A 72,089-nucleotide genomic window follows, 5' to 3' on the forward strand; every position below is an offset into this window, starting at 1 on the left:
CAAAAATACCATATAGAATACGCAGAAATAAATAGTAGATGTATTTAATTACTTTACCTACATTTTACTAGCGATATTTTAGCAGAATTATATTCTGCTGAGTCACACACGAAGCGATATCGATACTGTGGGGTACTTGATGTTTGGGTTCACACTCAGGATGGGATGGAGAAAGGAAACTCACAATGTGCTCTCTGTATACATGTTGTATTGGATGTACAGTGCAGCTTGGTGCTGGGAAGTGGCAGCGTGGTTACAAGCGTGATGTAGAGAAAGCTGGTTGGTGAGGGTGCTCAGAGGAGGACAGCTTGTGGGTCGCCATGCTCTCCGGCGGGAGCGAGGGCCGCCAGGCAGGCGGAGGAGGAGGTGTTGCTTGAAGACTGGCTGTAGGTAGAAAGAGGTAGGTCACCACGAGGTGAGATCTTATATAGCGGAGGTAGGCGTGGCTTAATAGTTGACCTCCGTCATGTAAGGCGGCGCTGGTTGACCTAGACCACGAGGCATACACTGGAGAATTCGCGGGGTCGGCTACTCAGCAACAAGCGTTTGTAGGGGAGGAATCCACTACACAGTATCTCAAAAAAGTATCTGTCCACACACTTTTTCCAAAATAATAATACACCTTTTCACATATCCGTTGAGACATTGTTACATAACTATTTGACAAATTTCATAACGGAATGACTGAACACATATCGAATGACAATCTAAAATAACTGTTGGTTCATGCTAACGGAAGAGACTGACATAAGTTATGAAGTTGACAGACGTGAACAATAAACCGACAGTCTACACATAGTTTGAGAATGTAACAATTGGAGAATGACATACCACCAACAGTTATTTTAGATTGTCATTCGATATGTGTTCTGTCATTCCGTTATGAAATTTGTCAAATAGTTATGTAACAATGTCTCAACGGATATGTGAAAAGGTGTAATAATAATAATAATATGGTGAAGGTGTAGATAGTTGCGACCACCAGAGGGAATTGTCCGAATTGGCTGAAAATTTGTCTACACACTAATATCATATAGAACACAAAAATGGAAACAACAATGCATAGAAACCAGCAAGTGATCGCGGGCACGTTCGTGCCCTTGTGAGAGCTTGAACGCTCGTGACAGCGAATGAGGGTGTGTCAAGTCCGTATACTTGCATGGTTAATTATGGTGCGCCAAGGCCGTACACTTGCATCGTTTTTCATCTTAAATAAAATTGTTAACTAATGCCTTCCTAAAGAAGCCATCGACATGGGAGCAGGTTTGTTCCACTCTACAAATTTTTTTGATTTTTCCACCAAGTTTGATGAAAAACGATTGTGCCGTTTCGGCTGCCCAGAACAGACACACACACACACACACGCCTAGTCCTATAGTACATTAGATATTAGATAGAACCTGACCTAACATAGCAAAAGGTTGGGTGTAGTAGGTCAGGTTCTATTAGGTTCTATGCATTATCGTGTTAATTTATGTGTTAAACAACTTACCTTAATATTGAGGTTGATATACATCGGCAATGGTGAGGAGGAATTCGTGGAAGCGTTCACCATCATTTATAGGAAAAGTCTCTTGAAGAGGGATTCAGCGAGGTAAACATCAAAAAAGGCACCGGGAGGAGAATTGTGAAACAGGATAGAGTAAAAAAAATTAAATCATAATAGAAAGTTGTTGTTTCTTTTAATATACTTAAAATCATCAAAACAGTAAGTACAACAAAAATAAAGAAAATCAACAAACAACTTCTGGTGGTAGCCGTTGTCTACACTTTTACCGTTATTATTATTACTTTTATTATTATGATTGATGCACTTACCTTGCCTTCTGCTTGCTACTACTGATGGAAAGTGCTCACCTTGGTGTTGCCAAACACGAGCTCTGACGCCTTTTATGGCCACAACTTTGCCCTTACGATAGACAAAGTGGCCCTTCTTAATGATTAGGGGTTCTTCTAATTCGTATAATGAACAATTATATACGAGCCCTACCCTGGGATAACTAGTCATCAAGTTAATCCTGGGAAAAAATTACAATCTGATAAGAAATGAAAAATAATTATATTCTTATCATTTGTTTTGATAAGAGCACCTGACATAAACTCTTCAAGGAAATCTAAAGACTGTTACAGGCGTTCTTCATACTTAACTTTATCCTATTCGCTACTTGTCAGCTTGTTAGCCGTTGGGCTGTTACAGCAGCCTGTTAGTCATATCTATGACACTATACTGCCAGATTCTGGGGTCACTAATTCTAAGGGGATAACTTAACTATAGTCTTCATTTTAAAGGTTGCTGCCACCAGTCCCCCTATGGGCAGTATGTAGCTCGCTAGGTAGCGGGCAGAGTGAACTAGGCATTGGGTTAGGTTTTTCATTGACCAGATCGATAAGGGGAAAGAAGGGTGAAACCATAACTAATATATTTCTTATAAAACATACTGCATTCTGTTAAGATACAAGTGAGTTGGCCTTCCTCAGAAGAACAACGATGATGTTGGTTACCCTGCTCGACAACAGACGTCTTACATTAATTGCGTGTCATCCACATACTTACTGTGTAACACTCAGCGACCTCCTTATCTCGATCATCCCTTCTTACAATAACACTCAACACGTCAGACGGCTCCACCCGTAGGGAATATAGCACCTTAGGTTATCATACATGGTAGCATCCTCTCACCTCCCTGTAGCATCACCTCCACACCTGTTACACTCCATACCTGCAAGTATGGGACTCCTTGTAATTTCTAGGTACCCATATGAGGCACCTCGTTCGCACACCGCCCTCGGTGGGTAGAGACTAGGGATTCACCAAGAGACATACCAGAACTGTTTCTACGCCTGGTATTATAGGTCGCTCCAAGTATTTCCACTCATGTGTGGTGGTATGCTGGGAATCCACAGGTTCACAGTGGATTAGCATAGCTGGGGGTAGTCATCTCACATGGAGGGACGCTTACGGGCGTAATGGCCGTCGTTCTGGTGAGTCAGAGCGCGCGGGGACCTGGGTTGATGAAAGGAGCAAGCGCGTCTGAGAAATAATGCCTGATGGGCCGTTATCACACACCCTAACATTACTATTTCACTTTCTACATCAAGCAAAGGTTTAAGGTATTATAACTGCTATAAGTCTTGTTTTAGGACTGAATACAATCCGATGAATTTCACTGACCTGGGTTGATGAAAGGAGCAAGCAAGTCTGAAAGCCGATGCCCTCCGCTCCTCCCACCGACGTAGGCCTACAGTTTCCAATCTTTAATTTTCACTTTGATTTCTTATGGTTCTCACATAAACACCTTCCTGTATATTGTAACCTCATGTCTTATAAATACATATTTTACTCCGAACTTACATACTAGTATACAGTTCGAGTTTGACAGTTAGTGGGGAAATTAATTGAGCGATATTATATAACAGGGTTTTTTTTAAGGAGATTAGCCCACCCGGGTACAGGTCACTGACCCACATCGGGCCTGGGGGGCGAAAATTTAATAATAATAATAATACAGTAATTCATAGTAAATAAAACTTATAATAAAAGGTAAAATAAAATAATAATAACAATAACAACACTGTAATAATGATAATAAAAAATCAATTGTGAGAAACGCTATAAGTACAGTATGTACTGTAAGTTGTGTTGTCAACTGTAAGAGAAACAACTGAGACCCTGCAATTGTGTGTAAATGAGGCAGAAAGTCAGATCAGCAACCTAGGACTTGGTCACAATATTCGTGATGCCATATGGCAGCAGGGTCTACCATTAGACAACACATTATGCTTCCAATATCTTCCCAGGCAGTAGTACCTCCCTGTTTGGTAGCTGCCTGCTACCTACTACCTACCTGGGTACAATTCAACAAATGATTAAGTAACATTGAGTAGGCGAGTTATCCTTTATAAATGTTTCCCGTTCTCTGAGATTCTACAAGCGCGGTGGATTTGAATGTTATATAGCATAAGATGAATTAAAGGGGTTTTTCAAGAATGACAATGATGTGCGCAGTACAACACACTGTTGTCTGTTTGTAAGTATTGGACATGTACTGGTTCCGGAATGCATCTGTACCTGCGCCAGTGTTGGTCAAGTTTGCCCTTTTTCTTTTTTTTTTACTTTTATCCTCTTCACCACTGGTCAGCTCGCTAGCTGCTTAGGCGATCGGTCACGTCTTTGATTACTTTTCTTTTTCTTTTATCTTCAACAAAACATCGGCTCGTTAGCCGCTTGGGCGACCGGTCACGTCTCTGATTACTTTTCCTTTTCATTTGTCCTCTTCATCAAAAGATCGGCTCGCTAGCCGCCCGGGCGATCGGTCACGTCTCTGTCACGCACTGTTGGCAAATACTGGGCATGCACCGGCTCCTGAATGTACCTGAACCCGCTCCAGTGTTGGTCAAGTCTTGTCTTGAAAGAGCTCACACTCGGTGCCGTCACAACACTCTCTGGCAGATTGTTCCAAGAGTTCACAACCCTCACTCTGAAAAAGTTTGCCCTCACAGCTTTCTGGACTTGCGGCTTCTTTAATCTTGAGCTGTGACGCCTTGTGGGGTAATATTTGCACCTCGACTTGGCCTTATCCTGAACTAGGTAACAGTTAAATCTGAATGACAACACTATATGGTGACTGGTGCCAACTGGGGCAAGGTATTCCAGTTTGACCACCACACCCTCCTCGTTTGTTATGATGAGGTCGAGTTGCTTGGGTGTTTGCTCCCCTCTGTAATGTGTCGGGTCCCTAACATGTTGGAACAGAAAATTTTCTCTCAGAGTTTCTACAAACAGAGTAGCAGGGTTATTCAAGTCATTCGGGGTGGACTCGTTTCTTCATTCGATGTCGCCATAGTTAAAGTTCTCCATGATACGGAGGAGGCTAGGGTTGAGCATCGCCGCGTTGTTTATTAAGATTCTTAAGTTCCTTTGATTTAGTGGGCTACAGTTTGGGGATCTGTAGATACACCCGACGATAAGTAAGTCCCCTCCCTTTAATTTAATTTTACACCACTTGAACTCTTCAAAAACATCTCTCTCTTTCTACCTACAGCCGCAGCCAGCAACACCTCCTCCGCCTGCCTGGCGGTCCTCTCTCCCGCTGGAGAGCATGGCGACCCACAAGCTGTCCTTCTCTGAGCATCCTCACCAACCAGCTCTCTCTACATCACGCTTGTAACCATGCTGCCTTCCCAGCACCAAGCTGCATTGTACATCCAATACAACATGTATACAGAGAGCACATTGTGAGTTTCCTTTCTCCATTCCATCCTGAGTGTGAACCAAACATCTTGAACCCCACAAAGTATTAGAATCTGCTAAGAAACTCTAAATAACTTTAATTATTATATTTGTGTACTGTAATTTGATCATATTATACCAATTGTCTCCTGTATCAATAGTTATAACATGCGAGTTATATTTAAGATGTTAACAGGCTATGTACTGTATATTGATTGTATTATTCATATGATGTGTCCTGAGATAACAGCATTTGTTATATGTGAAATGTTCTTTAACAGGTTTTGACCGAATTATATGGTACGCGTCAACGTTGAGGGTTTATTTCACCAGCAACAAACCAATAACGCTCCTATGAGCGTTAACAGGATAAAAGTAAAATTACAATATCTGGTTGGTGTACTCTTAGTAGTGTTTCAAACTCTTCTCTCTTATCAAGGAACGTGTCAGTATTAGTGTACATAACATTCGAGCCAGAATTGTTGTCGGTAACGTCTCTGCTCTTAGTGATAAACCCACTCCCCATTCTGAGAAGTTGCAGCATTTGCAGGGTGAAGAAAACGTATTTTATGGGGTATGTTATGAAATGGGATTGACTCTCACAGCGATTATTTTACTGATTTTATCTGATCTTATTTGGAATTCATCGCATGTACAATAAAATATGATTAAAAACACCATGTTGTCAAATACACATTATATAACGACGATGATAACGCAAAAACTTGCCAGATATTTATGGCTGACTAATGGTAGGAATACTCTTTCTAAAACTGGTAAATTACTGTATTTTTAACTTAAGCAGATGGTAACTGTACTTTTTTGTACTTTGATATGTTAATTTAAAGGTCAGAGAAGTTTAGTGGTTAAAAAATCTGAATAAACATCTAAATTGCAAAATGGAAAGGATATGAAACCACCTGCATTACCATGTAGGTGTTATATATCATACCTTAGACCACATGGAGTAAACAATATTATCTGAGGAAGCCAAAAGGTTACTTCAAAGGAAGTCGAATGTGTTTATCAGTCAAACCTGACCTACATTAACGGATAGGTTAGGTTAGGTGTGATAGATTTAGACGATATAGACATTTATGCCAATTTTAGCAGAGCCCTACGTTCATATTCCATATTACAGCAGCTGGGGGTCACTACTTACCCCTCCCCACATGACGACCAGTGTTTGCGTGTGCCAGCACCCCAAAGGAGTAATTAATTAATCAAAATAAGAAATATGGGTGACAGCGAACTTACCGTACGCACTTCCGGGATATGAGTCGATGTTTGCTGATTGTCATATACTGTACTTGAAGGTGATATCTGTGTGACCCTTGAATAGTGTAGGTTTATTATTTAAGTACAGGGTACAGTATAGCATTATTCCAGCCCCGTTGTCATTATTTTTTTTTGATGATAGAAAGGTAAAGATTCGTTATTGACCACAATGGGAAATTAATACCCTGACCTAACCTTTCTTAACCTACAAAAAATCCTAATGGAGGAGCATAAAGTGATTGTTTTTTTTGTTTTTTTTCTGTGTTTTTGTCACGAGGAAGCCAAAACATGAATGAATATTTCTAGATGAAATACTTGTGCATGCATAATTCTTAATAGAAATAATACTTTGAACTAAAAATATGTCAATTTTGTTGTAGGCTGATATTGTTTACATCGGTTCCATGCTAAAACCCCAACGGGGTTGTCTTTTGTCAACACTAACCTAACCTAACCTAAACATAAGTTTTTTTTATATGAGACTGGGGTTTTGTCCGTTGGGGTTTTATCCAGTCACCGTTTACATCTTGTACAGAAGTAAACACTTCTAGTTATGTACAAAACGACACACACAATCATTTTATGCTCTTCCATCAGTTACATAAGGTAAGATCTTTGTAAAAATAAGTACTGTATTACCGGTATTTTAGGTTAGGTTAGGTTCCCAAGGGTTTGATTCCCTCCTTTTTTTTCCATTTATCCTCTTCAACACTGATCGGTTCGTTAGCCCCTTGGGCAGTCGGTCCTGTCTCTGTTACACACTGTTGGCAAGTACTGGGCATGAACTGGCTCCTGAATATATCTAAATTGTTTAATTAGCGTTTTAACCCCACACTTTCACTCATTTTCTAAGCCTGCCTACTTAGTAAGAAACCATTGTCACTGGTAGTGGGTCATATCTCTATAAATATATGTCAGCAACGAAAATAAAGGTCATTTTCTTTTAAATCACCGTGAAAAACAAGAAAAGGTTATAAATTTCCTATTACGGTCCCCAACGAATCTTTACCAATATAAACACTGAGATGCGTTACTGCAAGAGAGCCCTTCATTTTACAATGGTTGGAAGCTAATGCAAGCAGACAAAGGCATTAAGACAGTCCTATTGACTTGCTAAACAAAATGTGGTGGGAACAGTTACAGGTGCTGTTCAAAAGATAAAATATTGAATAAAATAGGGTTCTCAAGTCTAAAAAAAAAAATAGATATAAATCTGACCCTCAGCTCAAAAAATAAGAATTTTGTCCTACAAAATATGAATGCTGTATCCATAATATATTGTTAATATTTTATTTAGATAACAAAAACAACAAAATGAAGAATCTTCTCTTTGTGTCTATTGAAAATTGTATTTGTCCCATATATGGGTCTTTTTGCACAACACAGTTATTCAAAAGGAAAGTGTACATCTCGCACCAAATATCCGTGAAGTCAAAATTTACTTTAACTTGGATTAGACCCTTCACCACTGCAACGTTAAGTAAATTTTTAAAATACAGATCTTTGTTTGAATCACTTGTAGATTAACTGCAGATTATTTTACCTGATGATTAAATACCCTAATGTTACCGGGGGATAAGTTAGGTTAAATTAGTATTGAGATGAAATAGGCTAGGGGCTAATATTCAGGTGCTCCTTTTGTACAGTTCAATATGAAATCTTATCTTATTGTACATTGACACTTGACCTAGGGGAACACAATTCAGACTACAGTACGTTGAGGATATTTAGAAATTAACCTTCAGTACATGGCAGACAGTTATTTCTGGATATTTTGATCATCAGCATTAAAAATACTGTATTCGGAGACATTAACCAGTTAACTTAGTTGAATGGAGTGGACTTATTGACCTCCTTCATTCAAGGGTTGTCTATCTCCTGAAGCGGGGTGGGGGGTTGTAGAAGGGGCAGCCGTCCTGGGCACCAAAGAGAGGGGGATGCCAAAATTACATTTAAAAATTTTCTACTTCTTATTTTATTGATTTATAGAACTTCATTTGGCAGCAAATCCAATAAATATACATAACTATATCATATGGGTAATATTGTTTCATATTGCTAACAGATGCGAAGCTGAAGGGTGTTTTGATATCCCATCACTTTTATGTTCCGGTGTGAAAAATTACATTACTGTAATTATAATTAAATTCATCAATGATTATTTGCAGGGGGGGGGGACAAATGCAAGTTCTGTCCAGGGTGCCATCAAGGCTTGCTATGGCTCTGTCCTGAAGTACCCTAAGATGCAGAAGTGAAAAATCTTCCTACTTGCCTACCCTGAGTTCTATCCCTGTATTTTTAGTGCTCCCTCTTGCACTTCCAATCTTTTCTTCCTTGGCTTTCCAGTGATTGTACTTTTCTTTTTACTTGAGTACTTTTCCCACTTTCTGCCTGACACTCCATCCTTGCTAGAATCATACAATCAGATTTTGAACCACCTTAAAATTAGACACCCCAGGTTATTTCACCTTAAGATTAACTAATCTAACATAGCCAAACCTAATCTGATCTAACATGACCTAACCTACGTAGCCTAACCTAATGCAACCTAACCTAACATATCCTCCCCGAGGTAACATTTTACTGTATATAGATAAGTTAGGCCAAATGGGATACTGTAACAGTGTTTTCATGAAGTGTATGAGAATTCCAGTAACTTGTAATGATAGGCTGAGTTCATTGTACTCATGTCCAATAAGGTCTGGGTGTACCATTACAGTGAACACAAAGGTCTGGGTGTATCAGGCTAATGTCCACTCAAGTCTGGGTTTACCTTCCATTACCACTTATGATCATGAAGCACTGTGCTAGTTTTAAACAAAGTATGAAGTGCTGGGAACTCCCGGTAATTATCGAAAAGAGGTTAAGGCGACAGAAGGCATTGACCTTGGCATATCCAGGTGTAACACTTGAGAACACTGATAACACTTGAATTACCTATAAAGAACAGTAAACATATCAAGTTCCAGACACTACTTAAGCTAAACCATTTTGATGTTCATATAACCCACATACAGTATAGTGTGGTGTGGGATCAAAGCATTTTAGTATGGTGTGGGATTGAAGAATCTAGTGTGGTGTGTGATCAAAGCATCTTAGTATGGTGTGGGATCGAAGCATCTTAGTATGGTGTGGGATCAAAGCATCGTGTTACATCATGCCAATCCACTGATGGTCCTGGGCCATGGTTACTTTGTAAACACATACACTATTCTAATCTTTATGTCGAAATACAATTACAGTATATACTGAAAGTCAAATATTTCGTGCTATATCTTCCTTGTTAGACTATACTGTTATATGATTCATACGTTTGTGGTGGTCTAGTGCATAATCATATTATACAACATCTCCTTACGTTGTACCCTCAAGTTCCCCACACTTTGGGAAAACTACTTGCTAACTAAATAATGTTCTCTTGTTCTTCTAATAATGTTGTGACAAGCCACATCCCTTCTGGTGAGTTTGCCGTATTTGGATGTCATTAAAAGAAAAAATCCTTCCCCAGACCGCTCCACTCTTCAAACTAGGCTTACATGTATAGTATCTGGATAAAAAATTTAATCCAACACAACATGTTATGAATATGATAAGATTTTGTACTCTGTGTTTATCCATTCGAGTTATCACTAAGAAAGAAAGATAACAAGACTGATGTTATGTTATCTTCAATCTCACCCTTTGTAATTCTGGGCTCCTCCGTCCACTATCTAGACATGGCCGTCACCCACAATAAATTTAAACCTTGAAATCAGGTAATGGTTCATAATTAACTAAATCCTTGACCTCGTCTTCCTGAAATTAAGGATGGAAAATCCCCTCTTGGTAGACACACGTCATGGCATACTGTTGAAATGGCTATACATTGAATTCAGACATAACTTTATAACTACCAATAAATGAACCCTGCCATATTAACTTGATCGCATGCAGAATTGATCATTTGTTCCCGAATCATGATGAGGCAAAAAATATTCCCACTCTATCACTTCTTTATCAGATGGTACCTTATGTCACCCCTTCTTTGACACACAGATCCCACTCTGTAGGCCTACAAGGTACAATACTCAATATTAGCATCATGTGAAGATTAGCTCCCATTTATTTCACCTTAAGATTAACCACCCTAATGCTAACCTAACCCCCAGGTAATGTTAAGGTGTTGAATCATCAGGTGAAATAAACTGAAGTGTATAATTTTCAGATGATCCCAGCTAGTATTAAGAACTCCCAGATGTATTGACAGGATCAGAACCTGGCCCTTGAGTATTATATTGTGAAAACCGGGTGAAAAACTTGTGGATCTTAAGATAATACTATGTGGTCTTATGTTCTTGAATGAATTCGGCTCCAAACTCGTTGAAGCAGCCAAACACTTGAGTTCCTTACTATACAGTGATCCAAAGGGAATGACTTTTATATGGAAGCTGGAGAGAGTCTCTGATATGATGTGATTAGTTTTAAGGTCTTATACACTGATTAACCCTTCAATGACTCACCTATGCCTTAGTTTATCTGGTATGGGAGGAGTTTAGTGAAGGTGACAAGGAGACTCGCCAGGGTGGTGAAGGGTGGGGGAGGGGGTGAGACATGTCACAGGGGATCTTGGAGGTACTAAAGACAGCTGCTCCATCAGAATGCCACAGTTAGAATGAAGAGACTGGGAATATTCACACCTTTCCTCTTCAAGTTACAAGACAGACACACCCATTGAGTCCAGACGATTAAACATCTGAAAAAAAAGCTTTGTAAAGCCAGCTTATAAAAGGAATATCGAATTCTAAGTCTGATTTTTTTCTCTAAGATCCCAAAACTACACCGAAGAACAAAATGAGAACCCTGACTTCTTCACTCCTCTCTGCTGCTCGTGTCCACACCATGAGACTCACCTCCCTCAAGAACCATACCTTCAAGTTTATCCAAGCCCAGGCTCCTTCCCATGCCCGTGCCATCACCACCAAGTCTAAGACAAGGAGCCCATCATCAGCTCTCCCTGCTAGGTTAGTCCAGCATATAGCTTCAGCGGTCACCTGTGTGAGTGAGTGACTGAAAAAGACTGTATGACAATGTAGTGATTATAAAATGACACAATGTTGACAGTTGTTTATACAGTACTGACAGCTTTGACTGTTCAGCTACTCAACCCTTCACCATACTCTAAATCTAACTTACCACAACTAAGCCAAAAGTTAGAGATATTAGCGATTAATTATGATGACGTTTACATTCTACTCTGTTTAAATTAGAAATGTATGATTTAGATTGAGTATTCATTCACTGAGTTCATAATAATTATTGCTCCTGACTGAGTTTGGAAAATAAGGAGAACTAAATACATTTTTAGGTTTTGAAACTAAATAACCAATTACTGTACTGTCAAATATTGTGTGTTGGTTGTAAAAGTTCCTTAACCACTTGTGTACAGGGCATCCTCTCTGCTGAATAAAATCGTCTGGCGTTAGCCAAATAAAATACAGTATTAAAAGTGGCATCACCATAGTGAAGAGATCATGTTACACTGTGCTGACTGATATGCAAGTAAGTTTAAGGAATATTTCACCACATCCACTCTCCTTCGAGCAGTGCAACAACCGAGAGTTCACAGAACATAGTGGCGTCACAACTCCCAGACGTGGACCTTACCTACACTCCTGTCACCTCTTCTATTTTCTCCAATGTCTCCAAGTGGTCACATAAAACTGCCATTGTGAGTACAGTACAACTTTTTGGAGAAATTGTCTTTAGATCACCTGAAGATTATCCGCCCCCATCTAGCTTATTTCACCTGAAGATTAACCACCCTAATACTAACCTAACCTAATCTGACCTATTCCCTTAGGTAGTGTTAGGGTGGTTAATCATCAATTAAAATAAGCTGGGGGCTAATCTTCATGTGATTCTGATCATTTTTAATAGAATTTTCATAAGGTAGGAATATTTACTAACAGCTGGATAACAGTGAGAGGAGTATTTACCAGTAAGGAACAACACCTAACCCAGAGTTGTCCTGTCTACAGGAATGTGGGGTGACAGGCAGGAGTTACACTTATGGCCAGATTGTGGATGCTGTCATGAAGTTTGGTGGACTGCTGCAGAAGATAGCTGGTGATGGAACGGCCCCAACCACAGATAACGGCAAGCTGATGGTGGCCATCTTATCACCTAACAGCCCAGAGTACCCCATCATATTCTATGGCACTACTCATGTTGGTGCCACCATCACCACCATCAACCCCACCTACACTCCAGGTGGATATATATATATATATATATATATATATATATATATATATATATATATATATATATATATATATATATATATATATATATATATATATATATATATATATATATATATATATATATATATATATATATATATATACAGTGGTCCCTCGGTTAACGAGTTACCTTCCATAAGATTCTTAACTTCGGTTAACGAGCAATCCCTCGATTAACGAGTTTCTTACGAGTCGAACCTCAACATGTTTTCGCTTGCATTTGTAGGTCCACCAGCTGTAGTATTAGTGCGCCAATACAGTAATCGGTTCTAGGGCTTATATTCCTTACCGTTTTAGTAAATATCAAGACCTTTATACTATTCAATAATTTTAAAAGTTTAATATTAAATTTTTTTGTCATTTTAACAATTATTAAACATAATTGAAGGTAAGGAAACTAGTTTTATGCACGCCATCCAGCCTGTCAACACACCAAACAGGTGCCAGTCTCTCTGTCTTTTCAGTGGAGTTAACATCTTGCTTGAGACTCTCTTCAACTAAATGCTTTTTTTCTGTGTTTGCAAGCAAATTATTGGTCATTTTGAAATTTATTTTACACACTGACAATACATAATGCAGTGCAGTGTTGATTTAAAGAAAATAATCTTGAATTACACCAAGTGAACTAAAATTTTATGGGTGAAATGGCGCCATGGGTGACTTCTCTTCCACCCCAATGCCTTCTCTTCTCCCTTCTCCTCCACCCCCATTCTAATTCCCATCATCATCATCATCCAGGAGCCTTCTACATACACACCTCAAAGTAAGTGTACTTTTCTACCTTTTTTGTTGAATTTAGACAATTTTCGGTGAGCTGGAACCAATTACCCAAAAACCCATTGAAACAATGGTTTCGGTTTACGAGTTTTTCAGTTAACGAGCAACCTTCTAGAACGGATTGTGCGCGTTAACCGAGGAACCACTGTGTATATATATACAGTGACCCCTCTGTTAACAAACTCAATCCGTTCCAGAAGGTCGTTCGTTAACCGAAAAGTTGAAAAGTCTCATGCTCCAGTGAATAGACTAACGCCTGTTTGCTGTGTTAAGAGGCTGGATGCCACGCATTAAACTAGTCACTTTACCTTCAATTATGTTCAATAATTGTTAAAATAACCAAAAAATTGAATATTAAACTTTTAAAATTATTGAATAGTATAAACTTCTTGATATTTACTAAAATAGTAAGGAATTTAAGCCCTAGAACCGATTAATGTATTGGTCTGCGAACAAAGCTGGTTAAAATTCGTTAACCGAAAGCGTGAGGGATCCTTATGGAAGCAGTTCGTTAACGAAAATTTCGTTAACGGTTAAAGCGGAGGGGTCACTGTATATATATATATATATATATATATATATATATATATATATATATATATATATATATATATATATATATATATATATATATATATATATATATATATATATATATATATATATATATATATATATATGCAAGCAAATCACTGTAGGTGCGCGTGATCTAGGTATATGCTGATAACCACAAGGAAAGAAGAAAACACGAAGTTCCCAAGCGCTCTCGTGTAATTCACATCTTCAGGGGTGAGTACAGACTAGAGCACGAAAGCGCTTGGGAACTTCGTGTTTTCTTCTTTCCTTGTGGTTATCAGCATATATATATATATATATATATATATATATATATATATATATAAGACAGACAGAATTAATAAAATAAAGCTTAAAACTATTCCAGTGATTACTCCATAACATTACCTGTATTTCAATACTGTACTGTACCTGCAACATGCCATAGGTGTGTCAATTCACAACATTAGTTTACCTGGAACAGGGGAAGTGGCAACACATCTGAGTGACAGTGGGGCGGGGGTGCTGGTGGTGGACGCCATGATGGAGCCACTGGCAGATGCTACTTTGCTGCACCTCCAGCAGGACATCCATGTCCTCGTGAACGGCACTTCCAAGAATGGCAGAGCTAACCTGAGAGAAATTATTTCCAGTGACAACATTCCATTTGCTCACCAAGTTGATGTAAGTAAGGGGATGCAAGGATGAAATCCCCACCAAAGAAAGAAAAAAAATTCACAACCTACCCTAACCAGAAAACTGTCCCACACAAGAATTTCCTGGTGAGGGTTTTTACGGCAGTGGGTTTTTCTCTGATGAAGTTGTCTTAAAATTGAGTTCGGCATTACGATCCTATTAGAGGTCAAGATGTGGTTAATAATTAGGACCTTATTTATGTTGGGTTACTGGACTTATTTGAATTCATTAGGAAGTTTATATACAGTAAGAAGAATCTCAAATGAATTGAAAAGTCAATGGAAATAGAAGAATTATCTGGTAGAGAATGTTGTGATGGCATTGAGTGTGAGCCCATTCAAGACTAGACTTGACAAACACTAGCGCAGGCCCAGAACTTCAGATGCATACTAGAGCCTGTACTTGCCAACAGCCAACAGTGAGGAGGTTAAAGTAAATAAAGCAAAATTAGATACAGTACTATATGGGGTAATTTGTAAGGAATTTAAAATTATACAAAAGAAACATAATCACCAGGAAGTACTGCACTTTGTAATATTTTTTCTTTATAATAATTATAATAATAATACTGTATTGTAATATCAACCTTTACTGTTTCCAGTGGAAATGATTAAGCCGGGGGAAGTTGATTACAAAGCTGACCCCAACATGGGTGTCTAAGGATAACCTTTAAAGTTGCTTCAACCAGACCTACTCCTACGTTAAAATTACCCTCAGTCCCATCCCCTGTACAGAAAGTTGTATCTCATAAATTTTGACAAACTAGTGTAATGACTAACCTTATTACGCACTTAAAACCTTAGTTGTTGAAATGCAGTAATAACATGATGTCAGCCTACCCATTCCTTATTGAACATGTTGATTACATAATAACATAATCCTCCTACTTTCTCTCAAATGAACTGACTGACGTGTGTCAACATTTACAGGTCCCTGGAGAGACGGTGGCCAGCCTCCCTTACTCAAGCGGCACTACAGGCAAACCCAAAGGCGTGTGCTTATCCCAAATCGCCATCTCCAACATAATTAATATGTTCCACACCCCCTACACTGCTGTAATCACCAATGCAGAAGGTGATTTTAAACTTATGTTAAGATACAGCAGCTCCTTAAAGGCAGTATTGATATGCTGTATTACAGCATATCAATACTGCCTTTAGGGAGCTGCTTGTGCTGCTGCCTTTATTGATGGCAAGAGGACCTTTCTTCCAAGTAAAGGGAAGAATGTATGTGGCTGGTGAGAAGTGTGATGTTATGTTATATGACAGTTAAAAAGTATGACATAAGTAGATGAGAGAGCTGAAATGAGAATGGTGAGGTGGATGTGTAATATGACACTGAAAGACAGGAGGCCCTGTTCAGAGCTAAGAGGGCGGCTGGGTATTGTGAGTACCCTGTATTGGCGAAATGCTGCGTAGAGGCAGGCTGAGATGGTCTGCCTGGTCTGGACATGTGGAGAGTATAGATGAGACTGGTTGGGTCAAGAGGCACATGAGCCTAAATGTGGAGGGGAGGAGAGCCAGGGGTAGGACATATGACATGGTGAGAGGTTCTAAAAAATGACATAAAGAGTTAGGAACCTGACAAGAGAGACTGCAAAAGACCATGCATCAAGGAGAGCTGCCATCAGGTAACCACAGTTCTCCCATGCAAGTGTGGAAAATGGCCATAAAATGATGATGAAACTACCCACCGTTGTGTTTAGGTGCAATATTTTTCCCTTTCCAATCTTTGTACGCTAATTTTAATGTTATTTATTACATCATATGTCTTGATTTAATTTGAGCTTATATAATTTAACCTAGCCTGATATTTGACATGAAATCTTCATCTGATCTATTGATCTCTGCTGACCCCATCACCTTTGACCTGATCTACAGGAGACCACCAGGATGTGCTAATAGGTCTGTTACCCTTCTTCCACATCTATGGGATGATGGTAACCATGAGTTCTGGCTTAAAATGTGGTACCAAGATTATTACGCTGCCCAAGTTTGACCCTCAGAGCTACGTCACACTACTCAAGAAGCATAAAGTAAGACATGCTGTCAACTGTTATTAGGATGCCTTATTACTAAATGTTTCAAAGTCTGATGAGTATGTTGTACACTAGCCCCCTTCCCCATTCTGTCTCTGGATGCCACATGCATCACTTGCAAAATAGAGTACTGTATTAAGGGGTTGCTCTAGTTAATTTTCTTTCTTGCTTGCTTATCCAGAATATATTGCAGGCACTGTTTGAGCTAGAAAGCTGAAATTTAGACATGAAAGTGACCAAGTGCTTTGGCAAAAATAGAGCCATCCAATTGTTACTCATATTTTGTTTATGGAATGGTATTGGGGTGTACACTGTACATTGTTAGCACCACTACTTATTTTTGGTTTTCACTACTAGTTTATTGACAATTACAAAGTACCGGTATAAGCAAATTTAAATTCTGTACTGTATACAGTATTAAAAGTCCGGGGAACCTTCAAAAGCAATATTCCCAGCTAGTACAGTAGTACATAAATACCCAGATAAGTTCCAAAAGCATTGATAATTAATACAGTATACTGTACATCACTATTCCTTAATCATTAAAAATTTTAATTTATAAGACATTCACCCAATAATAAAGGTTACTTAAACACACGCCACTCCTGTACTGTAAATATGTACCCTATACTTAAGCTAATCATTTTGGGTGCCTCAGGTCTCGAGTCTGCACGTCGTCCCATCACTGTTGCAGTTCATTGCCATGTCTCCAGCTGTGTCACCAGCAGACTTGGCCAGTGTTAAATCTATTATGTGTGGTTCTGCCCCAGTCCTGCCCAATATAGCTACCATGCTCAAGGAAAAAGCATCTAATCCACTTTTCTTCCAGGAAGGTAACTTAGGCAAACCTGTTGTTTGTTTCTGTCTCCCATGATGGATTTGAATCTATTGGTAACACTCATTTCCTGAACTATGATAAATTTCTTATTACACACACCTGTGCTGAGATATTAATAAAATATTTAGCTGGTGTTAAATACCTGTACAGAGTTTTCTCCTTCTGTGTCTACCCTGCTACAGTTTACGGCATGACAGAGATTTCTTGCTCCCACATGACTATTTGTGGGGAGGAGAAGTTGGGCTCTTGTGGTAAACTGCTTCCCAACACTCGTGCCAAAATAGTCGACCTGGACACTGGTGCAACTCTTCCTTCCGGTGCCAAGGGTGAACTGTATGTGCAAACACCTGCTGTAAGTAACTTGTAGCTGTATATTGTATATATACCGTACAGGGATATCTACGTTAGCCAGAAAAATTGGTGCAGAGCACTTCCGGGAATGAGAGACTCCTGGGTAACAAGACGACTCTCTCAAAGCCGGAAAAAATCCCTCAGCCCTGGAAGTTTCCTTGTAATGGAAAAATTTTCTCAGAAGTTCCAGAAGTTGCCCATTACATCATCTCTCGGACCTGGAAAAATATCCCCCATCCCCAGAATTTTCAGGGTACTGGAAAAATTTTCTCCAAATTTCCCGAAAATGTGCCTGATTTTCATCTCTCAAACCCGAAAAAAAACCTCCCCCATTCCTGGAATTTTCTGGGTAGCTGGAAAATTTTCTCAGAATTTTCCGGAAAATGTGCCCCTCGGTAAATCTTTCCCAAAGCCAAAATTTTACGGAAAATTCGGGCTTTACGAACTATTTTCCAAGAAAAATTTCAATTCTGGCTATCGGAGAGTTCCGGGTTTGAGGGATTCTGGCTAAAGGAGATATTACTGTACAGGGTGTATATTTATATGTGTGTGTGCATATATACAGTGCTTTATATGTGTGTGGGTACAGCCAGGAGTTGTAATTGCTACCCCCCAGTTGCTTGAGCCACAACCAGTGAAGGCCACTATTGACACAATGCAACATTGTCAGCCAGGACTACCTGGTAACATTTAGACAGGGGATGGGGGTAGGGAGAAGGGTTTGTCCAATTGCCAGGTCTTCATTTGCCGTGGCTCCAGCTACTGGGGGGGGTGGTTGGGTAGCAATTACTGCTTCTGACTGTACATTGATGGAAGAATGTCTGAATACAGTAATAATTTCCTGGTATTGAGGGTAGTAATTATCAACTACAGTACTAATTATTTTTGCTCGAAGGATTGTCCCTTAAGAAAAAATAAAGCTTTTTAACTTGCAGTTAAGACAGTCTCAGCAACTGCAGTCTATCTGCAACACTGTACATATATTCTTTTAAATAATTTTATTAACAAAGAACCTTTTACCCTGCACAGAGGATGACAGGGTACCACAACAACCCCCAAGCCACAAAGGAGGTCATGGATATGGATGGCTGGGTCAAGACTGGTGACTTGGCCACCTATGATGACGAGGGCAACTTCACCATCATTGACCGCATGAAGGAGCTCATCAAGGTCAAGGGAATGCAGGTACAACACACACACACAATAGTATAGATCTATTTAGAATGTGTTAGTACAGTACTCTATATCTTTTTGTAAAATATATATAAGCATATACAGTATATCCTTCCTAAATTATATATATACTGTATATATATATTAGGGTGTGTCAATTTTGTCAACATGATAAAAATCAAATTTGGTAGTCAAAATATTGTGCCTCTTTATGTCTAAACTTGAGATTAGCAAACAAAAATGAATTGAAATAACCCTCACCTACATCAATTATACCTTAAAGTTTCAAATATCAGTATTTCAACAAATTAATGAGACTTGATTAGAATTATTCACTTGATATTAACTAATCTCATGTAAGCATATGGATTATGGAGTATTTTATGGTTCTATAGCTTGTGTACAATATGCATGTCAGAACATGAACATGAACAGGCTCTCCGTGTGGGACAGTTTAATTCTTGTTTTGACTTGTACCAAGCGTGAGGATAAGGCGCCCGGCTCACTCTCCTTCTAGATATCATAGACGGTGGTTTGCTCTCATTGCACTTGCACCTACTCTACCAGACGAATTCTACATTTTAATTATTGTAAGTAGGGCATATTGATTGTCGCAGTTACTTATATCATTGTATAAAACATTATGTTCTAAGAAATTATTATGTTATTTCTGTTACAGCATTTTTGATAAACAAATTGATATTTTTTGAAACAACAATTGAATTATGAAACATTGAAATATTTTTCTATTTGTCAGATAGTGTGAAGATGTCAAAATTGAAGACAAGAAGTCAGTTGTCAACCCACTTGAGCCTGCTAGTTGGTAAAGGGAAGGAGCTTCCTGTATCAGAACTTCCAACAGTGAGAGACATGCTAAGATTAGGGTTACTCCTTCGAGAAAAAAATGCAAAGGACAGAAGGAACTATACAGATAAAGAACTCATAAATGACATGATAGTCCCTCTTCTGCATCAATGGACAAAAGCTAATGCACTATTCAAACCACCTGTGATTAATCAGTGTCGAACTATTGAGCTAAAACTAACGAAATTATGGCACAAAGCAGTTGAAACATCACTTGGTAAAGGAAACTTGGCCAGGAAAAATGAATTTCTGCACACACTTGATACTCTGTTTGACATTTTGACCTGCAAGTGCTCCATACAATTATGTTCTGAATCCAACTGTTCTCACTCAGGTAAGAGAGAAAATAATTCCCACATTGATTGTGGTTGTCCTCGTGAAAAGAAGATCCCTGTTTTAGAGCTTGAATTTATAAAGGCACAGAGGACAAAGGCAGAAGGCCAAGGAAGTATGCAAATGGGTTCAATAGATTATTCAGAAACAAAGAAGCAGATTGCTAATGCCAAGAAGAGAGAACAAATCCGAGAGAGGGAACAAAAGAAGAAAATGAAGAGTGAAGAAGCCATCCAAAGAGAGGAAGAGCTGTGTCAAGATGTTTATCACTTCTTTGATAGTTCTTCTGATGAACAGGAAGCAACATCAGATGATAGTTCCAAAGAGCCATCTGAACCTTTACCAAAGAAAATGAAATACAACACAAGAAATATTTCAAACATTGCTTTAGCTAGTATTCGCCACCATGCTGGACTTCGTGAGGCTGCAGAAATTGCAACTGCCGCTTGGATAGATGCAGGCCTCATCAGCCGAGAGGATGTATCTTTGGTGATAGATCATAATAAAATTAGAAGAGCACAAGAAAAAATAATGAAGGAAATATCTGATCAGCATGAAAAAGATTTAAGCGAGGGAGGGCTCTCCTGTCTTTTGTTTGATGGAAGAATAGATGACACAAAAGTTTTGCTAGAAGTAGAGGGAGTGAACAGAAAGTTTCCAGGTCTCATCAAAGAAGAACACTACTCTGTCTGTTCTGAGCCTGGTGGTCGGTTTTTGTTTCACTTTGCTCCCGAAACTGAAGTAGAAGGGAAGAAACATGCAGAGGTCATTGCTGATCATATTTTATGTTGGGTTCAGGAGAGAGGACTTGGCAGTTCACTGCAGGCTGTTGGTGGAGATTCAACTGCAGTGAACACCGGATGGCAGGGGGGTGTAATGACGCATTTAGAGAAAAAACTAGGAAGAAGACTTGTTTGGATTGTATGTGATTTACATACAGGCGAGCTACCTCTTCGTCATCTCATCCAGGAACTTGATGGTCCTACAAAGAGCAACAACAAGTGGTCAGGTCCCCTTGGCATCATGCTGGATGAAGCAACACAACTAGAAATAAATACAACCTTTCCAAAGGTCGAAGTTGGCCCTCCCCTTCCGGCGTTGTCTGAAGGAGTCATCAAAGATCTCAGCACAGATCAATCCTATGCTTATCGTATTGCCCAAGCAATAAGATCAGGAGAAGTGCCTCAGTCATTGGCTCTCTTGAAGATTGGACCTGTCAGTCACAGCCATTGGTTAACTACAGCTCTTCGTTTCTGCAGGATTTGGATTTCCAAACACGAATTGAAGGGCAAAGTGCTGAAGAATTTGAGGTTAATTGTTGAATTTATTATTGGAGTTTATCTTCCCCAGTGGTTTAGTGTGAAACTTAATCCTATGTGGGTGGATGGGCCCAATCACCTTTTGTTTCAATTGCAGCTAGTAAGAACACAGAGGAAGGTAGTGAGGGACATCGTGTTACCTGTGGCAAGAAGGTCCGCTTGGTATGCTCGATCAGAAGCAGTTTTGCAAGCAATGCTTTGCAGTCAATGTACCAATCTCCGAACCGAGGCTGTAGAAGTCATTCTAAAGATTAGAGGAACGCTAATAGATGACGACCAGTTGGGAGACTGTTCGTTTCATTCAAGAAAAGTTCCCCCAATAAACGTCAATGCCACCAAATTGTCAGAATTGGTTGACTTGAGTTTGGAAGTCTTAGAGCCACCATTGACAACAAGTCTAACTAGCCAAGAATTGAGAAACCTTAAAGAGACTCCAATGCAGGTGCCGAAGTGGCCTTCCCACACTCAAAGTGTGGAGAGATGTGTGAAAATGGTCACAGAAGCAGCGGGCCATGTTTACAGCCACGAGAGGCGAGAAGGTTACATCAAAGCACAAATAGCAAGCAGACTACTGATGACAAGAAACCAAAGCAAAGAGAGTATGAAGGCATTGGTTACTTTCAAATAGACTACGGATAATAAAATATAATAATTTGAAACTTGAAACAGTAACATGTGTGCAAACGCTGGTTATGTTATAAATTCACAAATATGTACATTTAAAAATCCATTTGATGTAGGTAGGACTTATTATAAAAAAAAATTTATGCCAGAATATTGTTTTGCATGCTTAAAGACTACAATAAATTGCTACCAAATTACTCGATTTTCAATTTAGCCAGTTCACCCCCTAAATTGACACACCCTACCATCAGAAATAAAGACGAAATAATATATATATATATATATATATATATATATATATATATATATATATATATATATATATATATATATATATATATATATATATATATATATATATATATATATATATATAAACTTTCAATCCTATAAGATTATTAAACAATAATCCATAGTTGTAAAGCTTTTTACAAAATAAATACTATACGTATTCAGAAAGGGATTAGTCATGTAAAAACCACATTAATCCAAACATACCTTCCTATGAAACTACTCTTTGGTATGAGTCATGTACTCCTAACAACCAGTATCTCACTCTGGTGCAACTCTTGCAGGTGTCACCTTCAGAGCTGGAGGACGTGCTGCTGGGTCATCCGGGCGTGGCCGAAGTGGGTATTGTTGGTGTGGATGATGAACGTGCTGGGGAAGTGCCACAGGCATTTGTGGTCCGTCGTGGTCAGGTGACTGAGGATGAGCTGCAGGCTTTCATGCAGGGCCGTGTAGCCCCTCACAAGCAGCTGGCTGGAGGCATCAAGTTTGTTGACCAGTTGCCTAAGAATGCTACTGGCAAGCTCCTCAAGCACGAACTGAAGAAAATAGCACAGCAGGAATAGCTGACACACACATGCTTCCAAGTGCCTGATGTTTTGACCAAATTTGGAGGGGATTTATACAACATAACATTAAATTTTCAATGGGAATTATAATATTTCATCTTAATGACACTTATTTCTACACTTCATCTTTAACATCCCTATTTTACACTTCAATTTATGACATGACGTAAATCACTTTGTGATAACTAGTTTTATTATACAGAATCTTATAGGTAGGACTCATATTTACCAGTGACCATGTTACAATGATATTTGATGTAAGTTTGTTAGTTACAGTTCTTATGTCTTGTATGATAAGTTACATGTAGTAATATGTCTGACCCATAGATATGAATCACCAAATAGGATTTTTGTTGAAAATAATATGACATACACACTCTGTTATCTGTTAACACTGGTTTCCATGCATTAATATTAATTTTAGTGGACAGATCTTTTGATTACTGTATTTTTAGAATATTCATCATTCCAAAATACTGTACTTATCAGTGATACTGTCAATGTTAAAGGTACTAGCTTTTATGGTTTCAGTGTTATGCAAGATTTTTGTTAACTTGTTGCAGGCATAATATAGCACTAAAGTGGAACATCATATTAACTATAGGAGGGAGTACAGTACAACTTTTGACCCACCATACATCATGGAGAGGCACAATTACTGATCCCTTATCACCATGTTCCTCATTGGCAGTTTGGTAAGATTGACTCTCATGATTAGATGGTTATCACTGGCAGTCTTATCAAAGGTCATTCACTATGATATTCCAAAACTCCCTGACTTTGATAAGGCTCATATTTGACATGGCATATTCATTGCAATATAGTATGTTTATCATATTTTATGATCTCTGATATTGGCTAGGTTGGCCATTATGTGTTTTTATATACAGTATATAGTTTTTTCTACAGTATATTGTGAATTACATGAACTGAGAACAAGGAGCTGTATACTGTAGTTCATTCATGACAGTCGCTATAGGCATCGCCAGGTAGTGGACATAGTAATTTTTTTTTTTAAATGACAGTACAAGCCCCACCCCCCTTTGCTGCTCATTGGCTCAACATAATGTTTGATTAATATACTGTAATTAAATATATCCATATATAATTGTTAAGAATACCCAGTTCTGGCTCATTTTAATGCCAAATTTAATGTATGTAAAGATTTAACTGCTTGAAAACATTTACTCTTAAGATATGTGTAAAAAAAAGTTTAAAACAACAATTATTTAACATCGAAGTCACAAACAAATTCACACTTTTGGAGAAGGGGTTGGGGCTTCTTTGCCTAGTACTGTCAGGTAAAGAAAAAATTACTATACAGTTGTTGTTTAGTTCTCAGTTCAGCTTTTTTTATGTTAGTATGTCTGACAATCTGAAGTTACATAGGGCAATATATACCCATTGATGTAGTATATATTATGGTACAGTGATCCCTCGGTTAACGAGAGCCTCAGTTAATGATTTACCTTCCATAAGATTTTTAACTTCGGTTAACGAGCAATCCCTCGATTAACGAGTTTCTTACGACCCGACCTCAACATGTTTTCGCTTGCATTTGGCAGTCCACCAGCTGTAGTATTAGTCCGCCAATACAGTTATCGGTTCTAGGGCTTATATTCCTTACAGTTTTAGTAAATATCAAGAAGTTTATGCTATTCAATAATTTTAAATGTTTAATATTAACTTTTTTAGTCATTTTAACAATTATTGAACATAAGTGAAGGTAAAGAAACTAGTTTCTGGCGCACCATCCAGCCTGTTAACACACCAAACAGGCGTTAGTCTCTCTTTTCAGTGTTGGTAACATCTTGCTTGAGATTCTCTTCAACTAAACGCTTTTTTTGTTTACAAGCAAATTATTGGTCATTTTGAATTTTATTTTACATATTGACAATATATAATGCAGTGCAGTGTTGATTTAAAGAAAATAATCTTGAATTACACCGAGAACTAAAATTTTATGGGTGAAATGGCGCCATGGGGTGACTTCTCTTCCACCCCAATGCCTTCTCTTCTCCCTTCTCCTCCACCCCCATTCTAATTCCCATCATCATCATTATCATCATCCAGGAACCTTCTACATACACACCTCAAAGTAAGTGTACTTTTCTACCTTTTTTGTTGAATTTAGGCAATTTTCGGTGAGCTGCAACCAATTACCCAAAAACCCATTGAAACAATGGTTTCAGTTAACGAGTTTTTCGGTTAACGAGCAACCTGCTGGAACGGATTGTGCTCGTTAACCGAGGGACCACTGTATACCTGGAGAGGTAAATCTAAACCTTTGTAAATGTACAGTGCAATGCTATCCGTATTTTATATGTACAGTTGCAGCAGTCAAAAGTAATCATTCTCTCCGCTACCTAACTCCTGTGCCTGGCCGGGTCCTTTCTGCATGGTAAGTCACGTGGGGTAGAGAGGGGGAATGGTCGACTTGGAGGAGGGCCATTTGTTTGGTGGGGATGGTGGTATGCAATACAAAATGCTCAGAGTGAAGGAGGGGATTGAAGAAGCAAGGAAATTCATAAAAGAAGGAAGGGAAGGATGGATGTACAGTTGTACCCCACTTAACGCGGTCAATAGAACCCAGAGGGTCCCGTGTTAAGTGAAATCCGCGTTAAGTGAACAACAGAACATATGGGATTAATTCCAATAGAAACCGGCCCGACCCCCAAACTCCACTTTTTGAAGGCACATACCTATGTTGTAGTAAAAATAACATCTTAATTTTATGATGGTACATGCACACAATTAATACTTAAGAGAAATAGAGAAATACAGTCGCCAAGTTAATGTCCATTAAAATAATGGACTCAACTCCCTCCCCCTCTCACACTACACTGCCGGCTCTTCCCTCTCTGAGAAATTTTTGGGGGAAAACCACTAAATTTTAATAAATAATACCTCAAACTAAAGTTAGGATAATACAATTGACATTGCTGGATTCCTTGTAAGACCAGGAATATTTTGAATATAAATGTCATATATTTTGCACAAAAGATAACATAGTTACCTAGAGAAAATTTTTTATCTAAAATTTGTATGTTTAATGCAAAATATATGATGTTTATATTCAAAATGATCACCAAATTATAAGAATTCCAGCAATGTAAATTATATTCTGACCGGGCAATTTGTATGAATTTTATGAGCTAAAACAGGCAGGGTGGCGGGTGGGGCAAATCTAAAAATAGCGTCTCGAGCCGGACACTCACCGTGTATATGTGGAAAAAATCCGTGTTAAGTGAAAGTTCAGCTCTGGCGAGGCACCGCATATATGATAAAACGCGTTAAGTGGGGTAATACTGTAATTGTTTTTCTTTACCATATTATCTTAGGTTTACATGCTTGAAAGAGTAATAGATGAGAATCCTTATTTTATGATTATCATAATGTGCCATACTTTGGTCATATAATTAGGGATGAGGGAATAATAACAAATATTAATGGGCAAAGTTGAGGGTAGGAAGGCCAGGGGAAGGCAGACTGGGATAGATGGATGAATGAAATTTAAAACTGGGTCCCCAGAGAGATACAAAATGTTAGAAAATTGGTAAAAACAGCCGGAGAATGTTTAGAGTGGAGGACTGTGGTCGCCAACCCTCAGATATGAGGTCAATACCGTACTCCTTTTGATTGATAATGTGCCATCCATCTCCTTATTTACCATTTTTTCAGGTTGTAAACAATGGTAATTATATATTTATAGTAATGTTAACGAGGAGAAATATTGAATATAAGGGAGGATAGCACATTATATTATTTATATTAATTAAGAGTACAAGTATGTTTTTTTTACATTACACACCCAAAATTGGTCATTTTAATACAGTATATCAAATGCCAGCCAATTTTACAGACTCCTCCCAGCAAGTGAACCATTGTTTCACAGTGACCCCAACCTCCCTTGCAATTTCTGACACGTAGCCAGCCACGCCCAAACCAATAATTTACCCGCGAATCACCAATCAACGTTCTTTAGCGTCCATCCAATGGCCTAACACCATTGCCACTACCACCTCTCATTGATTTTCATAACTCTAATAAACATGTTAACAAGGTGGACAGGTCACAATCTATCCAACAATTCATTCTTAATTTTTTCTATCGATTAATATTTTAATTTCAAGAATGGTAGTGGCGAGAGGTGGAATTGGTCAAGTAACAACCTACAGTAGTTTAGTGTTACTGGTGGTGAGCAAGCCACGCCTTCTCTTCTCTTATGTTGTCATATCAGGGGCTTTCCTTCATGGAAGCCAGATGCCTTTCATCCCTAATGACATTACCTGCCAAAAGCTCACTTGCATTCCTCCCCAGAATCTCAAGTAAATGCATAGATAACTAAGGGATAGTTAATTCCATATGACACCACCCCAGACACCCGCCCTCCTGGTTGGTTGGTTGTTTGGGCTTTAGGACTATCAACTGCCAGGGTCATTAAGGCCGTCAACATCAAGTTACATCCACCAATCCAGACACTGGTGTTAGAAGATAATTCTAAGACTACATATACTCTCACTATGTATGTGACCCTTGACTTGTGCCCTCCTACCTTACCCGGGTTCACCACCCCTTGCTTTTCCCTGCCCACTTGTGACCTGTCGTGTAGAAAGGCCTTGAGCTCATGGGTATGGTAGTAAGAGGGGTGGATGATTACTTTTGACCGCAACTGTACCTGCATTAATTTCTACAAATTACTCATCCATGAAGAACAAGACATTATTGTACATGATATGTTTTGAGATTAAATAATTGTAAACATTAATATAATATTACTTTTATATCTAAATTTGACGTAACATTTTATAATAAAAGTTTACAGTAATAAATGGGTTACTTATCCTTGACCATATAAGTAACAAAATGATCAGCAGACATTGAGGTACAGTATCAGTATTAAGAAAAAACTATTCTCAAATATATTAAACTTGTCACAATCCAGGACCATTACAGACACCTTACTGTTACTTCTTGTCCTGACAAATGTTTAGGAAAGATGAATAGAGATAGCAGTAAATTAACTTGCCTCTTTATGTTACATAGAGGAAACTTGAATATGCAGGAAATGTAATGTTTGGAAGATGATGAATGACTGGGATCAAAGATTGTGCTTACTGAGGTGAAGAAATAGCTCACAGAGGAAGACAGAACATGATGGAGGAATGGACAGAGGAAGATGTTTGGTTGACACAGGAAATGAAATAGCCAATGTTGTCACAGTGATTAACAGCACATCAGATACACAAGAGTTAAGTGGGAGGGGGAGGGCAGGATAAATGACTTCCATTCCAATTTTGAGGTTAATTCCAAACTTTTTTTCTCAGTGTTGTTGTTGGTACTTCTCGTAAATAGATTCCATGGCAGAGTCGTTTCCAACTACAAATCTAAATCATTCATACCTTAAACAGCTGAAGAGTACTCATGAAAAGGGAACAGGGTCATAGTTTTCAATGAAATAAGTTTGGGGAGCATTTATAAATGCCATCCTGCTTCTGTAAGAAGTTAGTAGCACTCATTATATACTGTAGAGTATTGGGATAAACACACGATACATTGGGATAAACACACGATATATTGAGATAAACACATGATATACTGTATTGGGGTAAACAAGATGAAGAATGTATGCATCTGCCTAACCAACTTAAATCAGTGAAGACTTTGTTCAACTACCAACAAGCAAACTAAAGACAAATTGTTGACTATTCATCTACCTAACTAAGAAATTACTGGTGACTACAATATATCAAACTACCTAGCAAACTTAAGATCAGTTACTAAAGACTACATTCAAATAACTATCTAACTTAATGTTGTCACTTGTGACCAGGGCCGTCCCTAGGAGGGTGCGGGGCCCGGGGCAACTCAGCCACTGCGGGGCCCCAGATTATGTGGTCAGAGGAACCCACCCCCACCAACCCCCATGGGACTGTCGCTATGGATGGTAAGGTCACGGTTGCGATGGTGGCGTAAGCCGTCAGGTCAGATTAACCAGTCAACAGGTAATGTGTCCGAGGTCACTGGGTCTAGCGCTGGGCCCCGCGGGGCCCCGGGCAGTTGCCCCTGTTCGCCCCCCCTAAAGGACGGGTCTGCTTGTGACTATCTGTAGTTCAACGGTCTTGACTTAGATATGTTTATTAGTCACATACACTGTACTATTTTTTTCTTTAACAAACAATTTGTGGATGACACTAAAAAGATTTAATGGTTCCCTTCCAAAATACGGCTGATGACAATTCATATTATGACCTATTGTCTTCCTTTTCCTATACTGTAAGGGGGTGCAATCACTTTTTAAGGATTTCCTGTTCATCATGTTTAACAATCAAAGAGCTGTTTTGTTAAGGTACAGTATGTAACTTTGGCCTCTACTTCTGCTTAGTTATTAGCACAGCACTTGACAGAGCACCAGAACTGAACTAGTAATTCTCTGCATTTTCTTTGAGATACTGTACAAGTTTGATCTTGTAGCCAGGAAGGTTTACAAGAGCTTTATTGTATACAGTGTGCAGTTTCTCTAACCACTCTGTCAAATCCCCATAATAAGCAATTATTTTTCATTAAAGAGTTACTACCTGCAAGTCATGGCCCCAAATTAAGTTAATTACCTTTATCAGATGTTACCATACATAAGTCATGGTCAAAGATTAAGTTAATCCTTTTTATTAAGGATTGAGGTCTTACAAACTTGTACAGTGATAAAGAAAATTAAAATCTGACATGGTGATACATGTCTCGAATAAGCAAAAGTCAATCCCTATAACACTGAGTAATGAGGATATTTAGAGAGCAATTATTTAAACAATAATCTCTAGTTACTGTGACAACACGAATATTGTAACTTGCATGAGCAAATAGTTAGGCTGGGGTAAACTTAAATATAGTTGCCATATTTTGCATCCTTTATAGTCTCCTAAAACATTATTGTACAAGGGGTGCTGTTTCTATATTGGGATTTCACCTGAGAACATACAGTACTGTCACCCCCTTCAAACTGTGAAGCTCTCTCAAAATTATAACATTTCCACAACAGGTATTTTCCATCTTCAACCATTTTGCAATTAATTATACTGTACCAGGAAACCAAGGAGGAAAGATTAAATTCTTGATACTTCTACATCGTCTTGCCAACAATCTAAACACGACAAAGTGGGAAGGTTATAAATGGCAGACTGATCCTGGAAATCCTTTTTTATTGGCAGGTCCAAACCAAATGACTTGTGAATTATACCCATCAAGCCCACAGTACTGTACCAAGAAACACTTAAGGAAGTTCGGTTCAAGCTTATCAGTCAATTAATCTAAATCCCTTCTCTACACAAAGAGAAGAACTGGCTACAACAATTACCATTCGTGGCAGGTCCAACACAGTGGCTGAGGGGTTGTTCAGATTTGAGGGTCCATGGGCATTACAAATACCAAACAAAAACCACCCACTCAAACCCATGGCAAATTACACTGAGCCAAACTGGTAAAGTAAAATATTGAAAACCCTCATAATCCAACTAGGCTCAATTGAATAACCAATCCAAAAATGCTGGCCAATATACCCCCAGAATGGTTCTTGCACAGAGCACAAGAAAGCATATAAAATTCCTATCAGAAGATATAACATGCAGGTAAATATCCCTGAAGATGAACTTCAGTTCAATCTGAAACAGAACTCCTGACTAATATTTCCAATCAGATATCCCTCCACTTGTGCCATGTCCTCTAGGTCAGTAATTGAGAACACCAAACTAAATGACCTGTAACCAGGTTACCCCCTCAATCCATGGCAGAGAGTTCATCACTGCTAAAATTGATGCACCAGCAAACTGTAACTGAGTTATTAACAGAGTTAAAATTAGTGCTAGGATCAGACAAAAGAGTAAACGGCTTTATCATAAAATAAATGCACGTAATAATACATGAGCAAAAAAAAAAAAAGGCAATGTAGATGAAGCACTTACTGTACTTTTACCCACAGCAAAGAAAGTACAGTATTGTGACTTAGAATCTTTACATTATTGTGAGTCAGCTTAAACTGAATGGATGAGTTCTGGATTTCCAATGTGGCTGAAGAACAATGGACAGACAAAATGTGTTCGGTGTACTGTACTGTACAACTGATGTAGCACCACAACTCAAAAACATTTCTGCATTGAATGGTAACTGTTACAGCCAGTTCTTCCTTTTGGATGACAGTTGTGATGGGAAGTGATTTGGACTAATCAAATGATTAGTGCAAGCCATTTTTACCATGGTGTTTCCTGCAGTTGAAAACTGTAGATTTGTCAATAATAATTAAAAAGTTCCTGATTCAAACTTAACCCTTAAGCCCCGGGTTAGGGTGCCACAGGCAGTACCCCCACGCGGGGGTAAATCAAGAAAAATCATAACTCGTCCAAAAATAATTGTTAACCTTTTTAAACGATAAAACAATAAAAAATAAGTAAGAAAAACTATATACGGTAATGACCCTCCAGATACTTCCCTGGCAGTGCTGAGGGAGGGAGAGGGGAGGGATATAATGGGACAGTGTTGTTTTGACAGCTGAGCTCGTGGTCACCTACGCACTTACCAGCTATTTTTAGCTTGCCTTTGTGTCCGAGATGGCCAATAATGCATATATTTACTGATCATAATACTGTACTTATTTGCTGTAAATAATTCACTTAGAATATTTTATTTGCATTATTTTTCATAAAAAGTGCTTGCAACACACATGCAGTTGGTCGCCAGGCTGTCTTTTGTGTTTGGTAGGGCAACTAATGAATAAAATAATAATAATTCCATAAATAAATACATTTATAACATAATCATAGCATTATTTTCCAGTAATACTACACTACTTTTAGCAATATTACTTTGATACAAAATGATAAAATGGACAAACACTGGAAATGAAAGAAACAAAATTAGGTAATTACATTCAGGAAGCTTCCCTGTGGCCGAGCGTGTGGCGTGACAGGCAAATAGTCACACTGGAACCTGATAACCCGAGCTGGGCATTTAAACACTGGTGCACAAGCGGGAAATGGCGCGAGTCTTAGTACGTCACCCTGGGAGCACTAGTCGACTCTTCTTAGGACGTCACCCGGGGCGTAAGAGTTAAGCCATCTGTGATGCATAAAGTTTTAACACCACTAAATATGAAACAAATATGTAAATGTATGCAACAGGAGATACAACACCATAATATGGAAATCAACATTTATACCAGGTTAAACACATACCTGGAATATATCTACCAAAATGAATGAACAGCTTTAAAAGGAAATTGGATTACACTAGAAAGACCTATCACTGAATTATGAATACATACAAGAAGTATTATAATACAATCACAATACCAGTATGCAAATCTAACTTGTACAAGATCACCAAATACCTGTACAAATAAGAAACAAAATCCTACATGTTGTTTATGTACACAAAATTCCTGAACAACTGTCAGCTGCACTGCAAGTAGGCATTATCACAGAAAAACTGGTATTCTAAGATGTTGCTGCAATGTTAAATGAATTTTTGTTTCTTTGAAAAAGAGAATCCAGTTAATTTACCTGTGTAACCTACCTATTGAGGCTGCACAGTTATCAAGATGCTGAAACTTTACTCTAGGGCTGTTTTTACCTAAGGAGAAACCTATGAACAACATGGACAGGACAGAAATCATTGTGGAAATTCACAACATAGTATTGTCTAAGTCATAGTAATGTTTAGTCCTGTATCTGTACACTCAAGGGTGAGGCTAGACATGATCATTTTCATAATACTGTGCAGCAAAATTACAAGTCCAACAAGTACAATAATATAATATCATATCAATACTTTGAAGAAATCAAACCTAAATTAGCAAGTGTCAAAACCCTTTGCAGCTTGATCACCTTGAAACATGTACAGTATTTCTAGTAACTTTAAAAGAAAAGTATAAAATTTTCTTAAAGCAATAGGTCTACCGACCTAAGTTACCACTATCATGATAAAACTAAAGAAACTCAGTCTTCATCTCCCAGTTTTATATTTCTATTCACAAGTCAGAATAACAACTCATTTTTCTGTTGTGAATTTTTTTTAATTCTTCTACAATTCGCTTACTATTTTTTTTTTACAAACTTCATTTTTATCCTTTTCTTTACTAGTTAATTCATTTGCTTAAAGAACCCTCATGTTTTAGAGTATATGCTCTATTCTCATAACAAAAACCAATGTATACTGCACTAACTTATACCCAAGATAACCAAAACAACAATATAAGTCTTTGGCAAATGTTTTTTTGCATTCCTTTGAGGTTTCCTAAAAATATTAAACTTAACAGTATTTTTCTGTATGTGCTGAATTATAACCACATCTTAAACAGTTTTCAGTACCCTTTTCTTGTTACTGTAGTAATAGAGATACTGTATTCGTCTTTCAAGGAGAGCAGCAAGTAGAAAATTTTATCCTAAACATGCAAGTTACTGAACATCTTTGGACAATCTTACTCTAAACATGTTATTCACTCTTACTTTTTGCAAGGTTTTATACGAATGAGGTAAGTTACTTGGCATTTTTACACAGTCATATGATGCTTTACAATTTTCCATTATACAACAGTATACTCAAAAGCATAGTTCTCAACAGCTGCTGTATGCTTCAGCACACTGTATCCGGCTCACAGTGCCACGGCACTTATGAAAAAAATTTACGGTACATCTGCCTCTCAGAGCACCACACCATAAACTCACATATCTAGTGTACATAATATCTGCAGCAAACTATTTGGGAAAATTTTGTGTGTTGCAAGTGTTTGAACCATCACAATTAGTGGCATTCCAAGCACAGCCACTCAGGGAGCTAACAACAATTTGACTGAGATCCCAGCTCCCTATCTCAAATTTCAGGTACACTAACAACAGAAGTTTCCTTTTAATTTAAATAAACTGAAGAGAAATGCATTGAAATTTAATATGAAACAAGTACGGTACAAGTACAGCACAGTACAAACAAAATTTTTTACTGAATTGTGTGTGAAACATAAATTGTTCACCTCATTCTTATAGGGAAGTAAGGTTTATGTACTGTATTCAATATCACAACAAAAAATCATTCTTAACAATTTCCTATTCCATATAATTAGTATAGCGGCTGAAATAATATTGTTCTGCCTTTTTAATTTGAATACAGTCAGTTCTGCTATAACGCGATAGTTGTGTTCTTGTAAAACATCGTGTTATAGAAATTCGCGTAATAGAAATAACAGGGCTTATGGAGAAAATAGGGTTAGGTGCAGATTACTCGAAATCGAAAAAAAAATTAGTAGTTAGCCTAATACAAAGGATAGCACAGTCTAAATAAATGTTACATTCATATCTAATAATGAAACCATACAGTAAATGTAACACTTTACCTTCAAAAAATATGAATATAACTTGATGGGGGAGAAGGGTGATTTTGAGGTTGATAACATCGAACTTCTCTTCAAGTGTTATAGCCTTTCTTTTACGATCATCACCGGGAATGCGATCACCAGAACGCTTCTTGGAGATATTCTTCTTTACCATATTCACAGTTAATACCACAAAATTGAAGAAATAGTAAGCAAAAATTGAGTTACAGCAAACATGTATTCGCATTTTACAAATATCGTTCCTCTATTTATAAATAGCGTTAGAGCCAATTCGCGTTGTCAAAACACGCGTTATAGCAGAACTCACTGTACTGTATTAAGTATATTAGGGGGCAGTGAAATTTTGCTCAAAGCTGCACTCTTCAGGCATTGTTCCTTATACATATCTAAGACTCCATGCCAAATTTGAAGCTGATGTGTCGAGGTTTAGTCTGCCGCATTTTCTACTGAAATTTTTAAATTTACCTACAGTACTAGCCAAACAGCCGCTGTGGCGGTGCAATGTTCTGTTCAGTGTTTATCAACTTTTTTTTCTATCTCTTATTTCATTTAAGTTGTCTTGTTGCAGATGAGTATGGTGCTATGTCTATATTGATTATCAGCCTCATTTTGTCCCTGATCCAAGGGCTCTGACAGACACCAGTTCACAGAACCGGACAAGACTCCCTACACTGGCTGCCGCTTGTGACCGATACTTGATTAGTGATTATGCTGGAGCTGCCATTGCTACTGCCACCTTAACTGACTATGGCATTATCACAAAGGATGACAAGAGTCAGGTTATTGGACCACATAAGCTGCGGGATGCGAGACAAAAATACCGATTTAAGAGGCAAGAAATTGAGATGACTAGTTTAGATAATTTGACGTCACTCTATTTTGATGGTAAGAAGACCGCCACTCGTGTGATGATAAAGAATGAGAAGACCGAGAAATGGAGTTCGAGGATAATGGTGAAAGATCATTATGTCATCATGGTTGAGCCTGGCAATGAATATCTCACACATGTGACTCCCAAGACTGGACACGGAAAGCAGATTGCCAAAACTATTCACGAGTTTCTGGTGGAGAAAAATCTAACCCAGCAGCCCATTGTGTGTGTTGGTTGTGATGGAACCAATGTAAATGTAGGATCAGAAAATGGAGTCATTCATCATCTTGAAATGTTACTTGGTCACCCGCTCCATTATTTCATATGTCAGCTTCACGGAAATGAGCTGCCTTTCCGCGCAGTTTTTTATCACTATGATGGTAAACCAAGTGGTCCTGAGCATTGGCGTGGTCCCATTGGAAAGCAGATCAAGGAGTCTTTGTCTGAGCTTCCAGTTGTCGCCTTCCAGCCAGTCAGTTTCCCTGATTTCCCTGTGTTTAATGATGAAGTGGAGAAAGATCTGTCCTGGGATCAGAAATACCTGTATAGGATTTGTAAAGGAGTTATCACAGGTGTTGTTGAAGATGACTTGGCTGCTATTGAGCCAGGTCCTCCCTGTGTGTCAAGGTGGAACACCTTATGGAGTAGAATCCTCAGGCTGTATGTAGCAACATCAAGACCCAGCCATGAGTTGAAAAGAATTGTCATTACAATAATAAAGTTCAGTGCTCCAATGTGGTTTTACATCAAGATACACCCTTACGTAACACACGGCTCAAGGAACGTATTCCAGTCCCTGCTATATATGAAACACCTGAATAGTGAGGAGGAGACGATAGTGAAGAAGGCTGTCCAGAGAAATGCATACTTCGCCCACACAGATCAACTTCTTCTTGGTATGTGTGCAGATGAGGACATGACTGTTAGAGAAAAAGCTGTCTCAATGATAAGAAAAATTAGAGAGGAGAATCAGCAAAAGGAAGAATGCACTGGCAGATCTGAAGAAGAGGAGGAAGATTCTGATGCTGCTGTTGACGAGAATTTGTTAAACTATACTGATGAGGAGGGTAAAGATGGAGATGGGAATGAGGATGTGCCTCCTGTAGTCAACATGAGAAAGGTGGTGACTCCGAAACTAAAGTGGCAAGCAAAAAACTATCATTCCATGATTAACTGGATGAATGAACTCAAGACTGAGCCTCCTTACAGTGCTTCTCTGTCAAATCTACAGGTTAATGACATTCTTGAGACACCATTAGTGGTGCCCAAGTGGCCAAACAGCACTCAGGCGGTCGAGAGAGGCATAAAAGTGATGACTGAAGCTTGCACTGAAGTGACGGGATACGAATCGAGAGATGGATATATTAGGCAAAGATTATTGTCTAGGAAAATGATGCCAAGGTTCCGCACAAAAAAGAATTTCAATATGAACTTGTAATGATTTTCTATACGGTGTACCTGTAAAATAACATGTGAATTAAATCGATGTCACCCATGTAAAATTTATCATTATCCTGGAAAACATTAAATGACACCTAATTTTTGGTATACACTAAAAGTTGACAAAAAGTCGTTCGCGATGCGGCAGGGTAAGTATGCATGAAATGGCATGAAATTTTGCACAGGTGTTTGTTACAGCCATACAAACGATGCCTGAAAAGTGCAGCCTGCAACTCAAATAAAAGTGTGTTTTCCCTGCCCCCTAAAGTATATTGTCTTGTATTGTGTTTGAACATGAAGATTACTAAATATGGCTGAAAAAATGTGTACATGGTAGTCAAGAGCCAAAAACAGGTACAGGTGATGCCCATGGTGGGTCTACAGTAGAGCAGTGGTTCCCAAACACGGGGCCGCAACCCCATCGCAAGATGCATCATAAGGGGTCGCATATAGGTCATGGGGTCGATGGGTCCCATAAAGCTCATAGTCCAGGTGTCAAGGTCTGAAGGATGTGGCCGACAGGTGCTGTCTCGTTAAGTCGGGACCATAAATTATGGTCAAGGGAATAATGCAGTTACTCTTCTTGTGTTAAGTTAGGTCAGTCCAGGGAAGGCAAACACTGATAACACGTTATGCAACAGAAAATTCACACTCCTACCTTTGAATTGCTCTCAGCTCAATGCACTCTGTACTTCCCATGGATGCAGACAAAAAATGGCAGCAAATTTCAATGATAGATTCCTTGAGTTGCTAACTGATTCTTTGGATTTTGTTCAGTTTCTGTTCAAGACAGATGTAAAACAGTGTGGCTCTTTTGTCCTCGAAATAGCAGAATTACAGGCTGACAACGAGGCAAGGGTGAGTGTTGCCATCTATGATGACATATCAATGTTTTGGGTTAGTTATCAAATTGGCATTCAGCGGTTAAAAATTGACCAATTAAGGTTTGATATAATTTGGAAGTCTGTGAAGCAGCTTTCTCATCAATGCTGTTTATGAAAAATTATCCCCGTAACCATATATCAAACTTAAACTTAGAGAATTGTCTGCAATGTTGTTTAATCCCACAATTATAACCCCAGTTAACAGAAAATTTATAAAATGATAATGCACACACATTACATATGAATTATGACTGATGTAACTTGTAATTAAAATTAATTTTATGATGATGCACACTAAGTCACATTCAAAATACGTACAGTATGACAGAGACGTAACTGAGAAAATTGTATGTTGTGTTGCTTAACCTTGTAATTATATCCCCAAGTATAGAACATTAAATGATCATATAATGTCACATAATAAACACAACAGAGTTGTAGTCTGTTTCTGCCAGTGTTTACTTTTAAACTTTTCAATTTGTAATACATTTTCCTTACTTGTTTTTACAGTTAAATACGAATATCAATATGTCCATACTTACTCTTAGGATCTTTATATATACGGCATACTGTATGTAATGACTTGGGGTCGCACTGGATAGGCAACAGTACTAAACGAGGTCGCACTGGAAAATGCTTGGGAACCCCTGGTCTAGAGAATACCTCATCTCATCACTGGTTGGCCTGAGTGTAGATCAACAAAGGTTCCTTACAATATCTACAGTATTTCCTGTCATTGAAGATGTCAGAATATGACTAACAGGTTGACATAAGTCAAAACACAAATATAACATCCAGAAATAAACATAAAATTTATACTGAAAATCTATATAACTACTGTACATACATCCTGTTAGGAGAAAAAATTAAGGAGTCGACCATGGCCAGTGATCTCATGAGCATATGTTTAATTACTAGTGTCATGGGTTTACAGGTCTCAGAATGCAACCTTGCATTTTTCCATACGTAAGTTATATTGTGGCAAGAACCGGGATACAATAATGTGATCTAGTGACCTGGAGAAAACATGGTGTGTGGTAACCTGGGGAAACATGGTGTGTGGTGTCCTGTGGGAAACATGGTGTGTGGTTACCTGAAGGAAACATGGTGTGGTGCTCTGGGGGAAACATGGTGTGGTGCCATCATTTTGTTATGTATCACTACCACAAGATGTTGCATACTACTGCCCTTCTTATTACAAGTTAAACTATAGATAAAAATAAATTTGTTGAATATTTTCTTATGCATCACTCAATATCTTACAACGTTTAGCTACTTCCTAAGTGAAAGCATAATATGAAATATGATAAAAAATATGGAAGAGTATTTTTGTTCTCAATCTTAAAATTCCGTGTTGAAATTTTACTGTGTACAGTACAAGGGTATATACATAGTAAGGCAAGGCCCACAATACCTCAAGAGATGGGACTATGATTAACAATGACTAATCTCTCCTTTGTAACAACCTTGAAATACACAATGACTTTCCTCTAACACACAAACTCACGCACAACATTTGTCTTAACCTGGTTAGAGAATGCTATATGAACAAGCAATATAATATCAACCTTCAAATGCTGTGTTCTATCACAAATTACAATGTCTGTTGGGGATTGCTATTGACCTATCTTCTTTTAGATAATCTATGCATATTATAAACACCTAACTCCCAAGTAAGGTCCACTGTACTGCATCTGTATAGTAAAACAACTTTATATATTTATGGTTGTTTGTCAACAATCTCTTAATGATGAGATATTATGAAATTGTTTGCAGTCATTATCACAAGAACATTAATCTTCAACAATTTAAAATATGTAGTCAACAGATAATAAATTGCATATTTTCATCAAAACACATTCAAATGTCAAAAATTCAAACACGAAACTCCTCTTTCCTCAGCAGAACATGAAGTATGGCTTATCACACGGAGTTTAACATGTTAAACCACCACTCTCTGAATTTGTTATAAACTTAACACATAAATGTTATGAAATAATAATAATATCCAACATACAACACCACACTATAGACTAAAGGAACTTTTTTACGTATCATCGAGCAATGCCACCGTAGCCTCTTGTTGTTGGTCATGGCGTAGCGTGATGTTGACCATCTCTAGGGGTGTCACTCCAAATAGAGCTGGCAACATCCAAAGAGAATCTGCCTCTGATTTTAACTGATCATTTTCTTTCTGAAGTGACTCATGGTCCCTGTCTAGTTGTTGTTCTTGCTCACGTAACTGTAAGAGGGTTGTGGCAAGTTGCAAGTTGTGGCCACGGGCATCTTCACTACTCTGCTTTAAGGCCTTGATTTCTTGCTCTCGTTCTGTCACGATAATAAACTTCAGCTAGATACATGATATAGCAAAAGAAAATACTGCAGCATCAAGGTTCCCATTTTATCAAAGTTCTAAGTAGAAGCTGGTGACTTTATAACAAGGAAGTAAAAAAGGTTTAACACAAAGTTCTCACACTCTTGATTGCCAATACGAAGTAAACCTTGATATCAATAAAAGAAAGATAACTCATCATTATCATCACCCATCATCATTTTACAGCCATTTTCAATGCTTGTGTGGGATAACCTTTTAGAAAGATAATGGTAAGAGTATATTAATGTGATTGTCAGAGGAGAGATGAAAGCTGAAAATAGCAATAGGGAAAGACTAGCCATGACACAAAATAATCTTTCTATAATCCCTCCTGTACTCCCACATGCATGGAGTAGACATGGTCTTAACTCCTCTCTTTAATAGTTCTCTTGTCTCATCCATCTCCCTTCATATCTCTAAAATAATTTAATTTTCTCATCTTTATCTTGGATATCTTTCATCAGTATATTTACTTCCTTATAAAAAAAACCTCTCCTAACATATCCTTACCCTCACCATTATCATTTTCCACTCCTGCATGGGTTAGCTTTAACCCCTGGGCTTCGGGCTATGGTTAGCACCCCCCTCTCTCGTGGGTAAATTCAGGAACATTTAAAAAACTATTAAAAAGCAAGTTTAGTCTTACAAATTGGCCATGCATGATATAAACAGCAAATAAATACATGTCCTTACCACAGGTTGGTAACACTGGGGTTAGGAAGAATCGAGAATATTTGTGAAGTCGCGTACGTGTGATGCAATAGTACGAAGTAAACAACACTAATTTGTAGGCAGTATGAAGTACAGGACACTTGTTTTACGTTATTACTATTTACACTGTTAACAATAATTATTACTGCACCAGTAATTAATCAAGATACTAGATATGAGCTTGGGGTTGGGGTAGAAACACTTGGTGAAGTGAGTCAAGTCCAATGGCAAGATTCTTACATCACAAAAGTTTAAAAGCTAATGAAAAGAGACTGGGAGGCTCTCATGTGTGATTGGGTGAAAGATAAATACCCACTTGGCAACATAATGTAGCCAGGCTCACCCTTATTATTCAAATAGGCCCGCGAAAGATCAAAACGTCATATGATGTGATCCGAGCTCTACAGGTGAACGTCATATGACGTGATCGTCCTGAAGCCTAGGGGTTAACTCCTAACAAAATAAGCTTCTATTTTTCCTTGGTCGAAATTTAGGGTAGTAAAGGTCAACCCCATATACCCACCTTGGAAAACTCTGGGGAAGATCAAGAAGGAAATGGAAGGGTGGGATGGACAGAGTAACAGTCTGTGTCTGCTCTTGCCTCCAACCACCCTGTAAGCATAGTTGTTACTGTCCTTACCTAGCATTTTTGCCATGACGCCTTCTAGGGCATCTGCCATGCTGCTCATGCCACTAGTTACTCCTTCCTCTTCTGTTACCTCCCCTTCCTCATCAGCATCCTGATCATCTTCCTCTTCCTCCTCCTCCTCTTCCTCATCTTCTTCATCTCCATCATGGTCATCTTCTTCATCATGTGGTCGTGGAGACTGCTTAGCATGAGGTAAAACTGGTCCCCCTGAACAACACGTAGGGCAGACTCCCGGTGGCAAAAGACTCAACCCTGCACATGAAATATACGGTTATCAACATACAGGTACACATATAAAGTATACCCTTAAAGTTTGTATGCACTGTGGAATGATCGTGTCTGAACCCCTCACAAAGGATAAGTACTGTACAATATATAAAAGTTGAGGCTAGGACATTACCTAAGTCCACTAGCTAACTTTTTTAGTTCAAAGACAAATTTAATTGGGTTAAATTTGGGTTTATTGTTATATCCACTGAAACAAAAAAGTGGTCCAAGCTCAAAATATACAATTAATATTATTATTAAACCAGGAGTGTGATTCCTCCATGTCATTTCAAGAATAAAAGGTTGCAGCAACATTAACACCCAATCCACAATCAAAACCAAGTTTGTAATCCACACTATTACTGTTTAATTTTAGATAAACAAATATAATTAAAGTAGTTCTAGAAGTGGACATAAAGTGATCTTAGGAGTCAAGTAATTTCTTAGTAAAGAAAAATGGAATTTGAATAATGAATATCGTGTATGCAGATGACGCCATTAACAGCCAACACCCAAATCTCACCTGCCCGAGAACACTGCATCTGGGAACTAACAAAAGACCCACAGTTGAGACAGTCTCCTCCCCTGCCAGACACTACAGCAGCTGCCATCTGACGTTCCTCTTCTGCTAGTCTTTCACGCTGATATTCTCCTGTAATGGCCTGTAATATAAAGACCCAGTTATGATAATCTACTTTTTCCTCTTTTTATTCTCCTGATACTTATGGAAGTGATAATATGCGAGTTATACTGTATTTGAAGTTTCTGTGCATCTGTTAGTACATATGTATCTGTTCTCCCCTCTACAACACATCCCTTCATGTGTATAAATAAGTCTTAATCAAGCTATAAAAAACACAAACATAAAAGGCACTCTTAATCAACAATCACCATCTACAACAACCCAACTCAATAATAAATTATATAATAAGTACTGTATTCAAAATGATAATGAACAAATTTTCACATCTAAGAATAAATTTACCTGCAGATGTTGTTTGCCATACAGATGTTCTCGCTTGTTGTGAAGAGAAGTAAACAACTGATCACAGATACGGCAGTAAAGTTCCTCACTGTCGTCGTCCTACAGGAAATAAGAAAATCAAAACCCAATCCAAGCCTGTCTGTCTAATGAAAGCCTGAAAAAGGATCACGGAGGAAATAAAATTGAATCAAGAAATTTACAATATGTATCAGAAATTGGGTACTAGTATACAATTTATTCCCTGTGATTTTATTTGATGGACACTACAAGATAGATGGTGATAAACACCCCTGATAAAGCATTACATATATAGCACTGACTCTTTTGTGTGCTCACATGTGAAGTTATGCTCCAGTTTAGGCCTTGAAAATAAAAACTGTATAGGTGAATTCTATGCCCTCCAATTGTGAACGTTAACATTCAAAAGATGATGGACGATAATTACAGAAAGTGTAACAGGTATACAGTATAATTATGTACCTGGTAATGTCATCATCTACAGTATCACTTACATCAATTTCATCTGTGAAGTCTGATGACTCTTCTGTTGTCGTGCCACCTCTTCTGATGACATCTGCAAAGAATTATATGTATTTTTTTACCTTCATACATGTGGCTCATCTTGAACAAGTTAAATAGGTACGGTAGTAGTTATCTAGACTCTCAGTATGATATGATTACTTCTATACTATACAGCAGCTGAAGTTCTTGGTGCACCTGCCTTGATTATCTTACTTTCCTTTACTCTACATAAGCTGGATTATTTTCATAACAGAGAAGCCAAATTAAACTCTTTAACAATAGTAAAAAAGTAAAGGATGTGAAGTTGACAAATCTTCTGCAAATATGCTAGAAAGAGTATGAGCAAGTCAAAAACAAGTGTGAGCTATGAACAATATGCATGAATTATGAGTTTAGGTGAGCAGCTTAACAATAACATTAACATAATACAACATTGATGTCTATTGAGAAGCTAAACAGCAACATTCTATTTATTTATTTCAACTACCGTACTCTTACTTTTAATTCTTTTCTTCCTCAACAGCAGCTGATAATCATGTGACTGTCTGTAAGCTTGTAATTCATTTCTATACCGCCTCTTGTCTTGCTCAGACCGCGTGACAAATGCAGCCTTCTGCTCGGCAGTCATTGCTGACCACTCGGCTCCCAGCAACTTTGTGACCTGGCAATAAAAACTTGACATTAACTTGGTCATTTGCAAAACTAAAATGATCAGGTAATGTCCATTCCTTACAATTATCATTCCTAAAGATTAATATCTTATCTCACATTAATGAACACAAAACCACACAAATGAAGGATGATTATGTTTGCCTATCACTACTGAGTTCTCGTACAATTTATCAGAGTTCTGTCCCCAGCTAACAATAGGGTGCTTCTTATCATTCATTATTGTCTACTTACAGCTCCAAAGCTCAATTCAGGACGAGTTTCTTTATAGTATTTGCGCCTCTCATTCAGGAAGAGAACATATGCTGTCAGAGGAGCTTTTGGTGGCTTGGCTCCCGGAAGCTCTGGTTTCCGTTTTCGTCCTTTTGGCCAACCTCCTCTCCGTTTCTGTAATTACGCACACAGTAAGTTCATTAATCCAATGAGGTAATAACTACACATTAATATCAACTTCAGCCAGCAAAATTCATGAAACAAAACACCAGAATACAAGAGCACCCTTCTGAGGCAACACCCTCTACTGTACATCAGGAATCATTTGGTATTAATACAGTCAACCCTCACTTTACGCGGTTAATGTAACCCACAGGGTGCCGCGGAAAGTAAGGAACGCGTAAAGTGAATAACATAACATATGGGATTAATTGAAGTAGAGTCCGGGCCGACCCCCAAACTCCACTTTTTGACGACACACAACTATGTTGTAGTAAAAATATTATCTTAACTTGATGATGGTATGCACAAACAATTAATAATTAAGAGAAATATCAATAATATTAGGTTTTCTAACACTTACATTAGTAGAAAAGATGGCTGGGCACACGGGGATGGGCGGTTGGTTCCGAGGCAGAGGGCAGATTATTGGCCCTCACCTGTATCACTTGTATCAATTGTATCACTATCCACCATAGAGGCTTGCAGGGCCTTTTTGTCAAACCCCTCAAAGTCCATATAAGTCCATATCTTCACTATAATTATTACTATCACTGACTTGGGACGGCTGTGGTGGGTGGCGGGTGAAGAACTCGGTAATGTTTTGATGACTGGGCGACCTTGTGCGCACCATGCTCGCGCAGCTTACACAACATGGCAGATGGCGGGAGGTTTGAATCCAAAAATGGCGCGGCTCGCCAGCCGCTCTCCGCGTAAAGGGGTACACGCACCGCGGAATGTGAGCATTCCTGTTTCGGCAGGGTACCGCGTAAACGTGGAAACGCGGAATGTGGGACCGCGTAAAGCGAGGGTTGACTGTATATACATCTGTAATTCACCTGTGAGTCACTTGGAAGGTTAAGTTATATTTGGTACGGTTAGGTTTACATTAGGATAGTTAATCTTAAGGTGAAATATGCTAGAGGGGATAATCTTCATGTGATCTAAAAACTTTAATACAGAATAAACCAATTACTGTACCTTAACAGCAGTTGGAGAAGTAGATGGACCCCTTGAGGAAGATGGTCGAGGCTGTATGAAAGATGGGGTCAAAACTGGTGCCTCTGAAGCAGATTCTGTAGATGACTCGATCGGCTCATCCACTGACGACCCCACACCACTCGTCTCTCCATCTGTGTCTACTCTCTGTGGTACCTAAACAAAGAATATAAATATTAATCTACAAACCTAACTTTACATACGTCCTACAATTACTATACAGTACTAGGTAATCTTAACACTAAGCTATTTACACACAAGATTAATAAATCCTAGTTGTCCATACTGTAGTTAGATAAGAACATGTTGATGAAATGTATCGTCTTTTTTTTAACATAACTGTTAACCTCGGGGCAGATATTTTTTTATTAACTTTCCAAAATAATGTATTACAGTAATTCACTAGTTCACACTTGAAGGGTGTGCAATTCATGGGAGTGCTTGCTAATTTCACTAACAAATACATATCGCAACATATAAACTCTGGTTCCTTTCACTGATCACAGTTTCAGTCACATTTGCTCCTGTGATCATATACCCTGCTCCTGTGACCATATACCCTGCTCCTGTGATCATATACCCTGCTCCTGTGACCATATACCCTACTCCTGTGATCATATACCCTACTCCTGTGACCATATACCCTGCTCCTGTGACCATATACCCTGCTCCTGTGATCATATACCCTGCTCCTGTGATCATATACCCTGCTCCTGTGACCATATACCCTGCTCCTGTGACCATATACCCTACTCCTGTGACCATATACCCTGCTCCTGTGATCATATACCCTTTCTATATATGCTCCCCTACTCCTGTGATCATATACTCCCCAGACCATATACCCTGCTCCTGTGACCATATAATTTCTCCCCATCATATACCCTGCTCCTGTGATCATATATCTGCCCTGTGACCATATACCTGTGGTGACCATACCTCTCCTGTGACCATATACCCTACTCCTGTGACCATATACCCTACTCCTGTGACCATATACCCTACTCCTGTGATCATATACCCTGCTCCTGTGACCATATACCCTGCTCCTGTGACCATATACCCTGCTCCTGTGATCATATACCCTACTCCTGTGATCATATACCCTGCTCCTGTGATCATATACCCTACTCCTGTGATCATATACCCTGCTCCTGTGATCATATACCCTACTCCTGTGACCATATACCCTGCTCCTGTGATCATATACCCTGCTCCTGTGACAATAACAAAGATGTAACAATACTCTCACCTTTCTCACGTTCTTTCTGAGTATCCCTCCATCTCTTGGCTTTGCCCCACGGTAACTTTTGGGCTGAGTTGGCCATCGCATTGAAGGTCCTAAGAATGGCTCCTCACTCAGTTCATCTTCATCGAGCGAAGACTTGGAGCACGCAGCTAATTTGAATTTGACTCCTGAAGGTCTTGATCCTTTCTCTTGGTGCGTTGGAAGAGAAGGAACATTTTCTATCTCTTCGACTTTGATAGTTATTTCTTCTGTTTTGATAGGCAGAGATAAACTACTACCAGTGCATTTAGAAGTGTGTTTTAAGACTGTGTTCGACTCTGCCACTGACGATAACTGTCTGGCCTCTAAGGTTAAGGGTAAGGAAGATGAGCTGGAAACAGAGAGGGATGGTGACGATGGCGTGGTCGTAGCGCTGGCACGAGAGTACGTCTTGGGCACGGTCTGTATGGGCAAGTTCAGCTTACTCAGTTTTGGGGATTCTTCACTGTAATGACTTGTTCTGTTTGGCATCTTAGGCTGGTATTTCTTAGGCCATGCAGTTCTTCCTCTTATTTGTTTGCTTGTAGTATTGACTTTTAGCTGAAAAAATAACTTAGAAATAGAGTTCCATTACTTCATTCTACAGTACTTCTCACATTATAAAAACTAACAGCAAATATTTTTATCAAGTTTGTGAGGTCATTTAATGACAAAAGCTAAAAAAAAAAAAAAAAAAAGATTAAACATAATACAGGGAGTCCCCGGGTTACGAACAGGTTCCGTTCCTGAAGGCATTCTTAAGTTGGATTTGTACATAAGTTGGAACACCTGCTATATGCATACCGTACTTACAGAACAATGTTTAAAATACCACTATATCATAGCCTAAGCCCTTATATACTGTACATCTAAAATCACTTAATTTAAGACAAATGATGAAATAAAATGAAAAAATACAGTACTGTAAATTTAAGTAAAAAAAATAAGTCACCAGGTAAATAAAATAACCTGTACTGTAAATTTCAAGTTTAACTCCGTTCAAATCGGCGGGTGTTCGTAAGTCGGGGACCCCCTGTACAGTAAACCTTCATAGAAGACACAGTACAGTAACCTCTACAGAGAATGATTTCATAAAGTGCCAACCTCTAATTTAGACAAAAATTCTGATGAGAACAAAAGTTTTCAAAAGATTGTCCCCAGTTCTGGAAATATAAGAAATGAACATGGAAATACAGATACAAGGGAGTTTTAAGACACATTCAATTAATAAGTGTTATGACCTGCCGGGAGTGTGGAGAGACAGTGTGGGTTATACAGATGTAGGTTACTGTACTGTATTCATTTAAGTCTTTGTTTCATCATAAACAATGGGAGTTTAATCTGATATTTCCTTTTTATAATATACTGTACTGTACAAACATTAAAATTTCACATTAACAGACTCAAAATTATTGAAACTAGGATTTCAGCAATTTGTAAAACATTCAGCATTAAATTTACAATTCTTTCATTATAAATAAAATACTCGGCTCAGCGATCTTACTGAAACTAAAAACTAACTAAACCAACAGGAAGTACCTCAGTTAGTTTAAGGTACTGTGTGGTGATGGGCCCTCCCCTGTCATGATTGGCCAACAGCAGAATGTGTGTATTTGTTGAGGCTTGGGATTTCTATTGACACCACCCAAGACATTTAATGATTGCATCCCTTTACAGAATCTTTATCATATCCAGTTACACTTTTAGAAGCTATTATCATAATGCTATATTATGCTGTAACAGCATAAACTTAAGATAATAAGTCAAAATGTGACAAAAGCAAGTAAGAACCATGGAAAAACAGTGAACCCACACACTAGACTAATGGCCACACACTACCACTATACAGGCACACTATGCTTGAGCAACTTCTGGATTTAGACTTGTACTTCCATTAAATTGTCGTAAAATATTTCCATGCCAGTTGGTGAAACAGTAGATGGAGAGGGGGTGGTATGGAAACAAAGGGGTGTGTCTAGGTGTTGATTTGGAAACATCCCCTCTTAACTAATCTAGGATATGCCCTCATAGTCCTTAAGAAACCAGGTCTCATTCTCTATCAAGGATCCACTCTGCCTATTTACATGTACAGTACTTTAAGACCTAATTTACTCTTGTCAATTTCTCATGAAAAGAACTTCTGTACATAAGTATGTTCACAAACCAGAACCTCATCAGTAGTGGAGACATCCTGGGTGATGGGTAGGAGGCGAACATCATCGTTTAGGAGCAGAAGCGTCTCACCCTCTAATATGGTTCCATCACCCACCACCTCCGACCCTTCAAGCACCACTGTTTGATCACTGCCGTTGTTACCGTCGTGAAGCCCCAGTTGTATTGTGTTTCCCACAAGCCACAGAGCTTCCTCTCTATGATAAATAGACAGAGCTGTTTAAACATATGCAGAAAAAAAAATAGTGTAACATACAAAATGTGAAGACTAAGTAAAGATTCAGAAAATGCAAAAATTAGTACAATAAGCAAGAATGAGACTCACACTAGAAACAAGTGTTTCTAATACTTTAAGTGTAATCCCAGGTAAATATTCATACATGCATGCATGTATGAGGTTTTAGATCACTTGAAGAATGAGGCCTCTAGCTTATTTCTGAAGATTATCCACCCTTATGCTACCCAGGGGGTTAGGTTAGGTTAAGTGAAGTTAGCATTAAGGTGGTTAACCTTCATATGAAGAAAGTTGGGGGTAAATCGTCAGGCAATCTGAATTTTTACTCAATCAAATTAAAGCTGATCAAGCACATCCCAAAAATGTTAAGTACCAGACCAGGATGCAAACAAACTAATCAACTAGAAATAAACAAAAGAAACATACAAATATGAACACATTGTCCTCATAATAAACTACAAAATATATTCACAATCATAACAGCAAATTCTCTGGAAGAGCTTTTGGTCAGTTTGTTACATACCTAATACTTTAACTGTATAACCTGAATCCTGGAGGAATAAAGTATGAAGCCCCACTTTTATGACTGAGAAGAAATGAGTTAGCTACCTATGAGATCCTTATTGCTAAATCACATCCTAGCAGAGCTTACCTGTTGCCAGCCGTACCTGTACATTATACATAGGGTCAAGATAAGGTAATGTTTCTGCTGTAAGCAGCTCTTTCTCATCAAGTTCATCCAGAGTTGTACAGTCAATCACATATAATTGTTGACTCAAAGGGACCCGCAGAAGATTAGGCACCACATCTTATATCACCTGATGATTAAACATCCATATGCTACCTGGGGGGTTAGGTTAGCATTATGATGTCTAACCATCAGCTTATATACAGTAGGGCCACTAGGACGCCCAATCTTCAGAGCCACTCAAACTTTGGTGAAGCTTCACGTCATGGTTCAAAAGCCTAAAATAAAGTCCCTAAATAATAAGAAGATTAGCTAACTTTAATTCATTTAAATTTATCATTTCCCTACTTATCAGCTAACTCACCATTCGGATGAATTGTCTGTTCTTTGTTACTTTATTTGGACCTTTAATGTCCAGTGTAAGTAGAGAAGGAACCCAGGGTACCCAGAGGAAACCTGTGATGTTTGGGAGGTCCATACTGGAAAACACTCTTCTCATGTCTGTCCCTAGCCAGGTCTTGAATCCAAGATACAATGATGAGAGATACATGTATTACTGCTGTACCACCAACACCCTTACTAAGTGGAGTTTGCAAAATTTAAACTGAGAAGGTGATATTTACAACCCAAAGAAAAAATCAGAGACAAAAAAGGGCTGTAAAACCTGGTGGAAGATGAGGTTAAATACGAGCACATCACATGCTGAAGGAGTTTGATTAGGCTGTAAATGAAAAAGAATATATATATATATATGGCTGGCATAAGTGGAGAACAATAAGTTTAGGAGAAAACAGGGAAGGGAGGAAGGAAACAGAGGTCCAAAGGAGGTACAGTATATAGAGATAGGAGAGCCTGTAGGGTCTTCTCTTGTGGCAGCCTTCTTAAGGAGTTGTGTGTAAGATTATGGTGGCTTGAAGTGATAAGATAATTATATAGCTTCTCCAACCTCTAGGTTAAAGGAGTGGCCATTGTTGATTTTATGGAAAATACTAATTATTGAATATAATTCACCACATACAGACTTCAGTAATATAATTCACCAATATCTTCCATTAAACGTTCTCCAGAATCATATAAAAATGTCCAACAGATTAGAAGTTCTCTACGATAACAGAAAATCCAACTAGCTGGCCACACTACACCTTGATTTCATCGTTTCATGCAACATTCTAGGAGAATTTAATTTAAAAAAGCACCATAAATTAGCAAACCGTTCATACATAGATATAAGTACTTTCTCGTAGACGCCTAATGCTTACTGGTTCTCCTGTGTTATGGGAGGCTTCAGGTCGAATGTGGCCGAGAGTTGGAGCCTCTGCTGCGCCTCCGTCGGAGATACGTCTTCCTCTTCACCACTTCCACAGTACACCAGCAGAGTTTTAGATTCTTCCAAAGCATCCAGCACAAGTGGAGTGCCCTCAACACCCTCCATCCCGGCGGGGAGGGCACTCAGATAGCGTCAATTCGGTAACTGCTACTTGGAAAATAATAGCGATCAAACTGCTCCCTCCCTTCCTGATCCTAGAGGCGGACGAGCAGGGTCAATGAGTATTACCTTCCACAAAATAAGCACCCCGAGCAACACTATCTGCAATAATTTTTTTGTAATTTATCTCTCTAAACGATAGGGAACTTGGATTTACTAGACTTGGCTCTTAGCTAACAGTTAATCTTCAATAGTGTAATGAAGGGAGTGCGCAGATGGAGGCTCACTTGTATTACAGGATCAAAACAAAAACAAAGTGAGGCTCCCACCCACACCACCGCCCTTTTTTATTATATTAAAACTGCCTCATAAAGACATAACTTATTTATTTTATATTAATTATCCTTATTTCACTTTCTATCAGTTATAATAAATTGGAGGATAATCCTGTTTTATTTAGTTTTGTTAACAATTTAAAAGAATCAGCTATTTTTTTGTGGTTTACCCTTGGGTTTACACTTAGGGATATATATGATAAAATTTACAGGGGGATTTAGATTCAAGACACACCAAACCTCGCATAAAACAAATTGGGATAATCTTCGTTTCGGCGCCCAGTCAAACTTCTAAAACGTGAACAGCGGGCTGTGATCGGCTATTCAAACTGAATATGGAAAACTGGCATTTCTTGTGCAAATTAATATAACACTTGTAATTTGTGTTTATATATTTCGTGGCGTGGCGTGGCGTGCAAAAAGAACTAAGGTAAGAGTCTTCATTATTTTTTTATGTTGTGTTAGGTTAGGTCTCTACGTTATTCTCCATGTAGATTATTGAAAATTATGCATTTGCACAAGAAACGAATAGCAGATTCAATTCCAACACACACACAGAGGATGTAGGTTCAAACGTTATCCGGGCAAGAAAAAGGTGAGTGACTGGACGATCCTGCTTCCAGATTACTGTAATTTGAAAAGTTTTAAAAAAGGGTATGGTGGGTGAGTGTATACATCTCCCGCCACCAGTCCTATGAGTCACTGGATCGCACCCGAGGCACCCTCTTTATTTTTTAAGACTGTGAATGATCAAGAAAAGGCAGATGTACTCTCAGAGCAATTCTCACGAGTTTTTATCAAGGAACCAGATAGGGGGATACCAACAGCCAACAAGAAAGACGTGCCAGCTGTTGAACACCTGGAGATAACCGAGGGCAAAATAAGAAAGGTGATTCAAAAATTGAAAAGACAAAAGTCTCCCGGTCCAGATGGGTTACATCCAAGAGTCATTAAGGAGATGATGGAGGAACTACTTCAGCCTCTGAGGATCTTGTTTGAAAGCTCTTTTCAAGAAGGAAATATACCTGAGGACTGGCGTATTGCATATATCACAGCTATCTATATGAAGGGAAGTAAAAGTGAATCAGGAAACTACAGGCCAGTCAGTCTAACTAGTGTAATATGCAAATTAATGGAGTCAATATTACGGGAAGAGATGATATCCCATATGAAAAAATATGGATTGTTTAGTTATAAACAGTTTGGCTTCATTTCCGGCAGGTCAACAGTCCTACAGTTGATTAGGGTACTAGACAGGTGGACGGAAATTATCGATGACAGTCAGGCTGTGGACATTGTGTATTGTGACTTCATGAAGGCTTTTGATAGAGTACTCCACAAAAGACTATTAGAAAAAGTATCTACTGGTAGTTATCGCATTGATGAAAAATATCTTGGTTGGGTAAGGAATTTTTTAACTAAGAGAAAACAGAGGGTTGTGGTAAATGGAGAAGTATCTGACTGGAGAGAGGTTACTAGTGGGGTCCCTCAGGGTTCTGTCCTCGGCCTCCTGCTGTTTGTCCCTTTTATCAATGACCTGCCTGAGGCAATTAAACAAGACAGTGTTTATCTATATGCGGATGACACAAAGATTTTTAGGAAAATAGAACGAGATGAGGATTGTGACATGCTGCAGGAGGACCTGGATGGGATCAGGGATTGGACTGAGAAGTGGATGCTGAACTTTCACCCAGAAAAAAAGTAAATACACGAGGATAGGAAGAACAAAAGTTGTTGACCATGGATATTATATGAACACCACGATCAAGAAGACCACTGTAGAGAAGGATATAGGGGTAGTCATCGATGATAAGCTGACGTTCTCTGACCATCTAGCTGAAAAAATCAACAAGGCTAATAAAATAGTGGGCATTATTAGAAGAACTTTTGTTCATCTGGATTCACCTATATTCAAGGCTCTGTTACACTGCTCTGGTTAGGCCACACCTTGAGTATGCTAATCAAATTTGGTGCCCATATCTCATTATGGATATTGAAGCAGTAGAGAATGTACAGAGGAGGGCGACCAAATTAGTACCACAGATCAAGGATTTATTTTATGAGGAAAGACTAAGGAAATTACAGTTACCGACACTGGCGTACAGAAGATCTCGTGGGGACCAAGTGGAAACATACAAGATAGTGTGTGGCATATATGACCAGGCATGTACAGCAGGAATGTTCCAGATGACACTACCCGGGGGAACACAAAGAAGATCTACAAAACAAGAGCGAGGCTAAATCTCAGAAGACATTCGTTCCCGAGTAGGGAACTGGAATGGGTTACCTGAGTGGGTAGTGAATGTGGAGACGGTGGAAAAGTTTGAAGCAAAATTAGATAAATACTGGAAAAATCAAGAACAAGTATATAATTATAGGGCACAAATATCCGCCACACGCAGCCACCGTCTAAGTAGAAAAGAGGCTATTGAGCTGGAGTCACAGGCGTGAACCTCTTCCAGAAGATCATCTGTGAGTATCTGTGAGTGTTCACCTCACCGAAAGCGGATACTGTTGTCCCGGGACCCGTAAATTTGAAAAGCCCAAGAGACTGTCCCTGATACTATAGTGTCTATATATGGAGTTGGTAAGGAGTGGGGCATTTGTTTCAAGAGTACGGGCACTAGTGCTCGGGGACCAAAGTAGATATGCTTGGGCTCTGGTGACAGCTTTATGCTCACCAGGTTCGCATACAGAATGAATATAAAGATGTACTGTACTTCTTCACGTATTACAATAAGTTTCTTCCCTTCAAATATACTGTAAGTATCGTCGACGTGAACTTGAGGTTCGCAGACCTGATGTTGTCTCGGCTCACATTAGGTTGAGATACTAACACGTCTCTGAGGCCGAGGATATTCCGCACATCTCTTCGCGTAAACTGTGTATAGTGCTACATTTAATATTCTACACCACTATTGCTCTGATTGTTCTACTATCAGGGCAGTACTGCCACACCACAGGGAGAGTCACTGGTCACTATAACATTGTTACATAGGAATTCGTATGTGTATAAAATATGCTTGAATACATAACTGGTGCGGCCGGTGGTCACTGTATTGCTTGATACTGATAATGATGTCCAGCAAATGTTTGACCACCTGACTGACACTCTCACCGCTGACAAACACGTTGACAACTTGACACATTACTAAATTCTAACGATAAAACATTTTTTAATATATTTTAGTCGTGGCAAGCCATTCTGGTTCATATATTACACTGCAGAAAGTCTCATATAATTCCTCAGTAGGTGAGGTGGACAGGTGTTGAAGCGGAGTGTCGGCAGGTGGGAAGATTGGGGTCGTCACACTTGTGACCTCCACCAATCCTCTTCGTCGTCACCCTATACTGTATACGTCTACTGTAACTTGTCTTTTTATTCGTAGTTCGAGAACAAGTCATCGAGGGTTGTTTATATGTATATTCGTACTTTGACAGCTAAGGCCTAGTATGTACACTAATGTAGGACCCTTCCTTCACTAAGGCAACAATTATTAAAAAAAAATGAGGGGTGTACTGTAATTCTTCCTGTTTTCTCAATATTCGAAGTTGTTGTAATGTATTTTTGCGTCTCTGCAACTAAGCTTTTAAACATATATTATAATTCATTTTATACACCGATCTTAAAACTATCATTTTGGGCAGGCCAGCTTTAGGAGCTTATAATCTCAGGTTAAAGAAGCGATTACTAGAACAAATATTTCAAAGCCAACTAATTTTGAGGTAAGAATTGTGAACATCTGGGAGTCTACCTTATAATGTAACAGCACAAATTGTGAACTCTGAAGTCCGAAGTTCGACCAACTTAAGGTCTGTCCACCTCGGAATGTTAATCATTACTGTCCTATGCTCTCTTTGTAACTCTATTCACTGTACAATTTGTAAAATCAATTTGCATAAATGTGTCAATTTCTAGAAAACATTGAATGAATGAATCAGTTATTGAACGCCTATTAAATAATACAAATAGTGAGGAACAGCTTGTTTTAATGGGGTTTTCAATTCAGAAGTGTGGAAATCTATCTACAGAATTTCACATCCTTTCAGCTTATGTTTTTAATGAGTTTACCATGGATAAATTGAAGTATTTGTAAACTAGTGCTGTTAACCTGGATTGAATGACATAGTGAACATGTTTTATAAATAAAGTATTTGCTCAAGTGTTTTCATTACCTATAAGTTATCAGTAATGAGTTAAGTGTTCCTTCAATGACTATCGTCATCTTATATAATGAATTAATGACAGCATAAGGTCTAGTCAGGGGTTTACTTTACATAGAAAATGGCAGCAAAATTCGAAATGTCAAATAAAATACTGGGTTGTGCAAGTTGAAAAGGGGATGATTTACAGATAAGTGTGACTGTAATAGCCTGATAAGTTCACTACAGTGAGTTCCGAAGCTAGAAAGTTTACAGTGAGAATATAAAAATATTTATCTTCTGTTTTAATTAATTTATATGGGATAACCTTGTTATTTGTGGACCATCTTCGTCACCCTTGTGTAAATAACTCCGGGAGGGAGGGAGTGACCCGCCCAGTATTTGTTCAAGTGTTATTTAACCAGGGGAATTATCTTTCAACACGTAGTAAAGAGAAAATAATGAAGACTACGTTCATGTTATAAGGTATTACTGAGCTTCAAGAACTACAGTCTTTAACATTCAATTGTTTATGCCTATTGCATTTTCTAGCCTAGAATACGCATTCAAAAGGACCATCACTGGCTAAAAAGGGGAAAATTTGACTAATTTCAACGTTCATTAAGTATAAACCACGGCCAACGAATACATGATGAAAACAATTTATTTTAACATAGATAATTTTTAGCTGTTTTTTGGTTTATTCGAGCTACCAGTAAATAACTCAGGAAAACCGCCACGTACCCTAGCAGGCGAAATTTGGTACCATATGAAAATTAGCTTCCCAGTTTATATCACCTGATGATTAAATACCATAACGTTCCACTAAACCTAACCTAACCCCCTAGATAATGTTAGTGTTCAATTATCAGGTGAAATAAGCTGGGGGTGCTAATCATTTTGTTAATCAGGGAGATAAGTAGCTCTCTTCATAATTGATATTGTTGATGAAGAGTCACAAGTGTATTTAGTAACGTTAGAACAGGCGCTTGAAGATCCGAGAACAACACAAAGTATGAATGGCGGGTGGAAGACAACGCACATTCCCACAACCTGAGTACATTAATAACGATAACCACCTAATATCAGATTTAAACCCATATATGTAATACAAATTAAGATGTACAAAGAAATGGCACAAATGACAACAATGATCTCCGAAACAAACACACACACTCTATAAAGATAGTAACCCCGCCATACAAAAGTTGGGTTACAGAGAGCTTTTATCATTTCCAGTAAATCAGAAGAACCAAGTACTGTATCTTTACATTAAACATATTAAACTGTAATTTTTGTGTAGAATAGTGATGAGTACAACAAAGATCTCACTAGGGATGAGATAATAATTTATTAATGCATGAGTTTATTAATACCAAACGATAATTAAAATATAAATTGACTCACACACAACACTACGGGAGCAAGGATTTACACAATACGGTGCATCAAACTATGATTTGACTGTTTACTTTTGACTTATTTCCCAACGAAAAGGTGCTGCGTTAGACTATATATAAATGTAAATGTACATAAAACACCACAAGCACATTCATTTATACGTGGAAAGGAACTCAATCTGCTTCAGAATTATCTTGACCTGGCAACCACACGAGAGCAGAGAGGTGTAGGAGGAGGAAGGGGAGGGGAAAAGAGGGGTGGGTATATAAAAGAGGGTGACGATGTAGTGGGTGCGCGTGTTTCCTTCAGCCATCATCATGGTAGCATTCACCTCAGTTCAACTCCTCGTGGGTACCGCCCTCTCCAGCCTAGTTCTTGCAGGTAATGTTCTGTACATCACTGTCACCCCATGATTAAGGAAGGCTCTGCCTTTCACTGCCAATCTTTGTGTTGGGTTTCTGTCTGTCACTGTCTCTTCTAAGTAACTTCTTTGCCATATCATCTTAACTAAATGAAGGGATATTCTATAACAATAACAATACCAACATTATATCCTGAAATCCGATTTTTATATCTTATTTTTTTGAAGGATTGGGTGAGGCTGCCAACCTGAGAGCCAATAAGTGCATCTACAACGGGAAGAAGTACTGGGGAGGGCAGGTAAGTCGCGTACCAGGTACAGCTATATAAATACAGGTAAAGGGGTAAAATACAGGTACAGTATTGCGAAGAAAAGTTGAATCGAATAACAAGTACAGGAATATAGGTAAAGGTACAGATGCCATATTGGAGAGGACAGGTAAGTCGAGTACCTAATACAGGAATGCAGGTACAGGTGTAAAGGACAGGTATACAGTATCCTGACTTTAATATCGTTGGAAGTGTGCCTCAACACCTCTAAGGCACATATGATTAGTGTGTAGATTCTTGTACTACTAACGCTAATAATTATTATGCATGTGTTCCAAAGGACATTTTTACAACCATTGATAGTTATAGGATTTATTCCGAGGTTAACATAATACATCACCCACTACTGTAGTAAAAATTGTATAAATAAATCAGCATTACAACCACTGTGTTACTAGGAGTTGTGTAGATAAAGTGAGCATTACAACCACTGTGTTACTAGGAGTTGTGTAGATAAAGTGAGCATTACAACCACTGTGTTACTAGGAGCTGTGTAGATAAAGTGAGCATTACAACCACTGTGTTACTAGGAGTTGTGTAGATAAAGTAAGCATTACAACCACTGTGTTACTAGGAGCTGTGTAGATAAAGTGAGCATTACAACCACTGTGTTACTAGGGGTTGTGTAGATAAAGTGAGCATTACAACCACTGTGTTACTAGGAGTTATGTAGATAAAGTGAGCATTACAACCACTGTGTTACTAGGGGTTGTGTAGATAAAGTGAGCATTACAACCACTGTGTTACTAGGAGTTGTGTAGATAAAGTGAGCATTATAACCACTGTGTTACTAGGAGTTATGTAGATTGAGCATTACAACCACTAGGAGTTGTGTAGATAAAGTGAGCATTATAACCACTGAGTTACTGGGAGTTATGTAGATAAAGTGAGCATTACAACCACTGTGTTACTATGTAGATAAAGTGAGCATTACAACCACTGTGTTACTAGGGGTTGTGTAGATAAAGTGAGCATTACAACCACTGTGTTACTAGGAGTTGTGTAGATAAAGTGAGCATTATAACCACTGAGTTACTGGGAGTTATGTAGATAAAGTGAGCATTACAACCACTGTGTTACTAGGAGTTGTGTAGATAAAGTGAGCATTACAACCACTGTGTTACTAGGAGTTATGTAGTGAGTGTTATCAGTGTTATCAGTGTTATCATCTACTCCACCAGACCATAGAGACGCTTTCATCCAACTGTGCTGAAGTCAAGTGTAAATGGTCAGCCAGTGGTACTCCAAGTGTCCAGTTGCTTCCTATCGACGGTTGTTCGACAACCTGCACTTCGGGTAGAGATGCTCTCCCCGACTCTTATGTGGACAGCGGTTATCACCTCCTGGGCTACCTTCGAGCCACCAATAAATGTACCTTCAACGGTAAAAAGTACTGGGGAGGCGCTAAGTTGGCGGACCTGGCGAGTAACTGCGTTAAGTTGGTATGTGTAAAGGTGGCTGGTGCCCAGAACTACATAGAAGCCAAGCAAATAGCCGGCTGCACGTGTGGTAAGAATATTTTCATGTTTTATTTTAAAGGTGAATAAGATAAAAGTAATATTGTAATGAGGGGAAATTCTTAAGGTTTGGCTGTTGTCACTTTATTTTATGTCTTCAACTTTCTTAGATTCTATTTGTTTCTACTATTTTAATTTCGATTTCAATTCCCAAAGTATTTACTGCATTTCTTTCAGTTTCTCTTACTCAATTCTTTATTTCCATCTTATTTAGTTATATTCTATTCTATGGGTTAATGTGGGAGAACTATATCATTGACTATTATTGCACACTCTTGTAACTACAGTACTTATATCTCAAAGCTGCCACAATGGAAGCATTTATAACTTAGACACTTAAGTAAAATTATTACCAGAAACGTTTGACTTCCCAGACTGTGCACGGAGCCACTGAAGACAAAATACAGTGGGAGAACCAACAGTACAGTACAGTAAGTTTGTCGTACCGGAACCGTCTTGGTGGTGGTGCCGTCATCGGTGTTTATATTTGTATCACATGTATAGTGAAAAATTAAAACTTTGTTTTTTTGTCATTATAGTGACTACGACCACCACAGTTACCACCACCACGCCTGCCACTACCGTTGCTGAAACAACTGCTACCACCACAGCTGCCACCACTACTGCCACCACAGCTGCCACCACTGCTGCCACCACAGCTGCCACCACTGCTGCCACTACTGCTGCCACCACAGCTGCCACCACTGCTGCCACCACTGCTGCCACCACTGCTGCCACCACAGCTGCCACCACTGCTGCCACCACAGCTGCCACTACTGCCACAGCTGCCACCACTGCTGCCACCACAGCTGCCACCACTGCCACCACAGCTGCCACCACTGCTGCCACCACAGCTGCCACCACAGCTGCCACCACTGCCCACCACTGCTGCCACCACTGCTGCCACAGCTGCCACTACTGCTGCTGACACAGCTGCTGCCACCACTGCTGCCACCACTGCTGCCCACCACTGCTGCCACCACTGCTGCTGCACCACAGCTGCCACCACAGCTGCTACCACTGCCGCCACCACTGCTGCCACCACTGCTGCCACAGCTGCCACCACTGCCACCACTGCTGCTGCACCACTGCTGCGCTGCTGCCACCACAGCTGCCACCACACCACAGCTGCCACCACTGCTGCCACCACAGCTGCCACCACTGCCGCTGCCACCACTGCTGCCACCACAGCTGCCACCACTGCTGCCACCACAGCTGTCACCACTGATGTGACACAGCTGCCACAGCTGCCACCACTGCTGCCACTATGCTGCCACCACTGCTGCCACCACTGCTGCCACCACAGCTGCCACCACAGCTGCCACCACTGATGGTGACACAGCTGCCACCACAGCTGCCACCACTGCTGCCACAGCTGCCACCACTGCTGCCACCACTGCCACCACAGCTGCCACCACTGCTGCCACCACAGCTGCCACCACTGCTGCCACCACACCCAGCCACTGCTGCACCACCAGCTGCCACTACTGCTGCTGCTGCTGACCACAGCTGCCACCACAGCTGCCACTACTGCTGCTGCACACAGCTGCCACCACACAGCTGCCACACCACTGCTGCTGCCACCACAGCTGCCACTACTGCTGCACCACAGTTGCCACCACTGCCACCTGCCACAGCTGCCACCACTGCTGCCACCAGCTGCACCACCGATGGTGACACAGCTGCCACCACAGCTGCCACCACTGCTGCTGCTGCTGCCGCCACTGCTGCCACCTGCTGCCACCACTGCTGCACCACAGCTGCCACCACTGCTGCCACCACTGCTGCCACTGCTGCCACCTGCCACCACAGCTGCCACCACAGCTGCCAACCACTGTTGCTACCACAGTTGCCACCACTGCTGCCACCACAGCTGTCACTACTGCTGCTGACACAGCTGCCACCACTGCTGCCACCACTGATGCAACCACAGCTGCCACCACTGCTGCCACCACAGCTGTCACCACAGCTGCCACCACTGCTGCCACCACAGCTGCCACTACAGCTGTCACTACTGCTGCTGACACAGCTTCCACCACCACAGCTGCCACTACTGTTGCTGACACAGCTTCCACCACTACAGCTGTCACTACTGCTGCTGACACAGCTTCTACCACCACAGCTACCGCCGCCACAGCTACCACCGCCACAGCTGCTAGTGACACTACCACGGAACCACAGTGTGAGGAAGAAACCACCACGCCACCCCCTACTACCAACACGGAGGAGAACTGTGAAGATGAGACCACCACCCCGGCTACAACAGTGTCCACCCCAGAGCCCACCGAGGCCTGCGTCACGGGGTAAGCCTTCATACTAACCTGTATACGTCGTTTGGTCATGTAACTAGACTCGACCGCAGGCATCATAAAGAGGAGGCTGGCAGGAGTAAATGAGCTGATGCCAATGTTTGTTTGTTTACTCTGGACCTGAGAATTGAGTTGGTTAAGTCGGAGTTTTTTTTAATTTAAAAACTCCTTGCCTTTATACTTATGGTTTGATATAATACCACTTTAAGTCTATGCCGCTCTTTGTAAACGTCTTATGTGATCACGCGTTATAGTAGGCCTAAAACATAGTTTACTTTGTCATGCTGTTCATCAGAGGATCACCAGTGCCGGATTTAGACCTGTGGAGGCCCATGGGCAGCTTCTTTGTGGAGGCCCCCCTCATTATAACTACCCAAGAGGGTGGGGTGGCGAGTGAAGCGAGCCTAAACATCTGGGAGTTCCGGGGGGCGCTGTAAACCCCCCGGGAAAATTTTGATATTTGAACACTTCTTTGGAGAATTTTGAAGCCATATGCAGTTATATTGAGGAAATTAGAACATTGAGAAATTTTTAATTAACTGTATAATTATTGATAGTGTACAAATTCCCAACACACACACACACACAAAAGTGAGACATGACTGGAGTCATTCATGTGGTTTCAAGTCGACCAGCCCTGATATAGCTACTACCGCACATGTCAAAAATTTTCAAGAGACTTCACAGCTAAATATGAATTTAAAAAAATAAAAATAAAAATAATCCAAATGAATAAAAAAATAAATACAATATTGTAATATGTGGAGGCCCCCAGATTGTGGAGGCCCCTGGGCTGCTGCCCACTTTGCCCACTCCTGAATCCGGCCCTGAGGATCACCCAGGCTGACTGGTGAATTGATAGGTATATGGTGCTCTAATATGTAAAGGAACAATATTTATATATATATCCCTAGTTCTTCACCCCAGAGATCATATTTTATGATTGAAAATTTCTTGGAACACCGGTAATAAAATGTTAAACATTGAATGAGTTTATTTTCCTGAAAAGTGTAACATGACATTAACACACTTGAGCTTTTGACATCGAAACAGTGAATGGATTGATTTATGGGGCAATAATTATAAAACATATATAAATATTTTTTATTTTCTCTAACTGGAATTATGAGCATATGTTCACGTTGAAGTAATAATATGTTTTTAACTATTTTGGCTCCTTGATGCAGGTTTCTTATTGGTACAAAGAATGTAACAGTCTGCCATTTTTTTATTCCACTATTACTTATATCCCGAAGCAAATAATTGCCCCCTTCTAATATGTTATAGTCCCTCATTAGATTGGATGATACCATTTTTATTTACACCAATGAAAAACAAAGAAAACTCTTTATGGATAACTAAAATTATACTATATTTTCGTCACGCGATACATTAGTGAAGTTCATTTCATTAATTTTGCTTTATATTCTAGATATAAGCATTAAGAGAGTGACAGACATTAGAAAAAATACCATTGTGGGGTAGAGTAAAAAATACTGTACGTACATGATTTAAGGCGTGAATCAAATCGGTTAACAGTGAACAACAATAATAAAAATTCTACCAGTACATGCTTGGCGAGCACCTCTCTTAGTAACTCACGTACTAGGGAACATAGACATTTGCGATTAATGACAACTGTTGGTGGAATAGGTGAAAATACCTCAGTTCTAGAGAGAAAGAAGAAAAGATAGAATAGAGGAAAAATATCTTGGGAGCAAGTAAAAGTAGTTGTACTGTCAAGTTTGCCGACTTTTGAAGAAGGGAAAAATGTCTTCTTGATAACTAAATAAAATTATTTTGTTATCATACTAAGTTGAGCTGAGGTGCGGAGCTACTGACTAGTTTGCCATTCTATGGGTGTAATTAATTACTCCCAAAAATTTACAATATCAACCACTTCTTGGAACCATGTTTTATTCTGCGTACACATTTCGGCGAATCACTCACCCTTCTCAACACAAAACCACCTAGACCTGAAGAATATCCACTGTAGCCAGTTTCACCTGAAGGATCTCCACCCCAACGCTACCTGTGATAAATGAGGTAAAAATCTTATGTCTCTGTTAACTTCATATAGTTTGTTGTAATCCCGATGCTACTAAATGTTATATAGTAATTCCTTGAGGTAGATGTGCAGTCCGGTGCGACTAAATGTTTTACAGTAATTCCTTGAGGTAAATGCACAGTATATATCAGGTGCCAGTAGAGTGCCGAGGCTCCCACTTGCTTCGGCCATTTTAATACTGTTGTTATTGTTCACTTTGTATATATATATATATATATATATATATATATATATATATATATATATATATATATATATATATATATATATTGTTTAAATAAATTGTTACAATACCAATATCTACTGGTATAATTAGTTTTTGTATAGAAAGGTAAAGAAGTTATAATATTGCTTTAACGTGTTTCTTCATGTATACATTAGCTAGGAGATATTATTAGTTTGTTGTTTGTCGTAATTTTATAGACGAGGTAAGAAGTTGTCATTTTTTATTAGTTTGCTAGTTGACGCACCTCAAACTCGATTCAATAGCTCAGTTTGTGTTGTTGCAGGTATTTCTTGTCAGCAATTTTACGGTTTACTATTTAGCCTTTACTTCAATAATTTCTGTAATTTATTAAAAATAAAGATGTTTATCTGTGCCCAGCCCAGCCCAGCCCTGGTACTAAACTGCTTTTACACCTGTGCTTCCTACGCACTAAATACGTATATTGCTATCTTTATTCAGTATATGGATTCTCTTGACATATCGAAGAACTTCAACCTTTCTTTTTTTTTCTCATAAAATACAAACGTCTCATATACAGTAGGAAACATATATTGTAACCAATACCGATACGTCATGAACAACCTTAAACAAATGTGGACAATATTAACAAAACCTGGTCTTCACAAATACAGGTATAATTCTCACAGTGCATTGAGAATGAGAGCGACGGCAGGTCAGCTGCGCGCGCACCTCGCCCAAGGCAGGACACGCTGCTAGTTGCCACTTACTCTTTATTTCTATGTACGTTTTTCTCTGGAAGCATTGACATTTGATCATAATTTTTGTTGTTATTATCCGAATCTTCATAAAAACTACTATTATATTATCAATATTGCTCAGTAAGTTGCGAATTCAATAAAATAATGAGCAAAATAAGTGTCATGTGTTGGTCTTAGTTATAACAAATTTCAGTGGAAGAATGTATGCAAAATGATATTCAAAGACTACCTTCAATCTATTAATGAAACTAATCATCTAATTATAACAGAGCCTGAACGAGGTTGACTAAAATAATCTTACTATAAAATAACTAGTTGGCCTCTCGTGTCAGCTGGGCGACGCCAGGCCGAGCCACTCTCAGTGTGGAGATGGTGCTGTGAGTGGGAGTGTGTGCTCTGGATTTTGATATTTCCCCCCAATTCATAAAGAAGTCGTCTGTTTGGAAGCGTGACAGTCCGTGTGGAGTGTTCCCCGGATTACATAAAGTGAATTATATAATACGAATCCTCAGTTTTATCCCGGTGTATTTGATATAAGGAAAATAACAGGAGATATCTTGGGAGTACCTTGGCAGGACCGGTCGACGGGGTGGATCGTGCGTTACAACAAAGGACAGGTAAGTTAGTTGTATACACACTTACCTGGCTGGCCCCTCCTCCCCTCCACTCACCCACACACACACCCCAATATGTCTTAAAAGCTGTGGGTGAAGCAGGTGTTGTCATGGTGTTTGCCACAGTGCAGCAGGTCGTGCGTTTTAAAACCACATGGATGACCCCAAGCTGACATTTGCCTATACAACTTTTCCAACGCGTATTGCCATAGTTGTGAAACCTCTTAAACGGTATGTGTGTGTTAATTTGACTATACTGTAATGTCTCTATTAAGCTAAGAAAAAAATATCGGAAACTTGAACCTTTAATTTTGTTGTTGTTAAAGGAATAGGCAATGTTAATATTGATTATTATACTTTTCATTCGCGTATTTGAATGTGTTGGAATTGTAATGGTTGATGTTGTCATAATTCCGTGTTGGTATCTGGCATTAAGATTTCGCATCACTGAGCAAATTAAACCCCACAGCGTCGTTTGATCATCGTCACTTTCACATACTGTGGTTTAGTGAATCGTCATCATCATATATCTTCGTGCATCTCACCATCAGCCATTATTTCACTATCATCCCTGTTCGTATACGTAAGATCATTTTTCATCGTTTGTGTTGATTTCTGTTATATTGTGTGTCGCTTTATCGTCATCTTCACGTTTGTCTCATCATCACTTTCACGTGTTATCTTCGTCATATTCCTATTCTTCACCACCAGTTAGAATATCTTTTCTCATCCATAGTATTGTATGTTTTTTTGCTGAAGGTGACCCCGTGTGTTTGTCAATTTCATAGCTGTAATGACCAACCTATCCTATTCTTACCTTACCTCACCCTATTCACCTAAACTAAGTTATCCCAACCTAATCTAACCTAACCTTATCTTATTTAACTTTACCTTACCTATTTTCACTTAACTAGTTACATACAATTGAAGGTAATTTCGTTGTAATATATTTAATATCAGTAATTATCTGTCATTAATATGTATTATATTTTTGTAGGATTATCTTACGTCCGAGGGAGTTGTTACATTTATATGAGTTTGGTATTGGTGTTACGTTAAAGAAGTTAGTTACCTTGTTACATTTAAGAGATTGTTTGTTACGTTAATGGAATTAGTCATTTCGTTAAACAGATAAGTCTATTGCATTACTGGTTAAGAAATTAGTCCGTTGCAGTGAAGAAATAGTGCGTTACCGTTAAGGACGTTATAAACGCAGCCGTTATTGTTAACCAGGGCAATCACCTCTGCTGGTTGCTCACGTCATAGGCGTTGTCTGCCATATCCTATGTTTGTGTGTGTCGAGACCAGTGTTTCCAGGGTCTTGTCATTTTTCGCTCTGTATCACACCTTCCCTAAAACATCATATGTACTGTAGATATATAGTGACACGTTTCGGATCATGTGAAGACTAGTCCACCTCTCCCCGGCTTATTTCACCTGATAATTAAACACCCAAACGTTATAATACTTGGGGTGGTTAATCTTCAGGTGAAAAAAATAGCTGGGGTTAATCGTTATATTGATCTCTCATATCTTCTTTAATTAGGTTTTATAATGACTATGTTGAGGGTATCTTTCGTCACATGGATTTAAATTGACGTCTCCTGGCGGATTCAATAAAATAATAAGAATCACATGAAGATTAGACACCCGAGTTTACTTCTCCCAGTGATTAAACACCTTCATGCTACCTAGGGGGTTAGGCTAGTGTTAGGGTGTTCATTTATCAGGTGAAATAAGCTGGGGTGTCTAATCTTCAGGTGACTCAATAGCCCTGTGCGAGAAAGAAACAATGGAGACAAGGTTTTAGTAAACAATAGGCAGCACAGCACTCGATCGCCCACCATCACTTGCTCAACTGCAATGTACCCTGTACCCACTGACAGAAAGATGCCCGGCGCGAACAAGCAACCTTTTGGCGACGAGAGGGCGGAATGTTTCCCCCATAGTCTAAATATTTACACCATGGTCCCACCCTGCACCTTTCAGATCGTTACGGTAATTGTCTAAATCTTATGTAAGTAGTCCACACATCAGACGAGTATTAAGAGTATACGACAACACAATTGAATATTCATACTTAAACCGGAAGTCATTTTAAGGTCCTTCCTCCGGTCAGTGGTTTCTCTGTATTAAAACTGTTTTTGTGAAAATTTGCCCCGCCAACTTATTTCACTTGCTGATTAAACATTCAAACTCTTTATGGGAAAGTTAAGTAAAATTATGCTATAGATTATCGTCAGGATGGTTAATATTAAGGTGAAATAATCTATTGGGGGAACTAGTCTTCAGGTGATCACGTATTTTTTGTGGTAATATACTAATACATTTGGCGTTGAAAGTTACAACGGATAGGCTGTAATATTCCTGGCTAGCATTAAGCCTAGCAGTGTGCATCTGTTACCCCTCCTTTCCTGCCCCCCCCTTCCCATGGGCCTGCTAGCTAACTGTGCATGCTAAGGCTGGCTTCACTGCTGCAACCCCCCCACCCTCCACCTCCTCTCTTTCTCTGGACTGTGTAAGTTTGAGTGTAGATACATGCCATTCCTTTGTATTGTAATATGTACCGTACACACGACTGTAAAATTCTTGATAGGTTGAATTGTTTATATTAAAAAGAGTTTTCCTGTTTGTTCATTTGTTTCACACACACACACACACACACACACACACACACACACACACACACACACATTCTGCCAAACTCCTGGGTGTTACCATAGACCACAAACTGGACTGGAAGGCCCATGTAAACTACTCAATCAAGGCAGCTTCGTATCGACTCTACTGTACATACTACGACGACTGAGGTCACTTGGGGTACCCACGCCAGAGCTGAGGACTATCTACAACGCCTTTATTCTCCCCAAACTAACGTATGCGTCACCAGCCTGGTCGTCTTCTCTCAACTCTACCCAACAACGTCAGCTAGAGAAGGTACAGAAAAGGGCCTGCAGAATCATGCTCGGTGCAGACTACTCTGGCAACAACAACGCTCTCTCCACCCTGGAAATGCCATCCCTCAGTGATCTCCACCACCAAACACTAGCAAGGTTTGGCAGTGGACTGCTGCATCATCCTCGTCATCGCCACCTCCTGCCACCGGCAGTCCCCCGCCCACCTCGCGCAGTCCGCTACTACAGCAAAATTCAACCCATAAGAGCCCGCACTGATAGATATCCCATTTATTGTTAAAATAATAAACAACTCCTGATTTATGTACTGTACAGTCCTGTAAATGTATTGAATGCATATCATTATGTCTAAATCACATGTAAGTTTGTATATTTTCAGCCACCGGCTGCAACTCTATTAATAAATCGTTTATTATTATTACACCCATGATTCTTTAAAGTAACAACCAACGTATTCTTAAGTGTTAAAGGTCAGTTCTCATATTGCATATAGCTATTTCTGTTATACATACTCCCCATTTGTTCATTAATTTTATGCCGCGTAGACCTGTTTGGGTATTGAAATATATTGAATTTTAAGGATGATTGCGTCCAAGGTATTGTAAAAACCACCAATCTGCCTTGTTTGTTCACCCCTATACTTCTATGCCAGACACATAATTTTGCCAAATGAATATAATAAAAAAGTAACTGTTTAGTTATTACTAAGTGCCCGGTATACCATGCATAATAATATAAGTATGAATGTAGTCATTTTTAATTAAGAATTTGTTTCTATTATTATCTTTAACGTCTGGAGATATAAATGGTAAAGTAAATACAAGTTTAAATGAGAGCCGCGTGTCTCTCACTCCTGTCATGTTTGTTGATGCCAGAATTGTAAAAAGTTTAAAATCCTCTTTTGATAAGCTAGTTGAGCGTTTTATGATTTTTTTTTTTTTAGTATGAAAATATGTTTTAACCTTCGGACCAGAATCGTGTGCGTGTCATTTATAAAAGTAGTTTTCCTCTCCAGTTTCCTCTGTAACGATGAACGAAGTGCTCTTCTGAATTAAATTTGTTTTAAGTAGATACAAGAGAGACAGCCCGAGCTGCTATTATGTCCTCACGAGTATTCTCTTAAGGTGAAGAGCCCTAATGTAAAAATAACGTGATTATTTTTATTAAATCAATTAATAAAGAAAGGCCGTAGCCACTCCGATTTCCGTACTTAACACTTTACCTTTATGAAAATATTTACACGAGTGTTCAGAGTTGTTTAGGTGTATTGGGAACATTATGATTTTTTAATCTTTTGAGTGTGTAAGGCGGATGTAGAGATAACGGCGGCAGCGTGTACACAAATGAGTGAGTACTGAGGTGATGGAGGCGGCCAGTATATCGTCGACGCGCTCTACTTAGCTCAGCACCAGCCCTATGAAAACATACTGCTCACGCCTCCTGTACCGTCTTCACCTCAAGAGCACATAAACGGAACATGGGTCTATTGATGGAAGTATACCCGGAACAACCCACGAGTCTTCAAGTAGGTGCAGATTAATTAGAACATGGGTCCGCATCGGGAATTAACAGCCCCGAACAGTGCTTGTGGACCATCTGAAGATTAGCCACTCCAAGTTATTTCACCTGATTAAGACACCCTAACGCTACCTGGGTGGAGGTTAGGTTATCGTTAATCATTAGGTGGAATAAGGTGGGGAGGAACTAATCGTCAGGTGATGCGTGAGTCAAGGACGGATCAATTAAACTGGGTTCATTCATGGCAAGTTCTGAATGGTGCTTGTGAAAATAAATTGAACTGAGGATTTCAACCAATGAACGTATGGTCTGAACAGTTCATAATAACTCCTGAACTACCCAAACAATAATTCAAATAATAATGAGTTGAGTGAAATTCGGTTTGCTGTAAGATACGAGTTTGTGAAGAACGATATAATCCATTTTACGTTGACGAGTCGCACAACTGATCCGCCGCCGCTACTGTCGAGGCATCAAGTATCAAGGTAAAGGTTAGGTGACCACGCTGTTCAATAAATGATACCTGTGCGGCTGCCAAAGGTCACTTGCCTTTGTGTATCTAGACCAGAGACTACCAACCGGCGTGTTGCCACTATCTTAGGCGAGTGCTTGTGGATGACTGGGCTGCCGACTTCCCCCAGCCCCCTCTCCACACACACCACTTCACCACCCACTCCCGCGCTGCTCCAATAAAACCGGTTTGTATTGCCTGCAAGAAGTCTTATCAGCTTTGACCACTCGTGAACCTGTTTATTTTATGATGGACTTTTAGTGGACACGAACCATGAGGCCGTGGATTATCTGAATATAGGTCACCGGCTTGTCTAACCTGTCTGTCGATAAATTCATCTCATTTTTTTTACCCAGGAAGAATACAAGGTCTTAAGAGTTTATATTACGTATCTTTTATAACCCAAACTGTAATTAAATGACTCAAAATACAGGTAATTGAACTTTATTATACATCTAGCTAATTGAGTGTCTCTGGAAGTTATCAAATAATAATTATATACCCGGTTGTTTAACATGGAGTTATATGCTATACTTTACTAGCACCTATAATAATTGGCTATACTACACTGTCAAACGTATTTTAATTATATAGAAAATGATCACTTATTAAAAGGTTATTACGGTACTATATTGTAATGGTTTGGATTTCATGTCGGAAGAGACTTGCTTAGGTTGTTTTTTTCCCCGTTGACTCGAAGCTGTACATGAACTAGTCCGGCAGAAAGAAATCAGGTATTTTCTGACATCTCGAGCTGATTTTAAACGGCTACGCGTATTGGGCCGACTGAAGGGTGACGAACCACTTGAGGAATGTATGATAGAAAAAAAAACAAGGAAAAGTTAAAGGAAAAGATCACAAACCTAACCTAAACGTAGCCTAACTTAACGTAACCTAACGTAGCCTAATTTAAAGTAACCTCACCTGACGTAGCCTAACCTAACCTGATTTTCTGTAGGCTACGTAAAATTGACGTTATTTCTTGTGACTTAATGTATTACGACCCATATTTTTTTATTTCTTTCCTTGTAGGCTATATTTTTTCCCCAGCCAGAATTGTGGATTTATTTCCCTTGGGGTTTTTATCTCGATGTTAAACTTAAGAAAAAAAAATAAACTTGTAACATTTCAGTCTTGGTTAAATATATGTGTAGTGTAGTGTAAATGTTAGTACAATGACTTACCCACTTACTCTTTGTGTGTGGGTCAGGTTTAGTCTTGGGTGTCTTGTAAAAGTGATGATGACTCGCTCTCGCACCATACATACATACATACATACATACATACATACATACATACAGTACACCCACGCATACATACATAGACTAAATTTATTCATGGCACACTTTACACTATTTTTACTTCATCTACAGTACACTGCGTCCCACTGCAAACGACAAGTCTATCTAAATTCTAAGACATGAGGAGGTTGGCTGCAAGGGGCATATGACACAGTAAAGGAGAGAAAGTATTAGGGGGAAAAATACGAAAGCAGGAAGAATGTACAGAGAGAGAGAGAGAGAGAGAGAGAGCCTAAAGATGTGCGTGTGTGTGTGTTTGATGCTTGAAATCTTCGTCGTGGTACTCAATGCATAGCCTAGACGAGACGCGCATTGTCACACACGGTGGGAATTTTACACCAGATCCCCATAGATAAACAGAGTGTGATTATATATATATACAGTGGGGTATGCTATAACGAACGTAATTGGTTCCAGAACCTCGTTCGTTATAGGATTAATCGGTTCCAGGCCCCCAAATACAACCGCTTAACACTGAAAAAATTCTGTGGAAAATGTAAAAAATACGGTACTTTATCTTACCTTAGTGTTATTCAGCATGCAGGTACCCCTAAACACTGGCACATCACTGGGAGTCTTGGCTTTAAGGTCCTCAAACAATTGTTTAGCTTCACTAATGTTACCACCTGCCATTTCTTTC

At 39.0% G+C, this 72,089-nt stretch overlaps 3 protein-coding genes and 1 long non-coding RNA gene across 12 annotated transcripts in view; 3 read left to right on the forward strand and 1 right to left on the reverse strand.

Annotated features, from left to right (window-relative positions):
• Positions 1-6,162: 6,162 nt before the first annotated feature.
• Positions 6,163-24,259, forward strand: LOC121858722 (probable 4-coumarate--CoA ligase 3). Of its 8 annotated transcripts, none has more exons than XM_042355337.1 (11): positions 6,163-6,227; positions 11,313-11,508; positions 12,092-12,215; positions 12,526-12,757; positions 14,609-14,808; positions 15,750-15,894; positions 16,701-16,855; positions 17,517-17,691; positions 17,879-18,048; positions 19,077-19,232; positions 22,936-24,259. In XM_042355337.1, exons 2-11 carry the CDS (start codon positions 11,339-11,341, stop codon positions 23,212-23,214), a joined length of 1,806 nt encoding a protein of 601 aa, XP_042211271.1. In that variant the 5' UTR covers positions 6,163-6,227; positions 11,313-11,338; the 3' UTR covers positions 23,215-24,259. The 8 variants fall into 8 exon arrangements, with proteins under 8 accessions (XP_042211271.1, XP_042211272.1, XP_042211274.1 ...); XM_042355338.1 differs by having other exon boundaries at positions 6,216-6,287; XM_042355340.1 differs by lacking the exon at positions 6,163-6,227 and adding an exon at positions 6,271-6,292.
• Positions 24,260-38,660: 14,401 nt separating this feature from the next.
• LOC121858724 lies at positions 38,661-51,446 on the reverse strand. 2 transcript variants are annotated; one of them, XM_042355345.1, is made up of 11 exons: positions 51,016-51,446; positions 48,832-49,030; positions 46,647-47,222; positions 45,377-45,550; positions 44,198-44,350; positions 43,793-43,955; positions 43,285-43,346; positions 42,773-42,871; positions 42,311-42,449; positions 41,512-41,772; positions 38,661-40,114 (listed from the first exon to the last, which is right to left on the reverse strand). In XM_042355345.1, exons 1-11 carry the CDS (start codon positions 51,186-51,188, stop codon positions 39,834-39,836), a joined length of 2,280 nt encoding a protein of 759 aa, XP_042211279.1. In that variant the 5' UTR covers positions 51,189-51,446; the 3' UTR covers positions 38,661-39,833. The 2 variants fall into 2 exon arrangements, with proteins under 2 accessions (XP_042211279.1, XP_042211278.1); XM_042355344.1 differs by having other exon boundaries at positions 48,826-49,030.
• Positions 51,447-57,365: 5,919 nt separating this feature from the next.
• Positions 57,366-61,575, forward strand: LOC121858575 (cell wall protein DAN4-like). Its single transcript, XM_042355064.1, has 6 exons — positions 57,366-57,442; positions 57,651-57,721; positions 58,933-59,260; positions 59,808-59,941; positions 60,815-60,941; positions 61,238-61,575. Exons 1-6 carry the CDS (start codon positions 57,379-57,381, stop codon positions 61,573-61,575), a joined length of 1,062 nt encoding a protein of 353 aa, XP_042210998.1. The 5' UTR covers positions 57,366-57,378.
• Positions 61,576-64,961: 3,386 nt separating this feature from the next.
• LOC121858725 overlaps positions 64,962-72,089 on the forward strand; it is a 138,151-nt gene continuing 131,023 nt past the window's right edge. Inside the window, exon 1 of the long non-coding RNA XR_006087497.1 lies at positions 64,962-65,207. This is a non-coding gene — a long non-coding RNA (uncharacterized LOC121858725). The remainder of the gene's footprint in view (positions 65,208-72,089) is intronic.

The sequence above is a fragment of the Homarus americanus genome, unplaced genomic scaffold, assembly GCF_018991925.1.
Source record: "Homarus americanus isolate GMGI-L3 unplaced genomic scaffold, GMGI_Hamer_2.0 scaffold74, whole genome shotgun sequence".
NCBI lineage: Eukaryota > Metazoa > Arthropoda > Malacostraca > Decapoda > Nephropidae > Homarus > Homarus americanus.

Coding starts and splice junctions, on each gene's coding strand:
- LOC121858575 (XM_042355064.1), top strand. CDS start 57,379: ATGGTAGCATTCACCTCAGTTCAACTCCTCGTGGGTACCGCCCTCTCC. Junction 57,443..57,650: donor CTCCAGCCTAGTTCTTGCAG/GTAATGTTCTGT, acceptor ATTTTTTTGAAG/GATTGGGTGAGGCTGCCAAC. Junction 59,261..59,807: donor AATAGCCGGCTGCACGTGTG/GTAAGAATATTT, acceptor TTGTCATTATAG/TGACTACGACCACCACAGTT.
- LOC121858724 (XM_042355344.1), bottom strand. CDS start 51,188: ATGGAGGGTGTTGAGGGCACTCCACTTGTGCTGGATGCTTTGGAAGAA. Junction 49,031..51,015: donor CCCATAACACAGGAGAACCA/GTAAGCATTAGG, acceptor TATTTATCATAG/AGAGGAAGCTCTGTGGCTTG. Junction 43,347..43,792: donor GAGGAAGAAAAGAATTAAAA/GTAAGAGTACGG, acceptor AATTCTTTGCAG/ATGTCATCAGAAGAGGTGGC.
- LOC121858722 (XM_042355335.1), top strand. CDS start 7,823: ATGAAGAATCTTCTCTTTGTGTCTATTGAAAATTGTATTTGTCCCATA. Junction 12,758..14,608: donor CAACCCCACCTACACTCCAG/GTGGATATATAT, acceptor TACCTGGAACAG/GGGAAGTGGCAACACATCTG. Junction 16,856..17,516: donor CACTACTCAAGAAGCATAAA/GTAAGACATGCT, acceptor TGGGTGCCTCAG/GTCTCGAGTCTGCACGTCGT.